Below are 71,928 nucleotides of genomic sequence, written 5' to 3'. Positions count from 1 at the left end.
TCTTGTTGAACATATAATCAACACATCATCGGCTAAAGCCCAATACATACTCGGCATTCTCAACTCTTTTCCAACAGCCCTGTCCAGATTTGGTGTTTCATGAGCACTAAATGCATTCTTCATTTAATGGCTCAACGAGAAGATGCTCTCGTTAAAATTGAAGAGAAAATTGTTAACAGAGAGCGAATTGATAAACCCTTTTTTGGGTGGGTGTAGATGTGTGCATGTTACTAAAATGCATTGTCTTTCTTGATTTCCATCATACTTTATTGTGTTATTTTCTTCGAAGCTTGCCATTACACAATGCGGGACTAGATTACTAGTGAGTTATCTTTCCTCATCACAAAAGTTTGCAACTAACTTCCTTCCACAGATTAACAAGATCACCCTTTTTTTTTCTCCTTTCTTTTTGTTTTCTTGAATCATGGCTGGCATTTAGGCCTCCTCCAATTCAAACAACTATAAAGAATATAGCACTATATCAAAAGCAAAGATGTTGGCACTACACCATTTCAAACCTTCTCCTCGCAACAAACCCATATATATATATATATAGAGAGAGAGAGAGAGAGAGAGAGAGAGAGATAGATTGTTAATTGAAAATCACTGACTACTACTTTTGATCCAGATGAATGGCGAAATATGTGGAAGGGAAAGATAAATAATTTGATGACAAAGATAAGTTATTGATGAATTCTTCATGAACGGAAAGGGAATGGCAATGCGCCAAATAGAAAACATCATATTACTAAACTGGAGATAGCATCACTTAAAAAAACCATTTGCATATGATCCATTTGTTCTGTTTCTTACTATAACTTACAAAAAAACTTTCAGATTAGTAACCATTCAAACATCATAAACAGTTAGCTTGCCTTTACATATCAAAACTCTTAAAACTGATTGCCATCTTCACAGCATCAAGTTGTCAATCAACTATGCTACCACAAATCTCTCTAAGGTCTTCTCGATATGATTTGCATACATAATCCTCTTTCCCTCTCTTGGTCACAGACTGCAATTTTGATCACAAGCACGCAAGGTTTGTGTACATGGAGAAAACACTATGGCATCTGTTCAACCCTAGATACAACTAGAGCAACAAACCATAAATAAATGCAGAACAAATATCATTTACTACAAAAACTATGCCTACCAATGTCAACTCATGTAAAGAGTACTGATATGAGAGCAAGAGAGAGAGAGAGAGAGAGAGAGAGAAAGAGAGAGAGGAGAAAAGACTGCACAGCCTTTAAAAATCTATTTTAGCTAACCTTTAGCCTTTACCACACAAAGTCATAAAATAATTACCATAGTCTACTGACTCACCACTGTTCTTAAACATGCAACCGCAAGTGGAAATTATCTGCTTCCTCTTCATGAGATTAACCAAGGCCTTCTTGAACCTATTAGCTAGTACCTTAGCTTAAATAGTTTTATACATTTGTAAATGTTAACAACTAACCAAGGCCTAAAATCCTTGATATTCTAAACACCATCATTTTAGGTCTAAAATCATTTTAAAAAAGAGAATAACTTAACACAAATGAATTCATGCCATCGATCTAGGATTTCTTTCTCTTCTTTTGTTCTTGTTCTTCTTCTTCTTCCTTGGGAAAACATTCCTTCCCTTTCCATTTTGTTAGTAAAATTTAAAGGAAGTAATACTTTTCACTCAGTTTAAGAAACAGAATTAAACAAATAAGTTAATAAAACAGATACATATTTATAAGACATGCAAAATTTCATGAAGAATATTCATATATATGGAACCTTCTGCACATAAAAAATTTATAAATATAAAATTGATCATAACTATTAGATTTTTAACCCTGCCTATTCTTCATACCACTCACATTTACCCCTTCGATCAACCTTTCTGCCAAACATGAAATTCGCCTTCAAATCAATGAATTAAACTGGGTTTTTCAGTTTTCCTAAATTCTCTGCTATACCAACTATAATTGAACATATTTAGTTGAATTGACTGAGAAAAACTTACCACTTTAAACATGAATAACCATGCATCACAGAAATGTCCCTTCAACTCAGTTGACCACCAATCACTCCAATAAGACTTATACTCAACTGTCAAAGAAAATGCACAAAAAAACAGTAAGACTAAGTTACAAGTATGACTAATGCAACTGTAGCAACACAACAACAAAGAAAAAAAAATACTTGCCCTTTCATCGCCAACAAAATATTTATTCACTTTATTGCATTGATCATTTATAACTAAAAGTGAACATGTAAAATGGAGGATATTTCCCAAACCAAACAGGCCCTTACAATTCTATTTCTGAACATATTGCTTCTTCTTCTTCTTCTTTTCCTATTTCAGCTCCTTTTTTTTTTCTTTTATAATTGGGGGAAGGGGGATTTGAACCCTACTCTTTAAGGAGGGGGTTCATGCACCAACCAATCGGCCAAATGCTCGGGTGCTATTTCAGCTTCTTCTTCTTCTTCTTCTTCTTTTGAATCAAGCATTAATAGAGGGCCATAGAATGATAGCAGTTTAAAGATTCTAGATATAATTAACAATAACAATTCCATTTCTAAACATACTTGATACTGAACATTAACAACAGCATGATTTCCCACCCACGCCCTCCACCAAAATACCTTGTCTGAATTCATAAAATGTCTATTGACTATCTTTGTTACAGTTCCAAGAAAGAGAAGAGAAAAACCTCAGAGGTTTCCCTTTGTGAGAAAAAAATACCATATATTACAAGGAATCGATTCTCTGCTGGAAGGACAAGGACAAGCTGAAGTAGAAGATGTGTGAATCCCTCTTGCATAATTATGCTAAGCATTGTTACAATTTTGGTGAAAGAAAGACACAGAAAATTGAATTGAAAGTACTTGCTCGACAAAAGGGCAGGCTGTATTGCTTAAAGCTACATAAGCTTTACTCTTCATATGGCAACAAAGAAAAGTCTTATAACCTAAACCGTTAGAAGAATATGACTAAAGACATATATATCATACGCACTACTCATCCATAAAAATTGAAGACAGCATTTACTTAAGAAAACTAAATAAATCATATACATTTTTCACATGCGACACACGCTTAACTTCGCTCGCATTCATAATTTATATTAGTAAACATAAAGCAATTCCCTGTGACCTTAATTATCATATGCATGTTAAACCAAATAAAACTACGAAACAGCAAAAACACCCATTATCAATCAAATGCCATACCACAAAACTTTTCAAGCTCTCTCTGATAAGTCTGCTATATGCTAATTACAACTTAGTTCTCCTTACTTTCTACGGAAAAAAGAAAATCTAACAGGAACAGGAGGCTAATAAATACTAGCATTTTATTCATACAAGAGAAATAGAAGAACCCAAAAATTCTAAACATATTAGAGAAGATGAAAATTCTGGCATATCATTTGAGCAAAACATCATCATAGACTCTGTTAGGTTTCCACTATTTATAGTTCCAACAACAGCAAGAAATAAAGTGACAAGGTCCTTTGCGATAGTTTCCCCACTTCTTCTCAGTTCCCATCCTCCTTCACAAATTTTTTTCTCATCATTTTACATCTTCCTATGATAGTAGTATAATGAAAAAGCAAAAATTGCAGAAAAGCTGTGTCTGTGAGTGAGAATAGCATAATTCACAAGGATTTCACTTACGCCTTGAATCAGAAGAACCAGACCCTCCTGCATAGTAAACACCATCAAAAAAGAAAAAAGAGAAAGGAGGCTGAATAATATAAAATCAATATGACTCCATTACATATTATATCCGATACACCAGATAAATCTTAAACTATGTAAATGGGCTCCAGAACAAAAAAAGAAGGCTGCCCAAATAAAAAAGCTTCTTTTTTCCTTCCATTGTGAGGAGGGGGCAGAACGAAGAGGAAGCCATACCAAAGGCTGCTTCTTTTTTATGTTTTCAGGGTACGGGAGGATCAAAGAGCCAGGAGAAAAAGCCTTTAACCTGATTTTGAAGATGGTTTTCAATGGAAAATCCTCCTTTTTCATGAATTGGATGGTGAGAATCTTCCAATATCGGGATTCTTTTTTAGTCTCTCGCCTACGAACAGAAACGTCGATAGCCTTCTTCCAGAACTCAATTGACTGTCCAATTGTTTCAATTGAAAACCCAAAACGTAGAATTAAATTATTAGAATTGGATACTCTGTGAATGTTAAGTCGCCAAACGAACAATTGGGAAAGTAGATGCATGAAAACAAAGGATAAAAAAAGGGCTTCCTAACCTCTGCCTCTGAGACCCATGCTTTTCCTAAATGCAGAATCTCGGACACAGATGCTTTGCTAAACAAACTAAAAGGAGGGAAATTTTTTATTTGATTTTTATTAAATTAAAAATGAAAATTTCACATCTCACAACAGTCTTTTGTTTTTCAATGCGGGAGATTGGTGATTAGATAGCTCGTTTGAAGGAAAGCTGCTAATTGAGTAGGCCCAAAGACTGTGCTAATCCATTTATCGCAGTTATTCTTATCATCCAGCCCGATCCCAGGCTTGGGTTTAGATTAAACAGAATTTTATATATGTTTTGGTACGAAATGAAGAAACTTCAATGAAGAATTGTGTGTGAAAAGGGAGGAAGGGGCACATTTTGCACCCTGCTACATTAGAAGTAGAAAGGTTACCATGCCAGCTAGTGGGTGCAACATGGATAGAGAACATTGCCATTTGTTGCTATTAAAGGGAACCATGTCTCTTTTCATCTATTGCACAGCATTGTAAACATGTACATCATGATACATTTATACCATTTCTATATGACCAAAATTAAACATGGTTATCCCATTTAAAACAAAACAAAACAAAAAATTAAAAAGGTTTATACATGGTATATCATCCCCACCTCCAAAGTAGATACATGAGGAACGCTTAGTGCATAGGTGGGCGGACGGCTGTTTCTTCTCAAAAATTCATACCCCAAGTTAATTACAAGTTTCTTTATTAGGCTAGATCCTTGCTTCGCTCTAACGTACGAGTGCCCTAGTATGTAAGCTATCCCCGCTTCCCTAGCTTCCATAAGTTCCTGCAGCTCTTCCCTTGCACCAGAGTCTATCTGTGGGCTCTCCGGTACAATAAATCTTACTCTTTTTCTAGCTTTAATCGCAGGTGGTGACCGTATCTCCTTCAACTCTGATGGTCCAGCAGCCTCTATGTTGTCTGCATCATCCTCACTCATTTGAATCCCTTCTGTATGGCTAGAACATGTTCCAACCACCGTCATTTTATCATCATCCTTCACCACATCTTCATTATCACTGGCAGGTGCAACACTTCCTGAGCGTATAAACTCTGCTATGCTGCAAACAAGATCTTTCTCAAACTCCATGTCATCTTTGTGAACATCACGATACCCATATCGTACAATGCACCTATAGAGCCTGAACTCCCTAGGGCCAATATGACCCACCAGAAACCGCTCTTCAGGTCTAACATGAGGAACTGGGACAGATTTGATGCAAAGAAAGACTAGGACCTGGTGGAAGGCTGGAAGATTAGTGACAAAGTGGGAGAAGATTGCAGGGATTCCAGATACAAGCTCTGTGTGTACAAGTCCAATCCCACGAACCCGTACTATGCCTAGACTAGGACCCAAGCTAAGTAACCAGTTGATGGAGACCTTGTTTTGAACATCAAACTCGTACTTTTTCAGTGTGCCATAGTGCCAAACACACATGATTATCAGGAAGATGAATGCAAGAGCAATTGGAACCCAGGCCCCTTCAAGGAACTTGATGAGGGAAGCAGTAAAGTAGAGTGCTTCAATTGTACCAAAAAAGAAAACAAAGCCTATTGCGAAGAACACACTCTTTTGCCAGCATAACACAATTACCAATGACATTAGGCAAGTTGTAACCAGCATAACAGTTATAACAGCCAAACCTGTTCCACAAGAAAAAAGAAAAGAGTCAAAACAACTAGTAGAAACTCAGACAAAAAGAGGATCCAAGTTCTGTTTCATATTGAGATTCAGAATATCTTTTCAAGGAAAGACGGATATTAGTTATGAACCAAGGTTTCTTGAAGTAAAATAATAAGTGCTGAAACAAGCGACTGACTCTGTACTCTTATATGCCTCAAACACCAATTATTTTGAGCCAAACTTTCAGGCAAATTTCAATTATCTCTATTAGGTAGAAGTGAATCAGTTTTCTTTTTCTCTTTCAGTTTCTTATCTAGACAATGCCATGATGCCAAATCCAAAGATATAGCCGCACATAGAGAAAATCCTGTCTACATAACACAAGTATATATGCACGCAACTATTATAATTTCTTAGCACTTTTGGGGTTAGTGGAGTTTGGATAGTGATTAGGCTTTTAACCCTGGCAGTCTGAAATAATAGATAACTACTTATCTGAGAACCATATACGCCTCCAGCATATGTTTCATAGATAAATAAAAAGGAATAGTAGTGGCAAGCAAAAAACAGGTGTGAGAAGTTTCCTGAACAGGATCATTCACAAGCCAAAACACAATTATGCATACAGAAGGAAATAATTAATCTATTCCTTTTTAATGTAAAATGTAAAATGAAGTAATATATCCGAACCCTTGATCCCTCATAGTGATCAAATCTCTCTTTCATCTGAACCAAAATCAATACTTAGAAGTAACAAGCTCCTACAAAATGCAGTCTACAACTTGATAGTCATAATATAACAATACCATATGTTTATCAGTTTACATGTATAAAAGCTCGGTTCAGGCTAGAGTATGAAACTAAAATGCAAGATGCTCCCAAGACCCAAATTATACAACCAATTGAACACATTTCTGCTAAGAGTTGTAAGAACAATACAAGTTAATATGGGAGCATTATCATACCTGATGCATTGCCCATGCGCTTTGTGTCTCTAAAGCCAACAGTAACTGCCAAGCATAATATCATGAGGAGCCAGTTAATCTCTGGAATGTAGATCTGACCATGGATTTTGGATGATGTGTGGACTATTTTGACTCTTGGGAAGCAGCCAAGAGCAGAGCACTGCTTGATGATTGAGAACGTTCCAGTTATGATAGCTTGGCTTCCCACTACTGCAGCAAGTATGGCTATAACCAGAACTGGCCATCTTAACTTCTCTGAAGAATAACATTTGGATACTTCCAGTTAGCTGAAAACTCACCTATTATCCAAATCTTAGAGTCTTCAAGGAGTACAACTCAAGGTACCTACCTGGTACAGATACATAAAATCCAATTCGGTAATCACTTTCGATAATATGATGCCGAGACAGATAGGCAGCTTGCCCCATGTATGCAAGAACCAAGGATGGATAAACCAAAGAGGTAAAAGCAATCTGCAGAAATGGGAATTCCCATCAGATAAAAGCTGTTATTCACAGCAAAATTCAATGCTGAAAACGAGAGGGCATGCATGCAACTGTCAAAAGAAGTTCTCTTGTGTGACAGTAAATGTTTCCCAAGCCCAAAATTTTACCAAAAAGCACTCAATTACTAAGAATATAGTAATTTACACTAAAGAATGGTCAGTTGCAAGCTAACAAATGCATGCATGTGTTTCCTAGAAGATATATGGTTTTCTCTTGAATGGTCAAAACCACATCACAAAGTAAAAGGAATTAAGATGGCTTTGTCAACTGAAATCATAATTCAGCAGTTCAAACAACTTGTAACTACAAATTTGTTCAAAATTTCATCAGACATAATTGTCAGCTCTTCTCACCAACACAACTCTAACCATACCAACTTAGTTTAAAAAAGATATTCTCAACTGTGAATTAAGCTTTCAAAAATATATACCTTTATTGACAATTGTGAAAAATGTCCAAGATCAGCAAACATAGCTTCTGAGCCTGAAAATTGAAAATGTAAACCAATTTAACAATCAACTTCTTTATTTTAAATGGCAGAAGAAAGACAATTATATCATCTGATACACTCGCAGTCAAACACGCTTACCTGTTATACACAATAAAATACCGCCCAGGGACATCCAACCTCCTCTCTGTGTTTTCCTCAAAAATTTGTACATGTAATACGGAGAGAGTGCTTGATACACATGAGGATTCCAGTGAATGATATTATATAACCCAATGGCACTGATGCAAAGAAGCCATATTAGAACCACAGGTGCAAACAAAAACCCAACCCTGTGTGTGCCATAATGTTGAAGGGCGAACAAGCCTATCAGTATGATGCATGCGACTGGAACCTCTACATCTGCAAAAATTGTTGAACCTTTTATAAGAGGCAGTATAGTGCTAGATGAATAACATATCAAAAGAAGAAGATGGTATAACGACTCATGGCATCAAATAAAGAATGACTCAAATGGAAGTCAAGCATATAAGAGTAAAATTAAGTTAGTAATCATAGTCAAAACTTCTCCTAAGACCAACTTCCCAAAACATTTCAATGTGGCCCTAAGTTTTTATGCTAAGTTTGAAAAGAGTGATGGTCACCCTTTTACCAATAAAAGCATCAACACTGACAACTTCAAAGATAACATAATTTAGTTTGAAATTATAACTTTATCTCACTTAACACATGAGACCAAAGCTGCAGCAGCATTATGAGTCATGCTAATGGTCATAGGAGTATAGTAATAGCTTATCTGAACTGCAATTAATATACTATGGCCAAGAAAAGTCTACAATTAATATACATTAGTTGCAGCAACTAAAACCACACTGCAAATAGCATGAGTTCATGTTTTAGTATCAACCTGAAACCAGGGTCCCAGCATCAAATGAGTTCAAATTGTACAAGCTTCATACAAGTTGGCTTATTTGAAAACTTGAATCATTAAGTAGGTCATTTCTTTATGGAACTGTAACTTATAAAGTAACAACAGTTTAAGGAACTGGAAACCTAAGTTTGCACTCCAAACAACTGAATATTGACAGGTAAAACATGCATAGACATCCGATATCCCAAGGAGGGCCAGTAGTTTGACCTAAACTGAAAGTTTCAACTGAAAGCAGTGTAGGCAAGTGGAAATATCTCTAAAGAAATTCAATCTACTAGTTTGAGCAGACTATGCAACTGTACGTGCCCCAGTTTAGCATGTTGATTGATTAGTCCAACCAACTTGAGGTGACAAGTAAAACCATGGGTTCCACAACACAGTACTTAGTTTTGGGGTATGGCTAATGATGGACCAAGATTGGGAACTAAAGATAATTGAGTTTGTCGAAATAATGTGCCATATCATAAGGTTGTTGAAGAATCCAAGGCCAGCAGAGAAATAATGGAAACTTGGAAAAGCCTAGACAACCATCCTAAAATTTGAGAAATATTGAAGCAATCAAAAGGAACTATAATTTCACTTTATGCTGAAATCCAGCAACTCAATTAACAGGGATTTGCATCATAGACTATTTATCTAAAAAAAGTACTGGAAAACTTTGCCTATAAGCTAAGATACCGGAGCAAGGGTTTTACAATTTAACCATGATTTGTCTTTTCAGGTTGTCATCGAGAAGATATTTAGGAGCTGAAGTTAAGTGCAGCCAAACTAAGAGTGTAAGGGGGAAGGATCTTACATTTGTGATGCTCTTTTGACATCGAAAGCTCAAGCCCTGACACCGCAGAGAAAACTGCACGCACAACCTAAACAATCAATCAATCCAGTTCATGACACAATTACCAGGAAAAATCAGGGGGAAAAGGCCCAAACTTACCTGAAATAGCTGGTGTGAGGATACCGTCACCAATCACCATACAGGTCCCAATCAGGGCAAGAACAAGCAAGAACCTTTGCAACACCCTATGCTTCTCCAAAGTGGATTTCAAACTAGAACCAAATGTTGATTTTGGTGCCACACCAATACTATCCTTCTTGTACTCAATTAATTCTTCATCTGCCAATTGGCAATTGGGCAGGAAGTTGACTCGGGCGTGTCGACAGAGCAATGAATACAAGGCAAAAGTCCCTCCTTCACCATTATCATCAGCTCTAAGCACTATAAACACATATTTGAGCAAAGGCACCAAAGTGAGAGTCCAGAAAACAAAAGATAAAACACCATAGATTTCTTCATTTGTCTCAGAGTGTTGAATATCTTCTTCAAATGTGCTTTTGTAAACATATAAAGGAGAAGTGCTTAAATCCCCATAGACAACTCCAAGGCTTTGGTATGCCAAAGTCAATACTGTTCTCCATGATTCCTTCTAAAACAACATAACAAGAAAAAAAACCAACAACCCAATTAGAATCCTGAAATCAATGTCACTCTTTTAAATAAAAAGGCAAGGTTTTTTTTGATCATTCAACATTTGCTTTCAAAACTTAATACTTTATCATTAAAAACTGAGATGGGTTGCTGCAAAAAATGGGTAACGAATACAAATTTTCCAAACGAAGCCATCTTACCTTAGCGTAGTTTCGGTAAACGCCAGTCTCCTGATCCATGACTGAAGATATTCAATTCAAGGAATGCCCATTAATTTCCTAAAGAAGCCTCCCCGAGTATATACACACAGGGATACAGACAGACAAAGTAAAAAATTGTATTAAAATAATAATAGTAGTATGGTGATAACAAGACTAGAGCTTTCTTCTTTTCAAGTGACAGAATCGTATGTATGTAGACAGCAGCTGAACAACCATCAATGGAGACACCAGCAAGAACAAACACCAATATTCAAAAGGCAGAAGTAAATAATAACGCTTAATAAAACTTGTAGTAATCACACACCATCAAAAACAAGGCGAATTGGTTTGGATTCTTTTGCGTGTGAGGAAGTTTTTGGAGAGAGAAAAGAAAGTTTGGTTTTTTTGGAGAGAGAGAGATTGTTGTTTGTTTTGTAGTTAGTGGGGGAGTTTTTGGATTTTGTTTTATTAAAAGTACCTACTAATTAAACAGTTTCGAGAGAGAGAGAGAGTTATATATGTTGGAGTAGGCAACGTGCTCTGCAAATTAGCTGGCAGTATCAGGGGTGGCGTCTAATGCTTCGTTTATGGGTTTTTTCACACTGACTCTGGTGAAAATGAGCCGTCTAGCGTTAGAAACTCGGCAGAACTGAAAACTACTTCAACACTAGTTTTCACAAGTTTCACAAATCACAATCGGTCCCTTCATTCTTTAAGAACAAATACCAGCAAAATTCATACTACTAACAATTTTTGTGTCTTCACCATGAAAAACACTACTCCCAAAGTAATTAATAGTAAAGAGCAACCCTTCAAATTTTTAAACTCCCAAATGAACTTTTATGAATCTAATCTACTAATCATATGCTAATTTGTTGACTTATATGGCTTGTTTAAGAATTTCTTTTAATTAGGCACTACATATTATATTTGGATTATTGAGAATAATTCATACATGTTTAAGAGTTAATTCATCATAATTGTCGCATCCACTTATACCTAACATCATACGTTTTTTGGAACAAAAATCAGATTTTCCTTAAAGTTGGGTATCTGAAGGCATCATGATCACCTAATCTCTATTCATTAAAGAATAATAACTTGCCGTGAAGGTTGTTATAATGAGATGGTAAAAGGTTCAAAGCATGCATGGAAAGACTTTAAAAGCTTATACTATTTCTTTTTTTTTTTTTTAATGTATATACAAAAAGGAAGAATTGGAGGGCTTAACAAAGAATTTTAAAGTAATGAAGAATTGTGGCTGTCATAATAAGAGAAAAAGAGGAAAGCAAAAGGAAAGGAGGAGGATACCAACCCCTTTGATAAGAGGGTTGTCGGCTCATATAATTCAAGCTTTATATAAAGTGAAAATAATAGGGAGAGAATAGCCGTTATCAGCTGGGGCTGGTTATTAGTCAAACCTATGCTTTGATTTTCCATCTCGTTGACTCCCCTACCTTTTATTGGCTAATACGGCTGTTGCCATGAAAAATTACATAGTTAATTAAGAATTTAAACAACATTTGAAATATATATATACATATGTATCTTGAAGCTTGACAAAAAGCAGGCTGCCCATGTTTCCCTCGTTTCTTTTGTCTCTTTACTGTAATGGAATCTTGAAGGGGAATAGTAGAATCCTTCCAGGTCTGGACTTGGTAAAGTTTTAATTATTTTTAAAGAGAGAAAAAAAAAAGAAGAAGAAATAGCAAAAGTGTCTTTCATTTGATTATTATTTCATGGATCTTTGATTTGCAGCTGATATCTTTTCCATCATTGACACGATGCACCAAATCAATTGCGTGCTTTGCTTATCAATTGATTTATTCATATGTGCCCAAAGATAACAAGAGGGGAATGGAAATGATTGTTTAATAAACTAATAAAATCTTTCTTTTTTTTTTTTGAAAAAAAATTCATATCCAATTTTAAAAAATACATATACTTGTTATTAATTTAAAAGTCCGATATATTTTTTATGATACACATTTTTTATTATAATAACAACTTAGAATTTGATTAGTTGCTTGCATAAACAACATTGAATCCTGATAAAAGTTGAATTCTACCAGAAATCTGAAGAAATATTTCTCAACCTTAGGGGAACCTAAATGCCAATAACATGCCGAAGAAGATTCTAATTCATGTCTATCTAGTCAACATAACCCTTTCCCCAAGATTCCAATTATTTTATATTTCATTCTCTTCAAGTTAAGCTTCTTTATAACTATTTAATTTGCTAGATAAACTTGTTAAAACTCTATTTAAGCACCATTTTCGCCATTTCTTTTTTTTTTTATAGATTTTGTCCTATAATATAAGGAAATAAAAAAACTGTATTATATAAAATTATTAAATGGCCAAATATGTATAATCTATTCTTATATATATATATATATATATCGAGTAATGTCCTATTGAATCGATGTACTTTAAGAAAATATCTAAAGTGGTACATGCACTAAACAAAATTCAATATTGTACTTGTTATAATAAATATTTAATATATGGTGCTTGTATTAATTTTAATTTTGTACATCAATCTACCTATTTTATAAAATTATTAACGAAATCTACTAACATAATATAGGGTAAATTAAAATGTGACATGTAAAATTAAAATTACGATGTCACCTGTTGGTATTATTTCAAGTTGGATGCGTAAGTGTCACGTTGCTGTCAAGTGTTATAAAATTATTGATAAACTTATGAGTGAGCATTTTGGTGGGTTTGATAGGTTCGGTTTTATAATTTTGAAAACACCGAATTTTCATAAAAAATAATCGAAATTGATCAAATTATAGCAAAATTAAAAATAACTGAAATCGACTTATCTGATCTATTATTTCGATTTGAATGTGAGGTATTTTTAATATATTTTAAAACTATTTTTATATATAAAATATATTTTTGAGGTATTTTCGAAGTATATTTAAAAATATTAATAATATAATATATAAAAATATATTTAAAATCTATATCATATATTGGTTGGTTTAATTATAAATTTTAAACATTGAAAACTATCGAAATAATTAATTTTGTTAGATATCCTGCAATGAAATTATACAGTAATGATATATACATAAAATTTACTTTTTTCAAAAAAAAAATCAATTCAATTATCCTTTTAATCGATTAATACCAAAAAAGATCAAATCGTTACGAATTGATCAAATTTAGTAGGTTTCAATCGATTATTTTGATTTGAATCGATTAATGCTCACTCATGTATACATCTATTGCAAAAACTTTATCAGTGTAAGGTAAAAAAAAAATTAGAAGACCTTAATAAACTTAACTCGAGAACCCGAAACTTAATCCAAACTTGTTTCCCTTTGTCCTTAGAAACTAACAAAACTAAAGAAGGTGAGGGATTTGGTTTGAGATTAGGAAAAAAGAATTGAGATATGGGATGTAAGAAATTAAGTGAAGGAAAAGACTTGAAAGCCAAAAAAGAGTAGAGATTATGGAATTTGAGTGGGTTTTGGGATTTCTATCAAAAGACTTGAAAGTTTTCGTAATTGTTACTGTGTTTTTCACATGCATGTGGCAACAACGTGGCATCCACATGTCCAACTTAAAATAATTTCAAATATGGACATGACATTTTATGTAGTGTGTTACATTCTAATGAATCATCTATTATATCTGTAGAATTAATATGTATAAAGTTGGGATTACCAATTTGTGTGGATATACACCATTAAAATATATAGAAGAACGAAATTGGTAACTATGAGGTCAATTATTGGGGCCCATGAAAAAGCAAATGCAATTTGGATAAGCAGGCACCGGATACAATTTTACCTTATGCTTGACTGAATATTGAGGATGATGAGTGAACTAGACAGTAGACGCTGACCCACTTGAAAATTGCTCCTTGGCTCCCCAAGCTCATGACAATATCTATGCCAAGAGATTCATATATCTCTCTTTCTGACCAGCCCTTAACACATATTTAAAGTCTTTCTCTTTAATTTTATTTCTCCAATATCTCTAACTTTAACAAATTGATTAAAGATCAAATGTTTCTTGCCCACCCTTAAACAAGATGACAAGCGAAGTCACTTTCTATTCTCCGATGCCAAAGTCTTTATTTAATTAACTTTATCAAAACCCCAACCCATGCGGTGCACAAAGGAAAGGAAAAGAAGCCTCTGGAAAAATAAAAAACAGCAAAAAACCATCGCTTTCTTTTGGTACAAGACAACAACTCTGAGAGAGAAAAAGACTGTGTATCTCTCCCTTTGCTAAATGCCAATACACATATATACACTCGAGAGACTTCCCATTCATGATTCCTATATATGTTCCAGCGTTTCTTCTCCACCACACTGCTGCTCCACGCGGCACACGCATATATCCACGTCACTATATATAGCCTCAACTACTTTAAATTTTTTTCTTTTCTTTTGGTAGAACCCTAGCCTCAACTACTTCAAATAAAACAAATTTCGAACCATATCATAGTTAGGCTTTTCACGTTTAACGCAAGTGTATTACTTGCATATGAAGTATGCAAAAGTAACTTTATAATCCAAAAGTAATGTCATCAAGGCAAAACTCGGGAAAGCAAAAGAAATAATAGTAATTCTCTTTCCCCTTATTCAAAAAGAAAAGGGATTAAAAGGTGCATCGGGATTTCTACCTTTCATTTTATTCCCACGACTTATGCTCCTGCTTTGAATTCTAGGTTGGTTTGATATTTTATGTTGGGAAAAAGGTGTGTATATATCCAATTTTTCTTTTCAAAAAGGTGGTAGATATAATTCAAATATATATGGGGTATATGGCCAATAAAGATGCATGCGTGCATTCATTTCTTTAAGGTGAAAAATGGCAATGTGAGGATTCCATCGTCCACATCCAATTGCTTATAAAAATGTAAGGACAAGAGACAAAAAAGGAGTAGGATCTTATATATAATCTGACTTCCAAGAGTGTGAAATTCAGTAATAATCCTTTCCTTGCAAATAAAGTAGCTCTTTTGGGTGGATATACATGGAGATTCTATATTATTTGCCCCCAGTAGCGAGAGGGGGATCCCCTAGTTACATTAATAGTTTCTTGGGTCTATGATATGTGTTTAAATTTTGTTGCTTAAATATTTCAAAATTACTAGTACTACTATAATTTATATTTATAAAAAATTGTAGCACTCATGAGAGTAGTGATCTCAAAAAGGGTTTTATTTGTGTTGATACTGTTGCACATGATTGTACGAGGGGTTCCTAAGTTTACACGTGAATTTTCACCTTCTTGATCAAAGCTGAGAAGAATCCATCTAACTTCGTACTTGGTATAAAATTTCCTTAGGGGCATCAGTTTGCCGAAATATGTTCTAGCTGGTTTCCGTGTTCCATGCGTCTTCGTGCATGAACCTCAAGCTGTCTCCTTTTCTTTTTCCTGTTTATTTTCTTGCAGCCATGATTGACTATATATACTTTACAATTGTAGAGTTTTTTTGATAGGAAGAAGGGACTTATTGCAATGAGTGAATTAGAATGTGTTAGAAGCGATAGGGAGAAAGACTGGAGCAGTTTTTGAAGTGTAAGTGCTTTGGGTAGGTGGTGAGGAATAAGAAAAAGTGAAGGAAACGACGGATTATGGTGAATGGGAAGGGTTGAATAGAAAGAATGTTTGGAAGAGTCTTGAGAGAGCTTTTAAGATAATCTCTGTTAGATTTCTAATGATTTCTAATGATTCTTCTTGTTTCCCAATCTTCAAGGCTCTCATATTTATACTAATTAGGAACATCTTCTTAGAAGTAGCTGGGAGAGCATGTTCAATTATGAGAGAACATGCTTGTCATAGAAGAGCAGTTAAAAAATGGTTTATGGGATATTAAAAAAATGGCAATATAGTTGAGTAGTGGATATAAGTTTTGGATAATAGAATAGTGAAACTTGATAGTCCGCCACGTGTATTTTTAAGGAAAAAAAGAAAGAAAAAGGGGTAAAGCATATGTATTTAAGAAGAAGTCCTCTTAACTATTTCTATATCTGAGCCCCCAAATCAAACTCTTTAAAATATCTAAAATGTGAAGGTAACTCATAAACCCTATCACTCATTCTGAGTTACTTTCACTTCCTCGAATAAATAGCTGTTTAATGCTTGTTCTTGGGTGCTTCTGCGCTTGGAACGCCCCTGGGTGCTTTTGCACTTGAAACACTCTTGGGCACTTCCGCGTCTAAAATCACAGTGAGTGTTTTCACATTTGGAACACTCTTGGGCGCACTTGAAATATCCCTGGGTGTTTCCACGCTTGGAACGCTTCTGGGCGCTTATGCACTTAGAATACTCTTGGGCGCTTCTGCACTTGAAACACTTTTGGACACTTTCGGGCTTGGAATACCCACGGATCCAAGCGCTCCTGGACGTTTCTACACTTAGAACATCCCTAGGTGTTTCTGAGCTTGTAACACCCTTAGGTGCTTCCGCACTTAGAACACCTTTAGACGCTCCCGTGCTTGGAACACCTTTGGGAGTTTCTGAGCTTGAAACGCTCTTGATGTAACTTGTTTTATAACATAGTATTTCAAAAATAATAGTTAATCAAAATTAAGCATCTACAATAATTATGAAATATATTAATTTACTAAAATGAGCTATAGGCTTATGCAGTGTTGACACATGACAAGGACCCGAGTGAAATTTGTTGAGTTTTTGGGGTTTTTTTTTGTTTGAATTGGTTAAAGGATGTCGTTGAGAAAAGAAGAATTCAGGGAGAGACCCAAGTGAATGGATCAGCAAAGAAAGAACGGTAGCAAAAACGAAAGAAGCAGGGAGATGAAGGAGCAAAATTAGGCAAGAATCACCAAACCCAATTTCAAACAAAATTGGATAAGCATTAAAGTAAGCATAATACTGTCAATAATGATGACTTTGATGTTCTTATTTGATGAAAACCCTCTAGTCATAGATATTATTATGATGAATTGGTGGTTCCTTCATCTATAATTATTTCTGAATTCACTTTTAATATTGATGGATTTACGTTTGATGCGTATATCAGAGTTTTTGAACTCTTAAATTTATATAAATTTTTATTTATACTCAAGATTGATTATATGAATTTTCACATTTCAATCTGAATGACATTAATAATGATTTAACGGATATACATTGAGAAAGTTAATGTAGATAATCATTTTATTTTATTATTATTATTTGTTTTTTTTTTTATGACATGCATAGTTGGGAGAATTACAATTCTATTATCCTCTATTCCTTAAAACCCTCTTTCGCTTTGTTTGTTTGGTTTCTGAAATGGCCATTTCAAGATACATAGAAATACTTATTACATATATCTATTTTAAAAATCAGGTTCTAATATTTTTTTCTTCAAAAATAAAATAAAGACTAATTACATACAGAGTATTTTCATAATATAATGAGGATATTTATTAATTTAATGAAGAAAAAATTTTACACCCGCAACAACGCACAGGAACAGTTACTAGTTGTATGTTAAAACATATAGAGACCATAGTAATAACAATTGTATATTTTCTAATATGTATGACGTAATTTCCTACACATAATGGAAAGAAATCAATGAACAAATCTACAAATGGATATTTAGATGAAGAAAATTAAAGAGATGGAAAAACAAAACCTGACAAACACTGAAAGTAGATAGATGGAGTCATTGTGTTATTCATGGTAAGAGAGAGCATGCACACTGATATCATTGCGTACAATATGTATAAACATACAGCAGTTTGAAATAGCCAAGTGTGTGAACAAATTAAAGTCGGTTCCAACTTAATCCGAATGGTTTAATTCTCTTTGTCCCAAAAGAAATTAAATATGGCAATGAGAACTTTCAAATTAAATGGAAGTCCAGATGACGTCAGGAATTAGGTTAAGCGTGATGGAAACCGCAATAAACAATTTGGGAAATCAAAATTGTTGTGGTTATTAGGTCAGGGAGCATTAGTCAGTCTCTCTTTGCAAGTTATTTAACAGAATACCTAATCTGGGAGGATAATTAATTATGGTCATTGGACAGCCATGGATGATGGTCCCTTTCTTCTTTCTTTCGTGGCCTAAACTTTGGTTCCCTACGGAACCATTCAAAGCTAATGCTTTTCCATCTAACTAATGTCCAAGCCACTCTAAACTTATACTATATATATTATATAATCCAAATTGCCAAATCAATCTTCCCAACTCCATTCTTTGTTTATAATGTTTCTTTGTATGTAGTTGAAGGCGTGATTAAGTAGGCAAGAAAAATGTGGTTACAGCCATATGCACCAAGGAGGCTAAGTGTTTGTTTGGTCCAGATTTTTTTCAGTTTATTTATCTCTTAAAAGTAAAACTCGGGTCAAACAGGATTTTGAGAAACTTTTAAGAAAAGCTCCAAAGAGAAGATTTCTCTTTTTTTTTTCTTTTAAAAACACGTCAATTTTTTAGAAAAAAAATATTTCTTTTTGTTTTAAAAATGTCTTAATTTATTAAAAATAATCTCAACATTACATTATCAAAAAATACTCTCTCTCTCAATTAGAATTTGTATAAATTGTTTTGCCTAACAACTTATTTATAAAAAATACTTATAAAAATAAATTTATTAAATAAATTTAATTTAATTTTAAAAATTATTATTTTTAATAAAAATTTCGTAATAGTTTTTAAATTAAAAACAAATTAAACCAAATAGGCTCTGCATGTTTAAACGTCGTCTTGTTAGGAGGAGGGTCACACATGTATTTTCAAAATTAAAAATGAAAAGACAGGATTGAAATTTTTTTCTTGTTTTATTCCCTAAATCTTTTGCCCGCACGAGGATTGAATTGAATCAATCAACTGATGTAGGACCTTAATTAATATACCAAGCCAATTTGGGTCAATTATTTGGTTGTGATGTACTATTCCTTATCTGCTATTTAATTCTTGGCCAATATAACTCATGATTTGTTCTATTAATGCACGAAATTTGCTGTTATGGGTATACTTTAAGTCATCAGGCAGGTTTCTATACTAGATTTCGCTAGAAAATTATAGCAAACTTTTTGTAATATTAATTGTTGGGTATAAAGTAATTGTTAAAAGAGTTTATTAATAACGGGAGAATCATTTTGTGTTATATAGTAAAAAATAGATATAGTGTTTACAAAAGTTTTTGAATTATTTATGAAAATTTAAATAAATCTTCATTCTTATATTATGATCAATTAAATTTTTATATTTTTATTTTAAATCTAATAAATTTTTAAAACTAATAATTGATTAATTGTCATTATTTAAAATGACACTTGTTATTTTATGCTCATTTTACATTGATGTGAATGGTAAAAATACACACCATCCACCATAATATATTAGCATATTACGTCAATATCACATTACATAAAATGACAATTGACATCTCGATTAAGAACAATTAATTAAAAAATTTATTAATTTAAAATAAAGATATAAAATTATAAAAAAATAAAAATTTATTTAAAATGTTCTTAATAATTAAAAAGCTTTTTAGATATTATACCTAAAAGATATTATGATCCAAATCTCATGGACCCTTACATCTATACCATTTTAACTGTATACATATGAGTGACACATTGGTGTTATATATATATATATATATATATATATATATATATATATATATATATATAAAACTTAATAATTGAATAATATTTTTCAAATAATTATTTAAATTTCTTTTAAAGGTTCTGAATTATATAGTGCTTTCCAATTAGTAAGCAAGTCCATGGTCCTTGGATTGGACAACCTAACCATTTGAATGAGTCATGAGTCTGAGTGGCCGTCTAGCCCACCAATATCGTGAAAGTCAACCAAATGCCTTGATCCTTCAGCCTGTGTATTGCATGCAACATTTCATTATTATTTATTAATGCCCAAAATTTGAAGTAGACTTAAAGTTATTGTACTTGAGTTGGATCACCTAAAAGCTTCTCCATCCATATATATGTCTACCTAATTGTCCCACTTACAAACACAAATTAACAAGATTACAACTAATAATAAAATCCATCAATTTTTAATCATATTTTTGTGGTTATTATCACTCATTTTAGTGAAGCAATATTTTAAGTTGGGCATGCCTTACCCCCCTACTCCATGGTAAAAGGTGAAAACGAATCCTCCACGAAACTTCATTTAAGATTTATACAAAGCGTTATCATTAGCGAAGTTAATTATGATTAGTATGTAATTAAATAACTTGAAAGCAAAATTTGACGAGTCTCTGAGGTCCCTTTCCCCGTCTCAACAACTGTTTCAACACCATGGCGTGCATGCAGACAACTTTTCTGGAGGCATGCAAGGCACTGTCATACCGACACGGGTTGACTTCAAGTGGGATGGACCCACTTTTATATTGGTCCCAATTTTCTTTTCTTTTTATGATGATGCAAACCATTCATCTTTTTGCTTCTCTTCCTCTGCTTGGAGGGCCACCTACCACTTTGAGATAGAGATTAACCTTTTGCTTTAAATGTTATCTTTTATTGCTTTTCTCGGAGTTTCATACCCTTGGGATTGTCCTCTCAATTTAAGGTATCTACGTCTTTTCTATACCAAATTTATTTCTCTATATATAATTTTAAATTAGATTATGAAATTTAAATCTTTGAAATTATTTTAAAAACTTTTTAAGTTTTTTTATTATATTTAATTAAAATTTTATATTTTTATTTTAAATTATATAAATTTATGATTAATGATTATTAATTAAAATATCATTTGTTATTTTATTTTATATGTATGTAATGTTGATGTAAAAAGTGAAAAATATCAAACAATTATATTTTCATGTCATAATATATTATGACATGTCAGTATATCACGTCAATATTATATGACATGTCATAAGTTTAAAAACTTTTTAAAGACAATGACATAAGAATAAAACTTCTATTTGATTTTATAAATTTCATTTATTTTATTCCAATATTGAAATCTAAAATTTCTAAATTAAGATTTTAAATTATAACAATGATAGTATGTTGATAAGATATTGCAAAAGCGAATTGCTGATTGCAGATGCAATAATTATGATAAATTGGCGTTTGTGTGTAGGTGTAATCAGCAGGAGTTTTTCAATATTTTGCACGAGAGACGACATATGAGCCATGTTTTTGGCGTTTTTAGATTATTAAATAATAATTGCAATGGATGAATTATTGGTGCTTTGCTTTGGCCATTCCGGGGAACCTGTCATTAACCTCGATGGTGTGGCCGACATCCTCTACTCAACAAAGCAAAGTGAGACCAGGAAACGTTTTATTTTTGGCCGACATCCTCTACTCAACAAAGCAAAGTGAGACCAGGAAACGTTTTATTTTTATTCATATATATATATATATATATATGTATGTATGTATGTATTTTATTTATGAGTGGCAGGAGGATGTGAGCTACCACCTCAAACATGACATAAACAAGCAACATCCCATGGAAAATCCTAAATCCAGATTCGCCCATGATATGAAAAGAAGCAAAAAAATCGTCCTAGCTAGTTGCAGTTGTAGATATCTGCAGCGTTTTGGGTTTCGACGTTGATATTTTTAAAGAAAAGGAAAGGAAAGGAAAGGTGAAAGCCCCTTTAATGGAAGCTGCCTTTTTGCCCTTTGCTTTATGAAGCCAGACAGCACAAGTTGACCCCAAAGTGCCGATTTAGGATATGCCACACCATCGAGTTTCCAGCTGGAGTAGTTGAGGAAGAGAGGCTAAAAAAACCAATTCTAGTTTGAAGCAAGTTTTGAGGAATTTGTTTGTGCCAGAGCCCACATCCATTGAATTAAGTTGGGGGGATAGATAATTGGCCTTCTTACGTTCTTGCACAGCTTGTAGACGCCACACCATGTCAATGATTAACATCGATAAGGAATGACTTAATTAAGCTGACGGTGAAATGACTCCAGGGGCCAAGTAAAACTGGAAAACCACACACGCCGACAGGTTCAATATAAATTTTCCATTGGCAGCCAATCCTGATGTACAAATATTTATCATTCTTGGCTCTAATTGAGGTGATAAATAAACAATATTTGAACTGGCAATGGGGGGCAGGATCGATGAAATGGCAGCTTTTCATGTGGCAAGCAAATCAGACCATGTATGTCATGCCCACTTGCAAGATATTCATGTGAGGTACACTCATATTTGCAGCCCCAGCTCGACAGTTCCTCCTTAGGAATGCATAGAAGTAGTTTATGACGAGTTTCTTAAGAAAAACGGAGTTCTTTTTGGCCCTCACATCACCATGTGCTAGAAAATATGTAAATCCTGAATCTATAGCTTCTCGCAGAGCTGAAAGCTCATATTCCAAACTCGGGTCTTCATCCGATGACATGACACTAGAAGGCAATGCTGCTGAAGCTTCTTCTGAGGTAGAAGTTCCTGCTTCTTCCAATCTTCTATCATGCATCAATGGGATTTTAAGCTCCTCATTACCATAAGTACCCTGGGTTCCATAATCCCTTGAGCTCACTGAAACACTATCAATGTCCATCTCAGTCAAAGTGCTCTCCAAGGCAAGATCTTGAGCCTCTTTTCTCAAGAAATTCTCAAGGCTTTGAACCAAAAGTTGCTCAAATGCATGGTGATCCTCCTTTCGAATATCTTTGTAACCATATCGAGCAATACATCGAAACATATGATAGTCTTTTGGGCAAACTCTTCGAAAAAGAAATCTCTCCTCCTGAGGGACCACAGGAACAGGGACATATTTGATGCAAACAAACACGATAGTAGAATGAATGGCGGGTAGGCTAAGTAGAAACTGCCCGAAAATTGAGGGAATGCCATGGACAAGCTCATTGTATAACAAACCAATCCCTGGAACCCTCACTGTCCCAAGTGTGGAGCCAAGTTCATGCATGAAGTCCATGGATATTTTCTCCCTGACCTCACTCTGGTACTTCAGCACACTTCCATAGTTCCAAATGTACATCACAGTCAGAAAGAAAGCAGCAAAAACAAGCGGAAGCCAACCTCCTTCTAAGACTTTTGATAGAACAGCAGAAAAGTAAATAAGCTCTATCGATCCAAATACAAGTGGGAAACACAAAGCCATAAACAAATTGGTCTGCCATATTAGAAGCATTACCAGTGTCACCAGAGAGGTTGTGACCATCATAACACCAACTTCAGCTATGCCTGCACAAACATTTTAGACAGGCATTAGAGAAGTTACCATCATAAAATTAGTAATAGAAGCTACAAGCTTAATCAGCTCTTTCCTTGCCCATAAGTCATTCTGATTATGGTGGAAATTCAGGCATCAGTTCTACTCAATAGCATAGAATAATACACCAATTTACAATCAATTAGGAACCACAATCAACAAATAAGACAAAAGACAAAGACAACAAGAAAGGTCAGGACAGACACTGACTAAATAAATAAAATCAAATACGAGTTCAAAACAAAGTGGGAGGCGTTGCTACCATGACATGGGGAAGTATCAAGAGACGGAAGGCCATTATAAATGTGTAAGTTCAAAATTATAGAAACTGTTGCGAATATTTACACTAACAAAATAGTAAATGCAAATCTTTGTGAAGTACAAACAGTCCATATTTATCGAGTAAAAATTCTGAATGCTGCATAACCAAAAGAAGACACTCAAGTGGAGTAGGAAAAGCACCCAAAAAGAGCACGTAAAAGCATGGGTTTATTTTTTTTTTCATTGTAAAAAGATAAGGCACTACAACATTTTGAATAAATAAAAAAGACACCTTTCAGGAATGAGAGGAGCAAAAGAGCAAAAGAGGAGTTGGTATAATTAAAATTACTAACCATATGCATTGGCGATATCTGTAGTGCTGCGAAAGATGGAAACAACAACTACACACATGATCATTAAAAACCAATTGATCACAGGGATGTAAATTTGACCCATCAGTCTCCTTGAGGTGTGAATTATCTTCAGTCTCGGGAAGCATCCAAGTGCCATAGACTGCTTGACACATGAAAATGTAGCAGATATCATTGCTTGGCTGGCAATCATGGCAGCAATGGTGGCTACTACAAAAACTGGCCAGAAAAGGCTATCTGTTTATTCATGAGAAGCAGAAAGTGAAGCGTCAAATGAGCACTTAATAAAAACTAACTTTTCTTGATTATAATTTTGAATATATTAAGTGAAACTAGATGAAGAAAAGCAGCCTGTTGGCAACTGTAACCTGGCACAGAATCATAGAATATTCTTCCTGAAGAATCAGGGTATCTCATTAGATACGCAGCCTGGCCCATATATGCCAAGAGAAGGCAGGGAAACACTACAAAGGTGAAAGCAATCTGTACAGGTAATAGAAATTAATCATAAGAAGCATCTAGTAAATGAAAATCCATGGTCATTCTTCAAGGAAGTAGTGAAGATGTATTCATGAAAGAGCAACCTGTATGGCTCGTACGGAGAAATGCCCTAGATCCGCAAACATTGCTTCAGCTCCTGTAGTGACAAATAGAAACATGTTACACCACTAATATATGTATTTGTTTCTACAACTTCATATGAAGAAGCCACTCATCTCAACATTAAATAAAAGTATTAAAAGCTATATTACACAGGTTCAAAAAATGAATTTAAATAAATCAACTAGTTTAAATGACTTCAACCAAAAACAGTTCCCTGCAATGTGATACTCTCTAGCATGTCCAGCTTCTGTGTTCCTCTATTATCCTAGTACATCATGAAAGATATAGATGTTTGATAAGCATTGCCCATATACTCTCAGGGTCCTCTACGTAAAAGCATAATGTACCTGTAATGCACAGCACGCAACCTCCAAGAGCAGACCAGGCATCTCTGCTGTTCTTCTTGAAGAAAAAATAGATATAAGCCGGATTGAATGCCTTGATGACTGTAATATCATGCTTCACTAGATTGTAAATCCCTATTGAACCCAGAGAGAAGAACCACAAAGCAAGTGCTGGAGCAAACATGACACCAACTTTACTGGTACCAAACCGCTGTATGCTGAACAATGCTACCAAGATTACAATTGAAACAACAACCACCGCAGCTGTGAACAAAATAGATAGATGAAAAAAAATGATGACAGTTCATTGCTCTAAAACCTAATAAATTAACAGGTCAAAGCCATGATGATGGTGCGTATTTATAAACATCAATATAAAGTGATTAACATGATATTCAGCCAGCCTGGTAGAACCTTGATTTAGGAATCAAACTCAAGGCTACTCCAGTTCCCCAACCCACCCATTAAGAGTTTTTTTTATTTATTTATTCTTAGATGCTTCTAGAAATTAATATGAGAATAGACATCAGGTTCATTCTAAATAATCAGGAATCAACCAGAAGAAAAGAAACAATGGAATTATATGATGGCTGCCTTATGCCCCTATTGTCCATCTACTATCAATACTTGAACTCTTCAGTTCTTTCATAGAAGGACCCTCTACAATATATATTTTATGAATCAAAGAGAATGAAAATACCCACTTGTATTAAATCCTTTTATTTCACCCTGAAGACCACTTACAGCAGACATAACTGCAACAGAAAATCATAACAATCTTACATCAGTATTAACCCATGTATATAACATTGAAGTCATTCAATAAGTAAAAAAGATAGTGCATATTTGTTGTAATTCCAGCAGGTGAAAATAGGAGCACTCCAGTTTTAAGAAATTGAAAAACACATACAAAGCAATGGAAATCAATTCAATCCAGCAGAGAGAGTTTTTACTATTTACTGCATGCTCATCGATTAAACCTACCACAAGAACAACGAAAACAGAAAATTTGGGTTTCACATGTGAACTCAAACATGCAGCTTGAAGACGTGAAGTTCCTTACCACACTTTTCACTATTAAAAAATTAATTAGATCAAGCAGTAGCTGCATGACTTTGACTTTGAACTTTTTACAGCGTGCAAATTGTATGGTGCAGACAGTCAACAAGGTCTGGGGTACCATGTGCTATCAAAGTAATGTCCTAGGGACCTTTACAGTTTGTTTTGACACAGATGCGTAAGCAAAATTGTAGAAGTCAAATATATGTAAACCTGGGACATTGAACCTTGCTTGATGAAATGAATGGCATATTTATAAGTATTCATGGCATATATTTATAAGTATTCGACACAAATGAATGGCATATATGTAAATCTTAAAATCACATTCAAGTTTCAGCATATTTCAAGGTTTGAGTACCCTCCAATAAAAATTATAAGCATTCATCTGCCTATTCAACTGCAAAGATCTGCAAATTGGTTGTCTATATGGAATCCTTAATGCTCCCTTACTCATGTTACATGGATGAAGCTCCGAATTAGGTCTATCAAATATAACCAGATGCAGAAGCTTGCTCTCCTAGTAGCAAGTGGCAACTTAAATTTTTTGAGGTCTTCACCAAAAACTGTTACATGGAACTAAGGGACTGTATTAAATCCTTTTCTTTTTCTAAAGTAGAATTTATCATATCATTCAACCATAAGTTGCCAAGAATTTTCCTGAACCATAAATCAGAAAAGGCCTCACTTAAGACATCTTGAGTTCTAAAATTACGGTGAGACAAATTTTTCTGAACCTAAACAATTGCAACATCCAGGTTCAATGCATCCAATATACCATTCAGCTATTCACTGAAATGGCAAAAAACAGAACAATAAAAATAGCCCTGGTTTTGTCAACTTCAAGGCAAGATATCTACCTGATATTGCTGGGGTTAGAATACCATCCCCTATGACCATGGAAGTTCCCATCAAAACCAACAGCAACAAGAGGGTCTTCAAGGATGATCTTCTTTCCAAAGTCTCTTTTATGTTTAAAGCCCTTTCTAACTCTGGAGTGGGCAGTTTAAGCTTAAAACTTGATATCTGTTCATCAGCTGGCTGACGATTTGGCAGCATGTTGACCTTAGCATACCTGCAAATCAGCGAGTATAGTGCAAATGTTCCCCCTACAATTACATTAATTTATTTGTTAATATGTAAATGATCTCCGACATAGCCAGTTAAAAGTAAGGAGACTAAGAATCCTAATACAGCAGCCCTTACCTTCCCCATTATCATTGGCTTGAAGAACAACAAATACGTATTTTGCCAAGGGGACTAGAGCAATTGTGTACATCACCAGTGATAAGGCCCCCAAGATATCCACATCTGATTCAATGTTTACCTTGCTGAAGACATCACTGAAAACATATAAAGGGCTTGTTCCCATGTCACCATAAACGACCCCAAGTGTTTGAAATGCCAATGCAAGAGTTCGCCAAGTTGAAAGGTCCTGATATTAAAGTCATATATTTTAGTAAGAGAATATGGTGGAGCTTATTGACATGTAAATTCCTTCAAAAAAGGATCAAACAGTTCTTTATTGACAGTGCCCTATCCTTATAGTTGATTTCTTGGAAACAAGATAGGGAATTCACTTCAATGGATAAATATTCATGCATTTTTAATATAAAATGCTAATCAACATGGAAAGAATAGCAACTTGTATAATTTCCTAGCTATCATATGTAAAACCCTAATCACTTTCTTCTTGATTTGTTACAGGTTTGAGTACTATTTACTAATCATTCTTAATTGAAGACACTATTTGCTCTATACACCAGTTATTTACATATTATTTCTTAACTTAAAAACAAAAAAAAGTTGCTCAAATTTGTAGCACTTGATACGTAAGTTATAAATGAGTCAAGCTGTGCCAATTGAAGATATGAGAAACTTGAGGACATCTAAATCACAGCACTTCCTTTCTAGTATGCTAAGAGTATATGCTAAACTTCTTTATTGGCTAAACTTAAAAAGGTCAATATAAGAAATTGGGAAAATATAGTTGTTCCAAGCATCGAATTTTTATATCAATTTTTCAATACATTAAGCAGTTGGTTAGTGATAATAATGTAATATTGATACACCAAAACCCCAAAAGCAAAGACTTTAAAGGGGAAAAGAATAACATTATATACAAATATATTCAAAGTGTATAATTTTCAAGGAAATGGAGATAATCTAGTTACTTACCTTAGAGCGGTGACCATGAGCACCTGCAATTTCCATGGCTTCAACATCAAATGAATCAACTCTCTTGGGCTTCTTGACCAGTCTCCTCCTCAAAGATCCATACCCTTCTTTACCCTCATTTTCATCAAGCAATGACCAAGGAGGTGACTCTGAGTCCACTTCACTACCATCCACCCACCTTGACTCACCGACCCCACCACCACTGTAAGTTCTACCAGTCAGTCTCACACTGCTACTCTCTTCAATCCGATCTCCTTCTTCCATATTTTCAAAAACCCTGCAATACCCACTTCCAGAAGACCTTAGTCTTTGTAAAAAAAAAAAAAAGAGTATCCCTTTTCCTTAGATAAGAACAGCCTCAGTCCTCGGTCTTAGTACAAAAAAAGAATACCCTCTCTGTGTCTAGTGCTTCTTCTTCTTCTTCAGAGACAGCATTTGGTCTCCTGTTTTCTTCTAGGGTTGAGCTGGGTGATGCTCCATCTCTTCCTAGCGTTTTCAGTGGTCTCTTTAGAGCATTGATTGATTAGGATAGGACAGAGAGTAAGAAAAAATATTTAAAAGAATAAAAGAAGAGAGAAAACTATTTACTAGTATTATTATATTTAATGAAAAACGTTGTATTTTCATTGGCTTTTGGTAACGATGAACGGGCTTGTTGGGTCAATGAAGGAACTTTTCCTTAATGTTAATGTTTTTTTTATTAATTTTTAGAAGTTATTATGTAGAACTTAGAAGACTCAGAAGATGATAGTCTCTTGGTGGATAATTGCAGAGAGATATTAGGAGAAAGACAAAACATTGTGTTTCTTGCGCGGAATGGGAGTTGTCATACCAATGTCCGATGGTCCACGCTCCACGACACGTGAGATGCTAACCAAACTCTACAGTTACTGCCAAAACAAAAGGTCTAGAGTTCAGGTTTTGGAATATTTGAGGGGATTTTAACCATATACTGTCCTTTATATATATATATGCAAGATTTTATTTTAAATTAAAAAAGGAATTATGTTTGGCAAGTAATTTAAAAGGAAAAAAAAAACATTTTCCACTTGGATCGTAGAAAATTGTGTGGTTTGTTAGTACTAACTAGTTAGTTTTATTTTGATTAAATTTCCTTACATACGATGCAGGAAAACGTTACATCAATGAAATGGATAATGTTTTAAAGAAACCATTTACTAATCTTTATCATCTGTCAATGTCTTATTTAGGCTTATTAGAGCTACATTATTTGAGACTATTTATTATAATTGGAGAATGTTTGTGCGATGCATTCGTGTAATATAAGTAAAACCATATTTGTTAAAATATATTTACATTTTAGTAATCACATGATGCTCACTTTACATAAACATTCATAAAGCTATTTATTAACTATAATGTGTATAGACAAAGTCAAAAGTTACATAATTGTTGTCAACTGCAATGTGTAAAAAAAAAATAAAAAATTACATAATTGTTTAAGTGGTAATCGTTGTAAATGTAGACTGCAGTATACAGCTTAGGAACATATAAAATATATGATAAGTGAATTTACTCAATAATTTCAAGGACTGTAATATTTGGCTTCTGTGAAACTTCTTTCCTAATAGTGACAATAAGCATTCCATCCTCCATAAAACCCTAAATTTGATAAGTGTTTACATTATCAGGTAACTTGGACCTACTTATGAAATAGTAAATGATTATTAATGTGGAAATAAAGTAAAAATTAAAAATTATAATTAATTGTAAACTGATGGAGTATTAAATAAAGGCTTAATTAGCCTAAGATATTTTATAATTCTTATTGGATATAAAGTAGGTCAATTCACTCTATAAAAGAATCCCTTAGCCACCTCTTGTATATAGAAGAGTTCTATTTTATTTTCTCATGTGTTGAGATAGGATCACAACCAAAAAGAGAGAAACATAAGGGAGCTCAAAGTTGAGAGTTTGCTAGTACAAAAACTTCGACTTAGGGATTCACACACTTTTACTGAAGAGATTTCGACAAATCACTGTGTGGATCACCATTAGAGGCAGGACAATTGTGCTGCTATAATTTGATAAGTCCTAATTGGTGTACAAAAGTAAAAAAAAAAAAAAAAAACCAAGGAGGACTCCATCAAAGAAAGTAGAATTTCAGGTATGTTAAAATTTCTCTTGTGATTTTTCTAGATTAGTTTTAATTAAAGTGATCCATGGTTTAGGGATTAAAACGTTAATAATATTCTGCTGCGTTTGAGTCATCTTAGCATGATTTAAATCCTCAACAGTGGAATCAGAGCCTCCTTTAATTGATTTAATCTAGTTTTATGTTTAATGGTTGAAGATTACAAAAATTGTTTTGTTTATATGTCGATTTGATGCAAAGTTTGAAAAATTATTTAGAATAATTTTGAATGGATTTTTTCAAAACTAATTTATGTTTCAGAAGGCCTTTAAAGTCTTGATTTATGAATTTAAAATCTAGATTTAATAAGTCCTTAAAGATTTTATAGATTTGTTTTAAGAGAATCTAAATCTGAAAAATCTGGCAGCATAACATGATCTACTTTTGAAAATTTTTTTTAGGGACTTAGAGATGGAGTTTGTACGTGATTTTTGGAGGGTAGAAGGTTAAGAGGATGATCTATACTTCTGAAAATTTACAGCATTTAATTACCTCGTTTGGTTGGTAATCTGATGATGTTTCTGCACAAATAGTTTGCTGAAATTGTATTCTTGTGTGATAAGAACTTGCAAAATCATGGCTATTTGTATTTTGAATTTGCTGAGGTTTTGAGAGCATTTGGCATGATGTTTGAGGCATGGGATGTCTCTAAATTGGTGCCAAAATCTCAACAAACAATGAAGGATGGTGCTTCAAAGAATTTGGGACAGCATAGGTGATGCAGACCTAATAAAATTACACTAGCTTGTGCTATTTCTTCTCTTTGTAATTAAGAGTTGTACTAATTTGGTTATGACCTGAATTTAGACACCTAATTGTAATGGAATTTATCCTAAAGAATTTGGGATTGCCCCAAATAAGATTCTTAAATCAAATTGGCAAAGAAATATGACTCTTAGCCATAAAGATCTAATTCTAGTTGGACTAGAATTGTAAAAATTGAGGACAACAAGGATTAAATTTTCTAATAAGATTAGAAAGCCTAATTGGATAAGGATTCCTATGAATATAAAATTTCTTATATAATTAGAACTCTTATTGAGAATAAGGGTCAAATTTAAATTCATAGTCCTAAAAGGTTTAGGATTACAAAGTCTTTACTTAATTTAATTCCTAGTAGGCCTAGGACTTTTAAATTGGCACAAGACATTTAATGGCACTAGGACATCATAGTATTTGGATTAAAATCTTTAAAGGTTGAGTAATATTATTGCCAAATGACAAATGAGATCTTCGATTTGAATTAAACATAAGTTTTATATGTTCATTATATGATTATGAATGTATGAGGATGATTATAGACTTAAACCACTAGAATGTGTTATGGATGGTTATGGTTGAATGTATTTGGTATTTATTTTATAAATAGGGAGTGTGTGCTCTGGCTTTCCTCTATTTTATTCAAGAGTAGTAAAATTCTCTTCTTATCTTACTCCCCTCAAATGTAACTTGAGGTTTCTTTACATATATGTAATTAGAATTCATAGGATTAGATTAAGAAAAAAATTTTGTAATTCCAAGAATGAAGGACGAATGCACCAAGGAGACATGAAGATCACAAGACTACAAGATATGGTGATATTTGTATGTAATCTCTTAGGATTTGACCAACTAATTTCCTCCGATGGCTTAAGGAAATTAAATTAGATAAAAATCCATAATCATCCTAGTAGTATGCATGTGATAGATTTATTTTATGCAATATTATAAATGCTATGCATGCCAAATTCGATGAGACCTAAATAACAAGATAAAAGCAACAACAAAATCCCTCATTAAAATATTGAGTCACATGTTTCACATGATTAAGTTGCCTTCCACCATATAAGAAGATAACTAGGCTACCCTTTTAATTGGAGACTTGTTGAGTCACTTAAGGTTAAACTTTTACACGGGCATGTTTAAGCTATTGGTGGGTCTTACTCAACTAAAACTGTGTGGTTCGGACGTGTCACACTTGACCACATGGTCTTAGAGGCAGGGTTAGGCAAAATGCATATGATGCATTTAGACAATGAGTTGTCACCTAATTGATATGGGAGTTGCATGTAGATGCAATTGATAAGCTATGTTATCTACCTAATTAGACTTATTGTGATTTGTTGAGTCATTTAAGGTTGCAATAATTCGAAAGGGGTTTCAACCCAATAGAAATACCTAGTAGAGATTTTCGTATAATAGTGAGGGCTATTATTATGAAAAATTAGTGGGAGAATCAATGTAAGATTTAATACCTCGTCTTAAATTGATTTATAACATGAAAGGCTAATAAAAATTATTTTTCTATATTTATAGGTTGTTAGAATGGGTATAATAACAATTGCTGCTTTGCTTGGCATACTTGATGCCATTAGCCTAAAATGTTTGGATTGGTATATTACTTTGAGAAAGGTTCTCAATAAATGGAAGGATGCAATCTTGCAAGTAAAGAGATAACTTTAAATATGATTGAGCTTAATCTTTCTACTGCCAATCCAAAATCTTGGATAATAGATTTAGGATGTGGATCGCATTTATGTATTGACATAAAAGCTTTAAGGGATAATAAAAGGCTTGGTCGAAATAAGGTAATCTTAAGAGTGGGCAATGGTGCAAAAATTGTAGCAGTTGTCGTTGGACTTGTGATCTTATTTTACCATCGGGCTTAGTGTTGGAGCTAAAAGAGTGCTATTGTGTACCAACATTAACTAGAAACATCATTTCAATTTCATACCTAGCTAAGAATGATGATTTTGAATTTAGTATGAAGGGCAATCATTGCATTATCATTCTAAATGATATATTTTATGGACTCGCAACATGTCATGGAGGACTTTATGTTATGGATCATGACAGCCTAATGCTTACTATAGATGTCATGAAAGCTAGAAAAGATAATCCAAATCAAACCTATATCTGGCATTGTAGACTTGGTCATATCAATGAGACAAGGGTAGCTAAGTTATATAAACAAGGTTATCTAGATCCATGTGATTGTGAATCATATGGAACTTGTGAATGTTGTCTCCCTGGTAAGATGACTAAGACTCCTTTTACTGGAAAGGTTGAAAAAGCGGGTGTGCTCCTATAGCTAATACATTCGGATGTATGTGGACCCTTAAACACACCAGCTAGAATAGGTTATTCGTATTTCATTACGTTTATAGATGACCATTCTAGATTTGGTTATGTGTACTTAATGAAGTACAAGTCTGAAGCTTTTGAAAAGTTCAAAGAGTTTAGGGCTGAAGTTGAGAAACAAACTGGGAAAAGTATTCTCACTCTTAGATCGGATTGAGAAGGAGAATATCTTAGCTAGGAGTTTCTAGATTATCTAATAGAACATGGGATTATATCACAATGGACTCCACTTGGAACTCCATAACATAATGGAGTGTCTAAAAGGAGAAATCGAACCCTGTTAGACATGGTTCGTTCCATGATGAGTAGGGTAGACTTTTCGATATCTTTTTGGCGATATGCCTTAGATACTACTGCTTACCTACTTAATAAGGTTCCGACCAAATCGATTGATAAAACACCATATGAAATGTGGTATGGCAAAAGGCCAAACTTGTCTTATACAGGGATTTGGGGATATACGGCTTATGTGAAGCGTGCATCGTTTGATAAGATTGGAGCTAGATCAAACAAATGCAAGTTTGTAGAGTATCCTAAACAAATTATAGGATACTATTTACTACTTATGAGGAAGCAATATCTGATATTGATTCTGATAAGTGGTTAGAGGCCATGAAATCTGAGATGGATGCCATGCATGTCAACCAAGTATGGACTTTGGTTGATGCACCTGAAAGGGTAAAACCCATAGGATGCAAATGGGTCTTTAAGAGAAAGACTAACATGGATGGTAATGTACAAATGTACAAGGCTAGGTTGGTTGCTAAAGGTTACAACTAAGTTGAAAGAATTGATTATGACGAAACCTTCTCATCTGTAGCCATGATTAAATCCATTAAGATATTACTTGTTATTGCTGCATATTATGATTATTAGATATGGCAAATGGATGTAAAGACAGCTTTCCTTAACGAGAATTTGCAAAGGAAGTGTATATGACACAACCTAAAGGTTTTACATCCATGGAGAATTAGCATAAAGTATGCTCACTTTAAAAGTCCATTTATGGGCTGAAGCAAGCATCTAGGAGCTGGAACATCAAATTTGATAAAACTATTAAAGAATATGATTTCGTCAAGAATCCTGATGATCCATGTGTTTACAAGTAGGTAAATAGACAAGCAGTTGTATTTTTAGTACTTTATGTTGATGACATACTATTAATAGGAAATGATATACCGATGCTATAGACTGTTAAAACTTAGCTATCCAAACAATTTTCCATGAAGGATTTGGGAGAAGCGGCTTATATTCTGGAAATAAAGATCTATAGAGATAAATCAAAGAAGCTACTAAAATTGTCCTAATCCACTTATATAGACAAGGTGCTAAAGAGGTTTAGCATGATTGAGTCCAAAAAGGGACACTTTCCTATGTCACATGGCATTTATTTCTCAAAGGATATGTATCCAAAGACACAAGATGTAAGGATGAGGATGGATATAATACCATATGCATCGAGCATGTCACAACTCAAATTTTCAGGCCATGACAGGCGGAAGAGCTCAATAGACGTAGTCCATTCAGCCTAAGCAAGCCTATTTATTTATCCTACTCATCATTCCATCAAATATTACTAAGTCATATTTCATACTTTTGAATCAAAATAGTAATATACATTGCCAACTCGTACTGGCATTACTCTTTAAAAATTTACATACAATGTCTACAACATGTATTCTAATAATTTACATTAAGTTTGTCTATACAAAACAAAATAACACTCGACTTCCAGCAGAGGGACTCGGATGAATGTATAGCTACTGAATGCCGAGACACCTACCAAAAGATGGACACAGGTCTACAAGGACACCTCGTCCTAGCTACCAGCTGCCTCGTGATCTGAAAACATGAATTTGAAAATGGTGAGTATAAACCCAGTGAGTGAATAAGGAAGGGAACAAGCAACAACAAAGAAAAATTTAAAATCATGATGCACTTGTTTCAAAACAATGCAATTTGGATCATTCATAATAAAACCCCTTATCGAGCCCTTAAGTGATTAATCGTTTGAAAATCATGAACCCATACATAGCGAATCATTTGAAGAATGAAAGCTTCAATATTGCACAAGCAAGTCAAATACAACAACGAATCTTCGTTGCAGCGGAAAGGCATTCTCGCTGTAGCGAGAATGAATTTTCGTTGCAACGACGTTAGAATTTAGTTAGTAACCGAACGAGGGTTTCTCAACTGATCGAGGGTTTCTCACTAAACCTCCTCATTTTAAACTTAACTCTTTTAATCCTTAATCTCGCTGCAGCGAAATTGCAACCCAGAAAATAGAAAGTTTCTCACTGCAGCGAGAAGCTACAGTGTCATTCTCGTTGCAGCGAAAATGCATCCTTGTTGTAGCGAGTTTTCGACCAGTGTACCCCTCCAAACCCGAGAGTTTCTCGCTGCAGCTAAATACAGGGCATCAATGCAAAATTTACCTTTCTCCCAAAGGAAAAACCACCCTGCCAAAAGGTCCAAATCAATATGAAAACACATAACAATTTCTCAAGGTTTAACATGTCAAGTTTCACATGCATTACAACCATAACCCATTATCCATCAATTTCCTATAACACACATATTTACATATATATATACATATATACTCATCATCATCATCACACCATCCCATCATCATCATCACCAGCTCATGCGCACTCCCTATTCGCACATGGCTGGGTCATCACCGGGTTATGCACACTCCTTATTCGCACATAATCGGGTCATCCTCGGCTTATGCGCTCTCCTTACTCGCACATAGCCGAGTCAATATAATTACACAACATTATGCTCAAGCATATATGTATATCAACATAATGCAGCCACATAGAAATCCATAATAATCACATTTTATAATATAAACCTTTTCTCAAAAGCTTGTTCCCAAGGCATTCATTTTCATGAAAAATTGTATAAAATCATTCAAACACTTTGTCAAATCCATCATATTCCTAAAATCAGTTTTGAAGGTAGTCCACTCACCAATTGATTGTAGAACCTTTAGTTGACTCAAATTCCCCTAATGATCCAATTGGAATGATGGTGCTTCCTTAAAAACCTAGGATCACATTAACATAAACAATAGATCAATTTACACACTATGAACTCTAAAAGCTATCTCTTAGCTAGTTTTCAATTTTCACTTTAAATGGATATCAATGTTCACTATCTTAATCACTAAAAAGTAATGAACATACTAAACAATAAAACAGCTCATAAATCACAATTACTAGCCATTTTCTGCAGCTAAAAATCAAACTTGGTGCATCACTCACCCTAGGGTTCTTTTGTAGTTGGATTCTCTTCCAATAGCTTCCAAATCAATGGAGTGATTCTCTCTTTCTCTCTCTAGAATGCCCAACTAGTGAGAGAAAGTATGAAAACAAGATATTTCAAGGTTTTTAAAGTGAGAAGATGAAATAGCACAAGGGTTTATGGAAGGGTGCACCGAAAGTATGAAAATTGGAGCTAGAGAGAGAAAGTTGTGGAAGTTTGAAAATCAAGCTTCCATGGAGTTTGAAGAAATGTGAGAGAGGAGAAGGGAAGAAGAAGACCAGCTGCTGAAAAATTTAAGAAGCTGCTGGAAATTCAAGGTATTTATAGGCAATCTTATCTTTTCCTTTAAAATTACGAAAATGCCCCTTCACCAATTAACTTACTCTCCTCCAATCTTTTATGCAATCTTTTTGCTCTTTTAACACTGGGACAATATCCATAATGGTCTAAACATGCTCGGGTTCATAGAAACTTAAAATTTTAACCCGAGGTGAAAAATGACCATTTTACCCATGTTATGAAAATTGTTAAAACTTCTAGTTTTCTTTGTGTTTTCATCAGCACACATCATTTATACTGTCTTATGCCTATTTAGGCCTTAAAATATCATAAAACTTTTTTCTGGAAGCTTATTAAAGAAAATGACGAAATCACCTCTAGCTTATATTATGACATCTATATTTAGTTACAAGCCTATAGAAGTTGGGGTATCACAGGGTAAATGATCCATCATGTATACCATGTTATGTACTAGAGCGATGTGATGTATGCTCTGAGTTTCATGAGCAAATACTAATCAAATCCAAGTGATAATCACTAGATTGTAGTGAAAAATATCCTTAAGTACTTACGAAGAACTAAGGGTGTTTTCTTAGTCTATGAAGGGGCTGAACTCCAAGTTTAAGGATATGGAGATGCTGCATTCCAATTTGATAAGGATGACAGCATATCGCAAAGTGGGTTTATATTTGCCTTAAATAACAGTGCTATCAACTGGAAAAGTTTCACGCAAACAACAACTGCAGATTCTACAACCAAAGCTAAATACATCTTCGTGTTTAAGGCAGCAAATGAGGGAGTTTGGATCAAAAAGTTCATAACTGAACTTGGTGTGGTTCTTAACATTGTTGATCCTGTAACTTTGTACTGTGACAATAATAGAGCTATTGTGCAAGCAAAGGAACCAACGTCTCATCAACAATCCAACATGTATTGTGGCATTGTCACCTGATTAGAGAGATCATTGGAAGAGGTGATATTAATATAGAGAAAGTACCCACGGAAGACAACTTAGTTGACCTTCTCACTAAAGTTCTATCCCAGCAGAAACATGATCACCACTTGGAGGGCTTTGGTATTAGATACATGGGCTATTGGTTTAGTGCTAAGGGAGATTGTTAGTGTAAGCCCTGCAAGCCAATCAATTTTGTGCTTGTAAAACACTACATTAATTAGTCATAGTTCATGTTAAATACATTATGGATATTTTATATAATGTATAAGGTATTTCTTTATCCATGAGTTCATTTATAAAGAGTTATGAAAGACTTATATAGATAAAGTCCTTGGAACATAATGGCCTTGCAAAGAAATTATAAAGGTTATAATTATGAGATTTTTATGCATCAAAACCTTATTCCTAAATATGTTCCTAGTCATTGTATTGTCAAGAATAAGGGCATTGACAATGCTCAAAGGCTAGTACATGCTAAGCCTCCTTACTTTAGAAGTAAGCAATTGATCTCATAATTTGAAGTATATGAGATATTTGGGGATAGTATGTGGGTGCTTGTTAAGGAACAAGTTCACTGAACATGACCCGCTATGAGAGTTTCATTTGGTATTTCACTCAAGTGTCTATGGAAATATTCTCATGTGTTAGTAGTGTAAGTAATCCTTAGACTTGTGATACAAGGTCATCTTGTATATGAATTGTTATACTTTGATTTCATTTATACTGGTCTGGAGGTGACCAGATGCTTAAACAGGGTGTTTTTGGGTATGACATGAAGCATGCGAAGATGAATGAGTAGTCCAGAGAGGATTTATCACCCTAAGTGATTTGAAGGGGACATATCTCATTTGCTCATAGCTTATATTGATTAAAAGTCCTTGGCCAAGGCAATCTTGATAGGTCAATATTGAAGTTGTAAGACTAATATGGATAAGTTAGAAAGTAGATACCGTGCCAGGCTTTCTATCTACCTGGGATATATGATGAAACGATCGAATTATAGTAAGATATTGTACATTAAAAGGTTAGTCAAATCATATTGACTGTCTTGATATTTGGGTGGTTATATTGTATTGCTAGATGCCGTTCATGATCTATAAATATAAATATAAATATAAATTCTTAATTAAATTAATTTATATTTATTGTAAAGCCCGACCTTATAAAATACTATTCATGACATACATGTGATGATAGCATGATTGCATGCTAGGAGAGTCCCGAAAAATTTACAAAAGTCGGTATTGTACCTAGAGGTACAATAAAGTTTATTTAATCCTCGAACTAGATCAAATAGGAATTTTAAGGTGAGATTAAGAGTTTCACAGTTCATGGATGACTTAAAATGGTAATTTGGAGTTTGAGGATCAATTTGGAGTCAAATCGGAATTTTCACTAACTAGGGGCAAAATGGTCATTTGCCACCTGGGGACAAAATAGGAATTTTAGAAAAGATTTTTTTTGACCCCATTTGACTTATTAGAGTATAATTTGACTTATTGAAGTATGATTTGAGGTTTAGAAGTGAAAAATTTTAATTTCGGTATAATTTGGAGTATAGGGGTAAAATGGTAATTTTGCCACCTCAGGGGCAAAATTGTAATTTTCCACCACCAGGATATTTTTTCCAGCACATGGTCTTCCTTGTCTTCATCTTTGACTCTTGACTAAACATGTGGTGGAGATAAAATGTTTAAATTTTTAAAATTTTAAAAACGGGCCAATGACATGATGCCATGTGTCATGCCTTTATTAATTTATTATTTTCCTTTTTAAAAGGCACAAAATCAGCCCATCTTCCACCCCATGGCCGGCCAAACCAGCAAGAAGAGAGAGAAAACAAAAACAAAACCCTAGAGAGAGAAAATCAAAGAAAAAGTGTGAATTTTCAAGGAAATTAAGTGAAAAAGGTGAGTTTTTTTCTATTAAGCTTGAGTTTTCTTATTCCCAAGCATTTCTCTTTATTTTCCATGATTAAATTACATGTTTTCATGATGAATTAAATTCTGGAAAAATGGGTTAGGAGAGAGAAAGTTGTTGGATTTATTTGATTTTAATTTATGTTAGTGTTTTTAGTTAGTTTAGCATATTTAGAAACAAAACAACAAGAAAAGAATTTATTTTCTCCCCCAACCATTAATGGCTGAATTTACCATGTAGTGAGTGAGGATGAGTTTGATTTTATTCTAGGAGAATTGGTTAAGGAATGATGAATTATGAGCCTAGAAAAATAATGGGAATTTTCGGAGCAAAAATACGAATTTTTACCCACTAGGGGTATTTTCGTAATTTACTGTTGGGACTGATAATTTGCACCACACTGAGGGACATTAAGTTAATTTGGGTGCAATTGAGGTATAGAAACTGAAAAGAATTAAATTGGAGTTTAAACGGACCCGTTAGGAATTTAATCGGGTGATAAGACGAATTAGGCCAATACCAGATTTAGATAGTTACCAGTGCATTTTTGCATTCCATATCATGCATTGGTAGTCTAAATTAGTTTAATTTTGATTTAGTACCAACTTGGTGAAACTCTCGATTTTGTATTGTGTCAAGGTGGTGAGTCCTCCGATAAAGGCAAGGAAATTGCATCCGAGGACCAGTAGACAGAGTGCTTCGAAAGTCTGCATTCTAGACATTGTGAGTAAACTTACTGTCATTTTAATTATCTAGGGTGGTTTTTAGATGCTTTCATGAATTCTATGGAAAAAGGAATTTAAAAAGATAAATTTTCATGTTTTATGAATAAATGAGTTTCAATGAAATTAAATTATAAATTGTTTTGAAATTAATAGTGATTTTGAAAAGTAGAGTACACGGAGACTGTTAATTGTGGCAATTTAATTGTTTAAATTAACTGGCTTATGATAAATCGAGCATGATTTGCTAGTTGGCAATTGTATTGAAATGCGAATTGTTTGGTTACCTTGAAAAACTACGAATTACAAAATTGCCATATCATGTTATTGAGTTTTATTATATGGTGGATTATATGTTAATTAATCACTGCAGTAGGGGGTTTATGTGGACCAACCTTTTAGAGGGGCACGGTAAACCCCATTATATTCTTACCTCGAACGGAGAGGCGCGTAGGGTATCTCCTGGGGTAAAGTTTAGGGTTCACTTCACGTTAAACCACCACGTGAGGGGGAACTCAGCCAACGCCAAGGAACGGCTATGTTTTCAAAACAAAAACATGATTTATGTGAAATGTGAATTTTAATAGCCTTGGCGGTCTCGGTAGGATGCCTCGGCCAAGGTGTCCCCGATAATGGATTTATGGCACAAGCCTAGATTTTTATGAGATTCATAAGCCTCTTTACGTGTTTCGAACAAAATGTGTTCTAATGCTATAACCCAGTTTATGATGATTTACTTTATTGTCTCCATGTACTCAACTCTAGATGTTTAGGATGATGTTTGTTTACTCATTGAGATTTTATAATCTCACCACCCTCCTTTCCACCCATTTCAGGTTCAGTATAGACTGTAGATAGCTGATCTCATCGAGGACTACAGTGGGATCTGCATTTTCCAAACCGTAGGTTCACAGTCCTCTTTACTTTTGTTTATTCGGGGGCACTCTTATTATTGTAAATTAAATTAAATATTTTGGCTTACTGTATTTAAGTATAATTTATTTAGCTTTTACGTTATAAAAATTATTCACGTATAACTCTATAAATATTGTTTTATAAGAAAATAGAATATTTTACTTAATATTTCTTTTATTTTCTTATTATATTCAAATAACCATAATTTCGTTTTAAATGAAGATTTTAGACTTTTAAACTCATTTTGAATATGAATTGTGTGTTTTGTACTTGTATATTACGTTTTAGCCAGTTTTAAAATTTTTGAAAAAAATGACCAAAATACCCTTGTGAGACGAAAAATTAATATTTTATTTGTTTAAAGTTGGAAACAGCTTAAAATATTTTAGAACACGATATTTGACAATGGTTGCTCACAAGGGAACAGAGAAACTGATAGTAAAGCCTTGCGGGGTTTCGGGTTGACATTCCGGGCAATAAGTGTCTACCGGGACACCGCGGCGGTTGTCACGGGCTCAAGGGGAGTACCGGGTCGTGACAATTCGATTGGTATCAGAGCTTTTGGTTTTCAAGATCAAAGTTTTTAGTTTTAAAGTTGTTTTGGAAAATTTACAATATCAGTGTGGCCCCGGATTAAGTTAAGTTAGGTTAGGTTGAATAGAATACATGCATTTGCATATAGAGCCTAAGGTTACCTAAACTTGCTCGTATTTTTTTTTATAGATTATAATGCCTCCTCGACGCGGACGCCCACCTCTCACTAGATCGGTTGGGAGGGGAAGAGGTCGTTCCCAACGTCATCAGCCAGATACAGTAGACGAGGAATCAGCTGCATCTACCATTCGGGCAGCACCTGCTGCTGAACAGGCCGATAGTCCTCCACATCCTCCACCTCCTCAGCCACCTACTGGTATTCCCGCCATGCCTACTGAGGCAGCACAAGCATTGGCAGCTTTCTTTGCAGCAATGGCTGGTCAAGCTCAGACTGGTCAAGTTCCACCTGTAGTGCCTCCAGTTACTCATTTAGTTCCACCACCAATACAGGATGTATCCATTTCCAAGAAGCTGAAGGAGGCTAGGCAATTGGGTTGTGTATCTTTCACTGGTGAGTTGGATGCCACTGTGGCAAAGGATTGGATTAATCAGGTGTCCGAGACTCTTTCTGATATGGGATTAGATGATGACATGAAGCTGATGGTGGCTACGAGATTATTAGAGAAGAGGGCTCGTACTTGGTGGAATTCGGTGAAGTCCCGTTCCGCTACTCCTCAGACATGGTCCGATTTTCTCAGGGAATTCGATGGTCAGTATTTCACTTATTTCCATCAAAAAGAAAAGAAGAGAGAATTTTTGAGTTTGAAACAGGGAAATCTAACTGTAGAGGAGTACGAGACTCGTTTTAACGAGTTGATGTTATATGTGCCGGATCTGGTGAAATCTGAGCAGGATCAAGCCAGCTATTTCGAGGAAGGGCTCCGTAATGAGATCAGAGAGCGAATGACAGTGATTGGTAGGGAGCCACATAAGGAGGTGGTACAGATGGCTTTACGGGCTGAGAAGCTCGCGACTGAGAATAGAAAGATTCGGACTGAGTTTGCAAAAAAGAGGAATCCTGGTATGTCTTCTAGTCAGCCAGTAAAAAGAGGCAAGGACTCAGCGACTTCAAGGAGCACTACTTCTGTTTCCGTGACATCTCCTCGACCTCCATTTCCACCATCACAGCAGAGACCTTCGAGGTTTAGCAGATCTGCTATGACTGGTTCTGGGAAGAGTCTCGGAGGTTTTGACAGATGCAGAAATTGTGGGAATTATCATAGTGGGCTATGTAGAGGGCCAACAAGATGTTTCCAATGTGGACAGACGGGTCACATTAGGAGTAATTGCCCACAGTTAGGACGAGCCACTGTAGCTGCATCATCTCCACTAGCTCGCACAGATATACAGAGGAGAGATTCTTCTGGGTTACCACAGAGACAGGGAGTAGCCATACGGTCTGGTGTGGAGAGTAATACCCCGTCACATCCACCTTCGAGACCACAGACTCGTACCGCGACAAGAGTTTTTGCTGTGACAGAAGATGAGGCACGAGTCCGACCTGGAGCAGTGACAGGTACTATGTCTTTATTTGATAAAGATGCTTATGTTTTGATAGATTCTGGCTCAGATAGATCTTATGTGAGTACGACATTTGCATCAATTACTGATAGAAACCTGTCACCATTAGAGGAAGAAATTGTAGTGCATACCCCTCTAGGAGAACAGTTGATTAGAAATACTTGTTATAGAGACTGTGGGGTAAGGGTAGGTGAGGAAGAATTTAGGGGTGACTTAATTCCTCTAGAGATCTTGGATTTTGATTTAATATTAGGTATGGACTGGTTAACTGCACATTGGGCAAACGTGGATTGTTTCCGAAAAGAAGTTGTTCTTCGGAATTCGAAGGGAGCAGAGATTGTGTTTGTAGGGGAACGTCGAGTATTACCATCTTGTGTAATCTCGGCCATCAAAGCTTCAAAATTAGTGCAAAAAGGGTATCCGACTTATTTGGCATACGTGATCGATACTTCAAAGGGGGAACCTAAGTTAGAGGATGTCCCAATAGTAAGTGAGTTTCTTGATGTATTTCCTGATGATTTACCGGGAATACCTCCTAATCGAGAGCTTGAGTTCCCTATTGATTTACTTCCGGGTACCGCACCTATTTCTATTCCTCCATATAGAATGGCTCTAGCAGAGTTGAAGGAACTGAAAGCCCAGTTGCAAGATTTGGTGGATAAAGGTTTCATTCGCCCTAGCATTTCTCCTTGGGGAGCACCAGTCCTATTTGTAAAGAAGAAAGATGGCACTCTTCGATTGTGTATTGATTACCGTCAGTTGAACCGAGTGACCATCAAGAATAAATACCCTTTACCCCGGATAGACGATCTTTTTGATCAATTACGAGGTGCTATGGTATTCTCTAAGATTGATTTGAAATCTGGGTACTATCAGTTGAGGATTAAGGAGCAGGATGTACCTAAGACTGCCTTCAGGACGCGTTATGGGCATTATGAGTTTCTGGTGATGCCGTTTGGTTTGACTAATGCCCCGGCAGTTTTTATGGATCTTATGAACAGGGTGTTCCATCCATACTTGGATAAGTTTGTGATAGTATTCATCGATGACATCCTGGTTTATTCGAAGAATGATGATGAACATGCTGCCCATTTGCGCATTGTGTTGCAAACTTTACGCGAGAGACAACTCTATGCCAAGTTCTCTAAATGTGAATTCTGGTTGAAGGAAGTGGTTTTCTTGGGACATGTGGTGTCCGGAGCTGGAATTTATGTCGATCCCAAGAAGATTGAGGCAATCTTGCAATGGGAGCAACCGAGAACGGTAACTGAGATTCGTAGTTTCCTTGGCTTAGCCGGTTATTACCGGAGATTTGTTCAGGGATTTTCTTTGATAGCAGCTCCTCTGACTCGTTTAACTCGTAAAGGAGTTAAGTATGAGTGGGATGATGTTTGTGAGAATCGATTACAGGAGCTAAAGAACCGGTTAACCTCCGCTCCCGTTTTAACATTTCCTGTTAGTGGAAAAGAATTTGTGGTATATAGCGATGCATCTAAGTTGGGATTAGGGTGTGTGTTGATGCAGGACGAGAAAGTAATAGCTTATGCTTCCCGACAGTTGAAGAAGCACGAGACGAATTACCCTACTCATGACTTGGAGTTAGCAGCAGTAGTATTCGCATTGAAGATTTGGAGACATTATTTATATGGTGAGCGTTGTCGGATTTTTTCTGATCATAAAAGTTTGAAGTATTTGCTCACCCAGAAAGAGCTTAACTTGAGACAGAGACGATGGTTGGAGTTGATTAAGGATTATGACTTAGTGATTGATTATCATCCGGGAAAAGCAAATGTTGTAGCGGATGCCTTAAGTCGTAAATCCTCATCGTCGTTAGCAACACTTCAAAGTTCTTATTTTCCGATGTTACTTGAGATGAAATCTCTAGGGATCCAGTTGAATAATGGTGAGGATGGAACCCTACTTGCTAGTTTCGTCGTGAGACCTTCATTGTTGAATCAGATAAGAGAATTGCAGAAATCTGATGATTGGTTGAAACAGGAAGTTCAAAAGCTGCAAGATGGAGAAGCTAGTGAGTTTAGACTCAGCGATGATGGTACTTTCATGCTTAGAGACCGAATTTGTGTTCCTAAGGATGATCAATTGAGACGAGCTATTTTGGAGGAAGCTCATTCTTCCGCCTACGCTTTACATCCCGGAAGCACCAAGATGTATCGGACTATTAAAGAAAGTTATTGGTGGCCGGGTATGAAACGAGACATAGCAGAGTTTGTAGCGAAATGTCTCACATGCCAACAGATCAAGGCGGAGCATCAAAAACCGTCAGGTACTCTTCAACCTTTACCGATTCCTGAATAGAAGTGGGAACATGTGACTATGGACTTTGTATTGGGTTTGCCGCGGACACAAAGTGGGAAGGATGCTATTTGGGTGATTGTGGATAGATTGACTAAGTCCGCCCATTTCTTGGCTATCCATAGCACGTATTCTATTGAGAGGCTGGCAAGACTTTATATAGATGAGATTGTGAGATTACACGGAGTCCCAGTTTCTATTGTGTCAGATCGAGACCCTCGATTTACTTCTCGATTTTGGCCGAAATTTCAGGAAGCTCTTGGAACTAAATTGAGATTTAGTACTGCCTTTCATCCACAGACAGATGGTCAATCTGAGAGAACTATTCAGACCTTGGAGGATATGTTACGGGCTTGTGTCATTGACTTTATCGGGAGTTGGGACAAACACTTGCCATTGGTGGAGTTTGCTTATAATAACAGTTTTCAGTCTAGTATTGGGATGGCACCATACGAGGCTTTGTATGGAAGGAAATGCCGAACTCCGCTCTGTTGGGATGAAGTAGGTGAGAGGAAATTGGTGAATGTGGAATTGATTGATTTGACAAACGATAAGGTCAAAGTTATCCGAGAGCGATTAAAGACAGCTCAAGATAGGCAGAAGAATTATTCGGATAAACGAAGGAAAGATTTGGAGTTTGAAGTCGACGATAAAGTTTTTCTTAAGGTTTCTCCTTGGAAAGGTAATAATTTGAAATTTCCAAGAATTAAATCTTATTTGATTATACTATTGTGATAATTTGTGGTATTTATTGGATGATGAAAGGTGTGATTCGATTCGCGAAGAGGGGAAAGCTCAATCCAAGATACATTGGACCTTTTCGTATCATTGAAAGGATTGGGCCAGTGGCTTACAGACTTGAATTACCCCCAGAGTTAGATCGAATTCATAATGTCTTCCATGTCTCGATGTTGAAAAAGTATGTTCCCGATCCCTCTCACATTTTAGAGACACCTCCCATTGAGTTGCATGAGGATTTGAAGTTCGAGGTGCAGCCTGTACGTATTCTAGATCGAAAGGATCGAGTGCTAAGGAACAAGAGCATTCCAATGGTGAAAGTATTGTGGAAGAATGCTCGAATGGAGGAGATGACGTGGGAAGTCGAGAGCCAGATGAGAAACCAATATCCACATCTTTTATTGGAATTAGGTAAGTGAAATTTTGAGGTCAAAATTTTATTTTAAGGGGGGTAGTGCTGTAAAGCCCGACCTTATAAAATACTATTCATGACATACATGTGATGATAGCATGATTGCATGCTAGGAGAGTCCCGAAAAATTTACAAAAGTCGGTATTGTACCTAGAGGTACAATAAAGTTGATTTAATCCTCGAACTAGATCAAATAGGAATTTTAAGGTGAGATTAAGAGTTTCACAGTTCATGGATGACTTAAAATGGTAATTTGGAGTTTGAGGATCAATTTGGAGTCAAATCGGAATTTTCACTAACTAGGGGCAAAATGGTCATTTGCCACCTGGGGACAAAATAGGAATTTTAGAAAAGATTTTTTTTGACCCCATTTGACTTATTAGAGTATAATTTGACTTATTGAAGTATGATTTGAGGTTTAGAAGTGAAAAATTTTAATTTCGGTATAATTTGGAGTATAGGGGTAAAATGGTAATTTTGCCACTTCAGGGGCAAAATTGTAATTTTCCACCACCAGGATATTTTTTCCAGCACATGGTCTTCCTTGTCTTCATCTTTGACTCTTGACTAAACATGTGGTGGAGATAAAATGTTTAAATTTTTAAAATTTTAAAAACGGGCCAATGACATGATGCCATGTGTCATGCCTTTATTAATTTATTATTTTCCTTTTTAAAAGGCACAAAATCAGCCCATCTTCCACCCCATGGCCGGCCAAACCAGCAAGAAGAGAGAGAAAATAAAAACAAAACCCTAGAGAGAGAAAATCAAAGAAAAAGTGTGAATTTTCAAGGAAATTAAGTGAAAAAGGTGAGTTTTTTTCTATTAAGCTTGAGTTTTCTTATTCCCAAGCATTTCTCTTTATTTTCCATGATTAAATTACATGTTTTCATGATGAATTAAATTCTGGAAAAATGGGTTAGGAGAGAGAAAGTTGTTGGATTTATTTGATTTTAATTTATGTTAGTGTTTTTAGTTAGTTTAGCATATTTAGAAACAAAACAACAAGAAAAGAATTTATTTTCTCCCCCAACCATTAATGGCTGAATTTACCATGTAGTGAGTGAGGATGAGTTTGATTTTATTCTAGGAGAATTGGTTAAGGAATGATGAATTATGAGCCTAGAAAAATAATGGGAATTTTCGGAGCAAAAATACGAATTTTTACCCACTAGGGGTATTTTCGTAATTTACTGTTGGGACTGATAATTTGCACCACACTGAGGGACATTAAGTTAATTTGGGTGCAATTGAGGTATAGAAACTGAAAAGAATTAAATTGGAGTTTAAACGGACCCGTTAGGAATTTAATCGGGTGATAAGACGAATTAGGCCAATACCAGATTTAGATAGTTACCAGTGCATTTTTGCATTCCATATCATGCATTGGTAGTCTAAATTAGTTTAATTTTGATTTAGTACCAACTTGGTGAAACTCTCGATTTTGTATTGTGTCAAGGTGGTGAGTCCTCCGATAAAGGCAAGGAAATTGCATCCGAGGACCAGTAGACAGAGTGCTTCGAAAGTCTGCATTCTAGACATTGTGAGTAAACTTACTGTCATTTTAATTATCTAGGGTGGTTTTTAGATGCTTTCATGAATTCTATGGAAAAAGGAATTTAAAAAGATAAATTTTCATGTTTTATGAATAAATGAGTTTCAATGAAATTAAATTATAAATTGTTTTGAAATTAATAGTGATTTTGAAAAATAGAGTACACGGAGACTGTTAATTGTGGCAATTTAATTGTTTAAATTAACTGGCTTATGATAAATCGAGCATGATTTGCTAGTTGGCAATTGTATTGAAATGCGAATTGTTTGGTTACCTTGAAAAACTACGAATTACAAAATTGCCATATCATGTTATTGAGTTTTATTATATGGTGGATTATATATTAATTAATCACTGCAGTAGGGGGTTTATGTGGACCAGCCTTTTAGAGGGGCACGGTAAACCCCATTATATTCTTACCTCAAACGGAGAGGCGCGTAGGGTATCTCCTGGGGTAAAGTTTAGGGTTCACTTCACGTTAAACCACCACGTGAGGGGGAACTCAGCCAACGCCAAGGAACGGCTATGTTTTCAAAACAAAAACATGATTTATGTGAAATGTGAATTTTAATAGCCTTGGCGGTCTCGGTAGGATGCCTCGGCCAAGGTGTCCCCGATAATGGATTTATGGCACAAGCCTAGATTTTTATGAGATTCATAAGCCTCTTTACGTGTTTCGAACAAAATGTGTTCTAATGCTATAACCCAGTTTATGATGATTTACTTTATTGTCTCCATGTACTCAACTCTAGATGTTTAGGATGATGTTTGTTTACTCATTGAGATTTTATAATCTCACCACCCTCCTTTCCACCCATTTCAGGTTCAGTATAGACTGTAGATAGCTGATCTCATCGAGGACTACAGTGGGATCTGCATTTTCCAAACCGTAGGTTCACAGTCCTCTTTACTTTTGTTTATTCGGGGGCACTCTTATTATTGTAAATTAAATTAAATATTTTGGCTTACTGTATTTAAGTATAATTTATTTAGCTTTTACGTTATAAAAATTATTCACGTATAACTCTATAAATATTGTTTTATAAGAAAATAGAATATTTTACTTAATATTTCTTTTATTTTCTTATTATATTCAAATAACCATAATTTCGTTTTAAATGAAGATTTTAGACTTTTAAACTCATTTTGAATATGAATTGTGTGTTTTGTACTTGTATATTACGTTTTAGCCAGTTTTAAAATTTTTGAAAAAAATGACCAAAATACCCTTGTGAGACGAAAAATTAATATTTTATTTGTTTAAAGTTGGAAACAGCTTAAAATATTTTAGAACACGATATTTGACAATGGTTGCTCACAAGGGAACAGAGAAACTGATAGTAAAGCCTTGCGGGGTTTCGGGTTGACATTCCGGGCAATAAGTGTCTACCGGGACACCGCGGCGGTTGTCACGGGCTCAAGGGGAGTACCGGGTCGTGACAATTCGATTGGTATCAGAGCTTTTGGTTTTCAAGATCAAAGTTTTTAGTTTTAAAGTTGTTTTGGAAAATTTACAATATCAGTGTGGCCCCGGATTAAGTTAAGTTAGGTTAGGTTGAATAGAATACATGCATTTGCATATAGAGCCTAAGGTTACCTAAACTTGCTCGTATTTTTTTTTATAGATTATAATGCCTCCTCGACGCGGACGCCCACCTCTCACTAGATCGGTTGGGAGGGGAAGAGGTCGTTCCCAACGTCATCAGCCAGATACAGTAGACGAGGAATCAGCTGCATCTACCATTCGGGCAGCACCTGCTGCTGAACAGGCCGATAGTCCTCCACATCCTCCACCTCCTCAGCCACCTACTGGTATTCCCGCCATGCCTACTGAGGCAGCACAAGCATTGGCAGCTTTCTTTGCAGCAATGGCTGGTCAAGCTCAGACTGGTCAAGTTCCACCTGTAGTGCCTCCAGTTACTCATTTAGTTCCACCACCAATACAGGATGTATCCATTTCCAAGAAGCTGAAGGAGGCTAGGCAATTGGGTTGTGTATCTTTCACTGGTGAGTTGGATGCCACTGTGGCAAAGGATTGGATTAATCAGGTGTCCGAGACTCTTTCTGATATGGGATTAGATGATGACATGAAGCTGATGGTGGCTACGAGATTATTAGAGAAGAGGGCTCGTACTTGGTGGAATTCGGTGAAGTCCCGTTCCGCTACTCCTCAGACATGGTCCGATTTTCTCAGGGAATTCGATGGTCAGTATTTCACTTATTTCCATCAAAAAGAAAAGAAGAGAGAATTTTTGAGTTTGAAACAGGGAAATCTAACTGTAGAGGAGTACGAGACTCGTTTTAACGAGTTGATGTTATATGTGCCGGATCTGGTGAAATCTGAGCAGGATCAAGCCAGCTATTTCGAGGAAGGGCTCCGTAATGAGATCAGAGAGCGAATGACAGTGATTGGTAGGGAGCCACATAAGGAGGTGGTACAGATGGCTTTACGGGCTGAGAAGCTCGCGACTGAGAATAGAAAGATTCGGACTGAGTTTGCAAAAAAGAGGAATCCTGGTATGTCTTCTAGTCAGCCAGTAAAAAGAGGCAAGGACTCAGCGACTTCAAGGAGCACTACTTCTGTTTCCGTGACATCTCCTCGACCTCCATTTCCACCATCACAGCAGAGACCTTCGAGGTTTAGCAGATCTGCTATGACTGGTTCTGGGAAGAGTCTCGGAGGTTTTGACAGATGCAGAAATTGTGGGAATTATCATAGTGGGCTATGTAGAGGGCCAACAAGATGTTTCCAATGTGGACAGACGGGTCACATTAGGAGTAATTGCCCACAGTTAGGACGAGCCACTGTAGCTGCATCATCTCCACTAGCTCGCACAGATATACAGAGGAGAGATTCTTCTGGGTTACCACAGAGACAGGGAGTAGCCATACGGTCTGGTGTGGAGAGTAATACCCCGTCACATCCACCTTCGAGACCACAGACTCGTACCGCGACAAGAGTTTTTGCTGTGACAGAAGATGAGGCACGAGTCCGACCTGGAGCAGTGACAGGTACTATGTCTTTATTTGATAAAGATGCTTATGTTTTGATAGATTCTGGCTCAGATAGATCTTATGTGAGTACGACATTTGCATCAATTACTGATAGAAACCTGTCACCATTAGAGGAAGAAATTGTAGTGCATACCCCTCTAGGAGAACAGTTGATTAGAAATACTTGTTATAGAGACTGTGGGGTAAGGGTAGGTGAGGAAGAATTTAGGGGTGACTTAATTCCTCTAGAGATCTTGGATTTTGATTTAATATTAGGTATGGACTGGTTAACTGCACATTGGGCAAACGTGGATTGTTTCCGAAAAGAAGTTGTTCTTCGGAATTCGAAGGGAGCAGAGATTGTGTTTGTAGGGGAACGTCGAGTATTACCATCTTGTGTAATCTCGGCCATCAAAGCTTCAAAATTAGTGCAAAAAGGGTATCCGACTTATTTGGCATACGTGATCGATACTTCAAAGGGGGAACCTAAGTTAGAGGATGTCCCAATAGTAAGTGAGTTTCTTGATGTATTTCCTGATGATTTACCGGGAATACCTCCTAATCGAGAGCTTGAGTTCCCTATTGATTTACTTCCGGGTACCGCACCTATTTCTATTCCTCCATATAGAATGGCTCTAGCAGAGTTGAAGGAACTGAAAGCCCAGTTGCAAGATTTGGTGGATAAAGGTTTCATTCGCCCTAGCATTTCTCCTTGGGGAGCACCAGTCCTATTTGTAAAGAAGAAAGATGGCACTCTTCGATTGTGTATTGATTACCGTCAGTTGAACCGAGTGACCATCAAGAATAAATACCCTTTACCCCGGATAGACGATCTTTTTGATCAATTACGAGGTGCTATGGTATTCTCTAAGATTGATTTGAAATCTGGGTACTATCAGTTGAGGATTAAGGAGCAGGATGTACCTAAGACTGCCTTCAGGACGCGTTATGGGCATTATGAGTTTCTGGTGATGCCGTTTGGTTTGACTAATGCCCCGGCAGTTTTTATGGATCTTATGAACAGGGTGTTCCATCCATACTTGGATAAGTTTGTGATAGTATTCATCGATGACATCCTGGTTTATTCGAAGAATGATGATGAACATGCTGCCCATTTGCGCATTGTGTTGCAAACTTTACGCGAGAGACAACTCTATGCCAAGTTCTCTAAATGTGAATTCTGGTTGAAGGAAGTGGTTTTCTTGGGACATGTGGTGTCCGGAGCTGGAATTTATGTCGATCCCAAGAAGATTGAGGCAATCTTGCAATGGGAGCAACCGAGAACGGTAACTGAGATTCGTAGTTTCCTTGGCTTAGCCGGTTATTACCGGAGATTTGTTCAGGGATTTTCTTTGATAGCAGCTCCTCTGACTCGTTTAACTCGTAAAGGAGTTAAGTATGAGTGGGATGATGTTTGTGAGAATCGATTACAGGAGCTAAAGAACCGGTTAACCTCCGCTCCCGTTTTAACATTTCCTGTTAGTGGAAAAGAATTTGTGGTATATAGCGATGCATCTAAGTTGGGATTAGGGTGTGTGTTGATGCAGGACGAGAAAGTAATAGCTTATGCTTCCCGACAGTTGAAGAAGCACGAGACGAATTACCCTACTCATGACTTGGAGTTAGCAGCAGTAGTATTCGCATTGAAGATTTGGAGACATTATTTATATGGTGAGCGTTGTCGGATTTTTTCTGATCATAAAAGTTTGAAGTATTTGCTCACCCAGAAAGAGCTTAACTTGAGACAGAGACGATGGTTGGAGTTGATTAAGGATTATGACTTAGTGATTGATTATCATCCGGGAAAAGCAAATGTTGTAGCGGATGCCTTAAGTCGTAAATCCTCATCGTCGTTAGCAACACTTCAAAGTTCTTATTTTCCGATGTTACTTGAGATGAAATCTCTAGGGATCCAGTTGAATAATGGTGAGGATGGAACCCTACTTGCTAGTTTCGTCGTGAGACCTTCATTGTTGAATCAGATAAGAGAATTGCAGAAATCTGATGATTGGTTGAAACAGGAAGTTCAAAAGCTGCAAGATGGAGAAGCTAGTGAGTTTAGACTCAGCGATGATGGTACTTTCATGCTTAGAGACCGAATTTGTGTTCCTAAGGATGATCAATTGAGACGAGCTATTTTGGAGGAAGCTCATTCTTCCGCCTACGCTTTACATCCCGGAAGCACCAAGATGTATCGGACTATTAAAGAAAGTTATTGGTGGCCGGGTATGAAACGAGACATAGCAGAGTTTGTAGCGAAATGTCTCACATGCCAACAGATCAAGGCGGAGCATCAAAAACCGTCAGGTACTCTTCAACCTTTACCGATTCCTGAATAGAAGTGGGAACATGTGACTATGGACTTTGTATTGGGTTTGCCGCGGACACAAAGTGGGAAGGATGCTATTTGGGTGATTGTGGATAGATTGACTAAGTCCGCCCATTTCTTGGCTATCCATAGCACGTATTCTATTGAGAGGCTGGCAAGACTTTATATAGATGAGATTGTGAGATTACACGGAGTCCCAGTTTCTATTGTGTCAGATCGAGACCCTCGATTTACTTCTCGATTTTGGCCGAAATTTCAGGAAGCTCTTGGAACTAAATTGAGATTTAGTACTGCCTTTCATCCACAGACAGATGGTCAATCTGAGAGAACTATTCAGACCTTGGAGGATATGTTACGGGCTTGTGTCATTGACTTTATCGGGAGTTGGGACAAACACTTGCCATTGGTGGAGTTTGCTTATAATAACAGTTTTCAGTCTAGTATTGGGATGGCACCATACGAGGCTTTGTATGGAAGGAAATGCCGAACTCCGCTCTGTTGGGATGAAGTAGGTGAGAGGAAATTGGTGAATGTGGAATTGATTGATTTGACAAACGATAAGGTCAAAGTTATCCGAGAGCGATTAAAGACAGCTCAAGATAGGCAGAAGAATTATTCGGATAAACGAAGGAAAGATTTGGAGTTTGAAGTCGACGATAAAGTTTTTCTTAAGGTTTCTCCTTGGAAAGGTAATAATTTGAAATTTCCAAGAATTAAATCTTATTTGATTATACTATTGTGATAATTTGTGGTATTTATTGGATGATGAAAGGTGTGATTCGATTCGCGAAGAGGGGAAAGCTCAATCCAAGATACATTGGACCTTTTCGTATCATTGAAAGGATTGGGCCAGTGGCTTACAGACTTGAATTACCCCCAGAGTTAGATCGAATTCATAATGTCTTCCATGTCTCGATGTTGAAAAAGTATGTTCCCGATCCCTCTCACATTTTAGAGACACCTCCCATTGAGTTGCATGAGGATTTGAAGTTCGAGGTGCAGCCTGTACGTATTCTAGATCGAAAGGATCGAGTGCTAAGGAACAAGAGCATTCCAATGGTGAAAGTATTGTGGAAGAATGCTCGAATGGAGGAGATGACGTGGGAAGTCGAGAGCCAGATGAGAAACCAATATCCACATCTTTTATTGGAATTAGGTAAGTGAAATTTTGAGGTCAAAATTTTATTTTAAGGGGGGTAGTGCTGTAAAGCCCGACCTTATAAAATACTATTCATGACATACATGTGATGATAGCATGATTGCATGCTAGGAGAGTCCCGAAAAATTTACAAAAGTCGGTATTGTACCTAGAGGTACAATAAAGTTGATTTAATCCTCGAACTAGATCAAATAGGAATTTTAAGGTGAGATTAAGAGTTTCACAGTTCATGGATGACTTAAAATGGTAATTTGGAGTTTGAGGATCAATTTGGAGTCAAATCGGAATTTTCACTAACTAGGGGCAAAATGGTCATTTGCCACCTGGGGACAAAATAGGAATTTTAGAAAAGATTTTTTTTGACCCCATTTGACTTATTAGAGTATAATTTGACTTATTGAAGTATGATTTGAGGTTTAGAAGTGAAAAATTTTAATTTCGGTATAATTTGGAGTATAGGGGTAAAATGGTAATTTTGCCACTTCAGGGGCAAAATTGTAATTTTCCACCACCAGGATATTTTTTCCAGCACATGGTCTTCCTTGTCTTCATCTTTGACTCTTGACTAAACATGTGGTGGAGATAAAATGTTTAAATTTTTAAAATTTTAAAAACGGGCCAATGACATGATGCCATGTGTCATGCCTTTATTAATTTATTATTTTCCTTTTTAAAAGGCACAAAATCAGCCCATCTTCCACCCCATGGCCGGCCAAACCAGCAAGAAGAGAGAGAAAATAAAAACAAAACCCTAGAGAGAGAAAATCAAAGAAAAAGTGTGAATTTTCAAGGAAATTAAGTGAAAAAGGTGAGTTTTTTTCTATTAAGCTTGAGTTTTCTTATTCCCAAGCATTTCTCTTTATTTTCCATGATTAAATTACATGTTTTCATGATGAATTAAATTCTGGAAAAATGGGTTAGGAGAGAGAAAGTTGTTGGATTTATTTGATTTTAATTTATGTTAGTGTTTTTAGTTAGTTTAGCATATTTAGAAACAAAACAACAAGAAAAGAATTTATTTTCTCCCCCAACCATTAATGGCTGAATTTACCATGTAGTGAGTGAGGATGAGTTTGATTTTATTCTAGGAGAATTGGTTAAGGAATGATGAATTATGAGCCTAGAAAAATAATGGGAATTTTCGGAGCAAAAATACGAATTTTTACCCACTAGGGGTATTTTCGTAATTTACTGTTGGGACTGATAATTTGCACCACACTGAGGGACATTAAGTTAATTTGGGTGCAATTGAGGTATAGAAACTGAAAAGAATTAAATTGGAGTTTAAACGGACCCGTTAGGAATTTAATCGGGTGATAAGACGAATTAGGCCAATACCAGATTTAGATAGTTACCAGTGCATTTTTGCATTCCATATCATGCATTGGTAGTCTAAATTAGTTTAATTTTGATTTAGTACCAACTTGGTGAAACTCTCGATTTTGTATTGTGTCAAGGTGGTGAGTCCTCCGATAAAGGCAAGGAAATTGCATCCGAGGACCAGTAGACAGAGTGCTTCGAAAGTCTGCATTCTAGACATTGTGAGTAAACTTACTGTCATTTTAATTATCTAGGGTGGTTTTTAGATGCTTTCATGAATTCTATGGAAAAAGGAATTTAAAAAGATAAATTTTCATGTTTTATGAATAAATGAGTTTCAATGAAATTAAATTATAAATTGTTTTGAAATTAATAGTGATTTTGAAAAATAGAGTACACGGAGACTGTTAATTGTGGCAATTTAATTGTTTAAATTAACTGGCTTATGATAAATCGAGCATGATTTGCTAGTTGGCAATTGTATTGAAATGCGAATTGTTTGGTTACCTTGAAAAACTACGAATTACAAAATTGCCATATCATGTTATTGAGTTTTATTATATGGTGGATTATATATTAATTAATCACTGCAGTAGGGGGTTTATGTGGACCAGCCTTTTAGAGGGGCACGGTAAACCCCATTATATTCTTACCTCAAACGGAGAGGCGCGTAGGGTATCTCCTGGGGTAAAGTTTAGGGTTCACTTCACGTTAAACCACCACGTGAGGGGGAACTCAGCCAACGCCAAGGAACGGCTATGTTTTCAAAACAAAAACATGATTTATGTGAAATGTGAATTTTAATAGCCTTGGCGGTCTCGGTAGGATGCCTCGGCCAAGGTGTCCCCGATAATGGATTTATGGCACAAGCCTAGATTTTTATGAGATTCATAAGCCTCTTTACGTGTTTCGAACAAAATGTGTTCTAATGCTATAACCCAGTTTATGATGATTTACTTTATTGTCTCCATGTACTCAACTCTAGATGTTTAGGATGATGTTTGTTTACTCATTGAGATTTTATAATCTCACCACCCTCCTTTCCACCCATTTCAGGTTCAGTATAGACTGTAGATAGCTGATCTCATCGAGGACTACAGTGGGATCTGCATTTTCCAAACCGTAGGTTCACAGTCCTCTTTACTTTTGTTTATTCGGGGGCACTCTTATTATTGTAAATTAAATTAAATATTTTGGCTTACTGTATTTAAGTATAATTTATTTAGCTTTTACGTTATAAAAATTATTCACGTATAACTCTATAAATATTGTTTTATAAGAAAATAGAATATTTTACTTAATATTTCTTTTATTTTCTTATTATATTCAAATAACCATAATTTCGTTTTAAATGAAGATTTTAGACTTTTAAACTCATTTTGAATATGAATTGTGTGTTTTGTACTTGTATATTACGTTTTAGCCAGTTTTAAAATTTTTGAAAAAAATGACCAAAATACCCTTGTGAGACGAAAAATTAATATTTTATTTGTTTAAAGTTGGAAACAGCTTAAAATATTTTAGAACACGATATTTGACAATGGTTGCTCACAAGGGAACAGAGAAACTGATAGTAAAGCCTTGCGGGGTTTCGGGTTGACATTCCGGGCAATAAGTGTCTACCGGGACACCGCGGCGGTTGTCACGGGCTCAAGGGGAGTACCGGGTCGTGACAATTCGATTGGTATCAGAGCTTTTGGTTTTCAAGATCAAAGTTTTTAGTTTTAAAGTTGTTTTGGAAAATTTACAATATCAGTGTGGCCCCGGATTAAGTTAAGTTAGGTTAGGTTGAATAGAATACATGCATTTGCATATAGAGCCTAAGGTTACCTAAACTTGCTCGTATTTTTTTTTATAGATTATAATGCCTCCTCGACGCGGACGCCCACCTCTCACTAGATCGGTTGGGAGGGGAAGAGGTCGTTCCCAACGTCATCAGCCAGATACAGTAGACGAGGAATCAGCTGCATCTACCATTCGGGTAGCACCTGCTGCTGAACAGGCCGATAGTCCTCCACATCCTCCACCTCCTCAGCCACCTACTGGTATTCCCGCCATGCCTACTGAGGCAGCACAAGCATTGGCAGCTTTCTTTGCAGCAATGGCTGGTCAAGCTCAGACTGGTCAAGTTCCACCTGTAGTGCCTCCAGTTACTCATTTAGTTCCACCACCAATACAGGATGTATCCATTTCCAAGAAGCTGAAGGAGGCTAGGCAATTGGGTTGTGTATCTTTCACTGGTGAGTTGGATGCCACTGTGGCAAAGGATTGGATTAATCAGGTGTCCGAGACTCTTTCTGATATGGGATTAGATGATGACATGAAGCTGATGGTGGCTACGAGATTATTAGAGAAGAGGGCTCGTACTTGGTGGAATTCGGTGAAGTCCCGTTCCGCTACTCCTCAGACATGGTCCGATTTTCTCAGGGAATTCGATGGTCAGTATTTCACTTATTTCCATCAAAAAGAAAAGAAGAGAGAATTTTTGAGTTTGAAACAGGGAAATCTAACTGTAGAGGAGTACGAGACTCGTTTTAACGAGTTGATGTTATATGTGCCGGATCTGGTGAAATCTGAGCAGGATCAAGCCAGCTATTTCGAGGAAGGGCTCCGTAATGAGATCAGAGAGCGAATGACAGTGATTGGTAGGGAGCCACATAAGGAGGTGGTACAGATGGCTTTACGGGCTGAGAAGCTCGCGACTGAGAATAGAAAGATTCGGACTGAGTTTGCAAAAAAGAGGAATCCTGGTATGTCTTCTAGTCAGCCAGTAAAAAGAGGCAAGGACTCAGCGACTTCAAGGAGCACTACTTCTGTTTCCGTGACATCTCCTCGACCTCCATTTCCACCATCACAGCAGAGACCTTCGAGGTTTAGCAGATCTGCTATGACTGGTTCTGGGAAGAGTCTCGGAGGTTTTGACAGATGCAGAAATTGTGGGAATTATCATAGTGGGCTATGTAGAGGGCCAACAAGATGTTTCCAATGTGGACAGACGGGTCACATTAGGAGTAATTGCCCACAGTTAGGACGAGCCACTGTAGCTGCATCATCTCCACCAGCTCGCACAGATATACAGAGGAGAGATTCTTCTGGGTTACCACAGAGACAGGGAGTAGCCATACGGTCTGGTGTGGAGAGTAATACCCCGTCACATCCACCTTCGAGACCACAGACTCGTACCGCGACAAGAGTTTTTGCTGTGACAGAAGATGAGGCACGAGTCCGACCTGGAGCAGTGACAGGTACTATGTCTTTATTTGATAAAGATGCTTATGTTTTGATAGATTCTGGCTCAGATAGATCTTATGTGAGTACGACATTTGCATCAATTACTGATAGAAACCTGTCACCATTAGAGGAAGAAATTGTAGTGCATACCCCTCTAGGAGAACAGTTGATTAGAAATACTTGTTATAGAGACTGTGGGGTAAGGGTAGGTGAGGAAGAATTTAGGGGTGACTTAATTCCTCTAGAGATCTTGGATTTTGATTTAATATTAGGTATGGACTGGTTAACTGCACATTGGGCAAACGTGGATTGTTTCCGAAAAGAAGTTGTTCTTCGGAATTCGAAGGGAGCAGAGATTGTGTTTGTAGGGGAACGTCGAGTATTACCATCTTGTGTAATCTCGGCCATCAAAGCTTCAAAATTAGTGCAAAAAGGGTATCCGACTTATTTGGCATACGTGATCGATACTTCAAAGGGGGAACCTAAGTTAGAGGATGTCCCAATAGTAAGTGAGTTTCTTGATGTATTTCCTGATGATTTACCGGGAATACCTCCTAATCGAGAGCTTGAGTTCCCTATTGATTTACTTCCGGGTACCGCACCTATTTCTATTCCTCCATATAGAATGGCTCTAGCAGAGTTGAAGGAACTGAAAGCCCAGTTGCAAGATTTGGTGGATAAAGGTTTCATTCGCCCTAGCATTTCTCCTTGGGGAGCACCAGTCCTATTTGTAAAGAAGAAAGATGGCACTCTTCGATTGTGTATTGATTACCGTCAGTTGAACCGAGTGACCATCAAGAATAAATACCCTTTACCCCGGATAGACGATCTTTTTGATCAATTACGAGGTGCTATGGTATTCTCTAAGATTGATTTGAAATCTGGGTACTATCAGTTGAGGATTAAGGAGCAGGATGTACCTAAGACTGCCTTCAGGACGCGTTATGGGCATTATGAGTTTCTGGTGATGCCGTTTGGTTTGACTAATGCCCCGGCAGTTTTTATGGATCTTATGAACAGGGTGTTCCATCCATACTTGGATAAGTTTGTGATAGTATTCATCGATGACATCCTGGTTTATTCGAAGAATGATGATGAACATGCTGCCCATTTGCGCATTGTGTTGCAAACTTTACGCGAGAGACAACTCTATGCCAAGTTCTCTAAATGTGAATTCTGGTTGAAGGAAGTGGTTTTCTTGGGACATGTGGTGTCCGGAGCTGGAATTTATGTCGATCCCAAGAAGATTGAGGCAATCTTGCAATGGGAGCAACCGAGAACGGTAACTGAGATTCGTAGTTTCCTTGGCTTAGCCGGTTATTACCGGAGATTTGTTCAGGGATTTTCTTTGATAGCAGCTCCTCTGACTCGTTTAACTCGTAAAGGAGTTAAGTATGAGTGGGATGATGTTTGTGAGAATCGATTACAGGAGCTAAAGAACCGGTTAACCTCCGCTCCCGTTTTAACATTTCCTGTTAGTGGAAAAGAATTTGTGGTATATAGCGATGCATCTAAGTTGGGATTAGGGTGTGTGTTGATGCAGGACGAGAAAGTAATAGCTTATGCTTCCCGACAGTTGAAGAAGCACGAGACGAATTACCCTACTCATGACTTGGAGTTAGCAGCAGTAGTATTCGCATTGAAGATTTGGAGACATTATTTATATGGTGAGCGTTGTCGGATTTTTTCTGATCATAAAAGTTTGAAGTATTTGCTCACCCAGAAAGAGCTTAACTTGAGACAGAGACGATGGTTGGAGTTGATTAAGGATTATGACTTAGTGATTGATTATCATCCGGGAAAAGCAAATGTTGTAGCGGATGCCTTAAGTCGTAAATCCTCATCGTCGTTAGCAACACTTCAAAGTTCTTATTTTCCGATGTTACTTGAGATGAAATCTCTAGGGATCCAGTTGAATAATGGTGAGGATGGAACCCTACTTGCTAGTTTCGTCGTGAGACCTTCATTGTTGAATCAGATAAGAGAATTGCAGAAATCTGATGATTGGTTGAAACAGGAAGTTCAAAAGCTGCAAGATGGAGAAGCTAGTGAGTTTAGACTCAGCGATGATGGTACTTTCATGCTTAGAGACCGAATTTGTGTTCCTAAGGATGATCAATTGAGACGAGCTATTTTGGAGGAAGCTCATTCTTCCGCCTACGCTTTACATCCCGGAAGCACCAAGATGTATCGGACTATTAAAGAAAGTTATTGGTGGCCGGGTATGAAACGAGACATAGCAGAGTTTGTAGCGAAATGTCTCACATGCCAACAGATCAAGGCGGAGCATCAAAAACCGTCAGGTACTCTTCAACCTTTACCGATTCCTGAATAGAAGTGGGAACATGTGACTATGGACTTTGTATTGGGTTTGCCGCGGACACAAAGTGGGAAGGATGCTATTTGGGTGATTGTGGATAGATTGACTAAGTCCGCCCATTTCTTGGCTATCCATAGCACGTATTCTATTGAGAGGCTGGCAAGACTTTATATAGATGAGATTGTGAGATTACACGGAGTCCCAGTTTCTATTGTGTCAGATCGAGACCCTCGATTTACTTCTCGATTTTGGCCGAAATTTCAGGAAGCTCTTGGAACTAAATTGAGATTTAGTACTGCCTTTCATCCACAGACAGATGGTCAATCTGAGAGAACTATTCAGACCTTGGAGGATATGTTACGGGCTTGTGTCATTGACTTTATCGGGAGTTGGGACAAACACTTGCCATTGGTGGAGTTTGCTTATAATAACAGTTTTCAGTCTAGTATTGGGATGGCACCATACGAGGCTTTGTATGGAAGGAAATGCCGAACTCCGCTCTGTTGGGATGAAGTAGGTGAGAGGAAATTGGTGAATGTGGAATTGATTGATTTGACAAACGATAAGGTCAAAGTTATCCGAGAGCGATTAAAGACAGCTCAAGATAGGCAGAAGAATTATTCGGATAAACGAAGGAAAGATTTGGAGTTTGAAGTCGACGATAAAGTTTTTCTTAAGGTTTCTCCTTGGAAAGGTAATAATTTGAAATTTCCAAGAATTAAATCTTATTTGATTATACTATTGTGATAATTTGTGGTATTTATTGGATGATGAAAGGTGTGATTCGATTCGCGAAGAGGGGAAAGCTCAATCCAAGATACATTGGACCTTTTCGTATCATTGAAAGGATTGGGCCAGTGGCTTACAGACTTGAATTACCCCCAGAGTTAGATCGAATTCATAATGTCTTCCATGTCTCGATGTTGAAAAAGTATGTTCCCGATCCCTCTCACATTTTAGAGACTCCTCCCATTGAGTTGCATGAGGATTTGAAGTTCGAGGTGCAGCCTGTACGTATTCTAGATCGAAAGGATCGAGTGCTAAGGAACAAGAGCATTCCAATGGTGAAAGTATTGTGGAAGAATGCTCGAATGGAGGAGATGACGTGGGAAGTCGAGAGCCAGATGAGAAACCAATATCCACATCTTTTATTGGAATTAGGTAAGTGAAATTTTGAGGTCAAAATTTTATTTTAAGGGGGGTAGTGCTGTAAAGCCCGACCTTATAAAATACTATTCATGACATACATGTGATGATAGCATGATTGCATGCTAGGAGAGTCCCGAAAAATTTACAAAAGTCGGTATTGTACCTAGAGGTACAATAAAGTTGATTTAATCCTCGAACTAGATCAAATAGGAATTTTAAGGTGAGATTAAGAGTTTCACAGTTCATGGATGACTTAAAATGGTAATTTGGAGTTTGAGGATCAATTTGGAGTCAAATCGGAATTTTCACTAACTAGGGGCAAAATGGTCATTTGCCACCTGGGGACAAAATAGGAATTTTAGAAAAGATTTTTTTTGACCCCATTTGACTTATTAGAGTATAATTTGACTTATTGAAGTATGATTTGAGGTTTAGAAGTGAAAAATTTTAATTTCGGTATAATTTGGAGTATAGGGGTAAAATGGTAATTTTGCCACTTCAGGGGCAAAATTGTAATTTTCCACCACCAGGATATTTTTTCCAGCACATGGTCTTCCTTGTCTTCATCTTTGACTCTTGACTAAACATGTGGTGGAGATAAAATGTTTAAATTTTTAAAATTTTAAAAACGGGCCAATGACATGATACCATGTGTCATGCCTTTATTAATTTATTATTTTCCTTTTTAAAAGGCACAAAATCAGCCCATCTTCCACTCCATGGCCGGCCAAACCAGCAAGAAGAGAGAGAAAATAAAAACAAAACCCTAGAGAGAGAAAATCAAAGAAAAAGTGTGAATTTTCAAGGAAATTAAGTGAAAAAGGTGAGTTTTTTTCTATTAAGCTTGAGTTTTCTTATTCCCAAGCATTTCTCTTTATTTTCCATGATTAAATTACATGTTTTCATGATGAATTAAATTCTGGAAAAATGGGTTAGGAGAGAGAAAGTTGTTGGATTTATTTGATTTTAATTTATGTTAGTGTTTTTAGTTAGTTTAGCATATTTAGAAACAAAACAACAAGAAAAGAATTTATTTTCTCCCCCAACCATTAATGGCTGAATTTACCATGTAGTGAGTGAGGATGAGTTTGATTTTATTCTAGGAGAATTGGTTAAGGAATGATGAATTATGAGCCTAGAAAAATAATGGGAATTTTCGGAGCAAAAATACGAATTTTTACCCACTAGGGGTATTTTCGTAATTTACTGTTGGGACTGATAATTTGCACCACACTGAGGGACATTAAGTTAATTTGGGTGCAATTGAGGTATAGAAACTGAAAAGAATTAAATTGGAGTTTAAACGGACCCGTTAGGAATTTAATCGGGTGATAAGACGAATTAGGCCAATACCAGATTTAGATAGTTACCAGTGCATTTTTGCATTCCATATCATGCATTGGTAGTCTAAATTAGTTTAATTTTGATTTAGTACCAACTTGGTGAAACTCTCGATTTTGTATTGTGTCAAGGTGGTGAGTCCTCCGATAAAGGCAAGGAAATTGCATCCGAGGACCAGTAGACAGAGTGCTTCGAAAGTCTGCATTCTAGACATTGTGAGTAAACTTACTGTCATTTTAATTATCTAGGGTGGTTTTTAGATGCTTTCATGAATTCTATGGAAAAAGGAATTTAAAAAGATAAATTTTCATGTTTTATGAATAAATGAGTTTCAATGAAATTAAATTATAAATTGTTTTGAAATTAATAGTGATTTTGAAAAATAGAGTACACGGAGACTGTTAATTGTGGCAATTTAATTGTTTAAATTAACTGGCTTATGATAAATCGAGCATGATTTGCTAGTTGGCAATTGTATTGAAATGCGAATTGTTTGGTTACCTTGAAAAACTACGAATTACAAAATTGCCATATCATGTTATTGAGTTTTATTATATGGTGGATTATATATTAATTAATCACTGCAGTAGGGGGTTTATGTGGACCAGCCTTTTAGAGGGGCACGGTAAACCCCATTATATTCTTACCTCGAACGGAGAGGCGCGTAGGGTATCTCCTGGGGTAAAGTTTAGGGTTCACTTCACGTTAAACCACCACGTGAGGGGGAACTCAGCCAACGCCAAGGAACGGCTATGTTTTCAAAACAAAAACATGATTTATGTGAAATGTGAATTTTAATAGCCTTGGCGGTCTCGGTAGGATGCCTCGGCCAAGGTGTCCCCGATAATGGATTTATGGCACAAGCCTAGATTTTTATGAGATTCATAAGCCTCTTTACGTGTTTCGAACAAAATGTGTTCTAATGCTATAACCCAGTTTATGATGATTTACTTTATTGTCTCCATGTACTCAACTCTAGATGTTTAGGATGATGTTTGTTTACTCATTGAGATTTTATAATCTCACCACCCTCCTTTCCACCCATTTCAGGTTCAGTATAGACTGTAGATAGCTGATCTCATCGAGGACTACAGTGGGATCTGCATTTTCCAAACCGTAGGTTCACAGTCCTCTTTACTTTTGTTTATTCGGGGGCACTCTTGTTATTGTAAATTAAATTAAATATTTTGGCTTACTGTATTTAAGTATAATTTATTTAGCTTTTACGTTATAAAAATTATTCACGTATAACTCTATAAATATTGTTTTATAAGAAAATAGAATATTTTACTTAATATTTCTTTTATTTTCTTATTATATTCAAATAACCATAATTTCGTTTTAAATGAAGATTTTAGACTTTTAAACTCATTTTGAATATGAATTGTGTGTTTTGTACTTGTATATTACGTTTTAGCCAATTTTAAAATTTTTGAGAAAAATGACCAAAATACCCTTGTGAGACGAAAAATTAATATTTTATTTGTTTAAAGTTGGAAACAGCTTAAAATATTTTAGAACACGATATTTGACAATGGTTGCTCACAAGGGAACAGAGAAACTGATAGTAAAGCCTTGCGGGGTTTCGGGTTGACATTCCGGGCAATAAGTGTCTACCGGGACACCGCGGCGGTTGTCACGGGCTCAAGGGGAGTACCGGGTCGTGACATTTATTGTCAACATGTTGAGAACCTAATGAGTCATACACATAAGGTGAATTGTCGAAAATAAGTTGAGTTCAATTGGATGTGATCTAATTGATTTTATAGAGGCTTAATCCAATTAAGTTTTGGGCTAAATCAAATATGATTTGATGGAGTATTAAATAAAAGCCTAATTAGCCCAAGATATTTTATAATCCTTATTAGATATAAAGTAAGTCAATTCACTATAAAAAAGAATCCCTTAGCTGTATCTTGTTTATAGAAGAGTTCTATTTTATTTTCTCATATGTTGAGATATGATCATAGCCAAAAAAGAGAAACATAAGGGAGTTCAAAGTTTAGAGTTTGGTATCACAAAAACTTCGGTTTAAGGATTTACACACTCTTACTGAAGGGATTTCGACAAATCATTGTGTGGATCACCATTAGAGGCAGGACAATTGTACTGCTATGATTTGATAAATCCTAATTGGTGTACAAAAGTTAAAAAAAAAACCCAAGAAGGACTCCACCAAAGAAAGTAGACTTTCAAGTATGTCAAAATTTCTTTTGTGGTTTTTCTAGATTAGTTTCAATTAAAGTGATCCATGGCTTAGAAGATTAAAATTTTAATAATATTTCACTACATATGAGTCGTTTTAGCATGATTTAAATCCCCAACAAATAGATGCATCTGGTTAATATTTACCCTGTAGTAGTTGATTCGTCAACTGGCCTTCCTAGCAATGAATACATTCAAACACTAAAATTCTGAAGACTAATTCATTCCTTTTGTTTTCCAAAAGATAATATAGAGAAGAGAAATTTCATGTATCTGCGGGAAGAAATAAAAGTAAGTTGAGAAACAGAGTTAAGAAATCAAAATTCTAAAAGTAAAAAACCATAGTCCATTTCCTAAAAACCATCGATGAACAATCTTAAAATTAGATAAATCAATCTAAAACTAAGACCAATCAAATCAACATTAAACTATATTATTGAGAATTTCTCTCAACAAAGCTTGAAAACCAAGCCAAGATAGAAAATTGATCAAATATCTAGATGGACAATGACTTGAAAAAGAAAACCTAGAAATTATACCTGGAAAGCGAAGGTCAGAGATTAAAACTTGCGAAATGAAAAAATTGACCATGAAAGAATAAAGAAGTTTTGCTCACCTGCACAATTGACATAAAAGGGCATGAGAAGTAGGATGAAATGACTCGACCACCAATCTTATTTAATCTAAAGATGACTTAAACACAAAGAAAAAAAATATATAGTACGATATCTATGTGTTTGTTTAGATTATTAAACCTAATAACTAGTGGGGGTCATTTTCAAGGAAAAAAAACTTGTGTTTGTTGGTATATGCCCTTGAGCCAATTGGATTGGTCAAGGAATATATATTGTCAGTTAATGCATATTTAATCGAATACCCATATGTGATAGGGGTTTTTCTTCATGTTAATGCAGCAATAAGGAGTTATTAAGTACTAATTGGATGTAACCCTTGGAATATAATGGCCTTGCAAGAGAATTGTAAAGTTGTTACAATTATGAGATCATTATGCATCAAAGCCATGTTCCTAAATTGTTCTTGGTCATTGCATTGTCAAGACAAGGCATTGACAATGCTCAAAGACTAGTACATGTTAAGCCTCTTTACTTGGGAAGTAAGTAATCGATCTTAAAGATTGAAGTAGATGGGATACTTGAGGATAGCATGTGGGTGCTTGTTAAAAAACAAGTTCACTAAACATAACCCACCATGAGAACTCCATTTGGTATTTCAGTCAAATGTCTATGGAATATGTTCTCATGTGATAGTCGAGCAATTAATCCTCAGACTTAAAACACTAGGTCATCTTGTATGGGGAATGACATACTTTGATTTCATCTCTACAGGTATGCAGGAAACCAGATGCCTAAATAAGGTGTTTTTGGGTATGCCATGAAGCATGCGAAGGTGAATGAGTGGTCAAGAAAGGATTTATCATCCCAAGTGATATGAAGGGATGTATCTCATTGGTTCTTAATTCTTGATTAACTTTTATAAAGTTTTTGGCCAAGGCATAATGAATTTGAGGAAAGTTAGTTTCCTAAATTCATAAGATTAGTCATGAATTATGAGAACTAATATGTAATGTTATAAGTAAACACTAAGCCACGTTTTATGACATATCCAAGATATTTGATGAAAAGACCGTATTGCATTGAGAAGCTTATCACTGAAAGGCTTTGTCAAATTCTTTAATTGACTATCTAACATTTGGATGATCATGATGTATTGCTAGATACCGCTCAAGATCTATAAATATAAATCAATTATCAAATTGATACTTGATTAGGATTTATATTTATTGCCAACATGTTAGAAGCCTAATGGGTCGCACACATTAAGTGACATGTTTGGGATTAAATAAGGATAATTAATTAAGTTGGGCTTAATTAGAATAGACCAAAATAAAGTGAAAAATTAATTAAGTTCACAAAGACTTAATTAAATTAAAATACAATTGTTGTATTTAGGTTTACAACTTAGTTTGGTTATATAAATATATTATATTAGCAAACTAAAACTTTAAACTTTCAGCCACTTCTCAACCGTTTGATAAAATAAGAAAATAAATATAGTTTTCTTTGTATGACAAAAAATAAGATTCGGTAAGAACTTTTGGTCTTTTGATTTTAGAAACAAAACTTGCTAGCACGAGCAAAAATCCTACCTTTGAGAAGGTCTTATTCAGTCACTATGTGGAGTACTATTAGAGGAGAAACAATTAGGTGGCTGAAGATTTGACAAATCCTAAAGGTGAAGAAGCAAATATTTTGGATTTAATTGGCTTTAGATTACGATATCTAGAGCAAGGTATATAACTATTAAACTTATGAGTGTTCATAATTAATTTGAAAGTTACATGAAAAACACAAACATTGATCTTATAGGATCCGACTGTTTCTCTGATTAAATACTAGTTTTTTTTTGCTACGTTATATTTTTAATTTCTTGATTATTTTCTTATTTGAGTATGAGGTCGAATCTTGGCAGTATCTACATTTTTAACTGAAATAAAAGAAACTATATCTATATTAGTACATTGTAAGTAATCTAGGTGATGAAGTTTTAATTTCATAGTTTACCATTTCGTTTTTTAAGCAACGATTTTTCCTCTTTCAAAGTTTGAGCAAGCTTAAACAGTTTAACTTAAACCCCCATAAAAAAATAAAAAAAAATCAAGCATAAATTCTTCAAAATCATATGCCTCATTAATTAAGAAAGAAACGAAAAAAACCCATTAACTTAAACAATAAAGATCAGGCATTTAAATAAATACCCACATTAAAATATTACATAATAACAAAAACCTAAATATCAAAATGTGTTTTGGGCTTTGATTTATTCAAGTAAAGGGAGCTAAGTAATCAAATAATTTGAAAAAAAGGAAATCACTTACCAAACAAATCTCTAAATGAACAAATACATATGCCAAAAAAGACAAACAATCTTCAAGATCAGTTGTTAAAACAAAAATTGATTCAGAGGAAAGAGAAAAAGAAAAATTTCACAACCTTCAGAAATAAAACTATTTATGCTATGAGAGAAATTTAATCCCTAAAAGGTTCATGTTTCTGTTGAAAAGGCCTTTTTGACATCACATCGCTAACAAAAGAAACAAAGAACAATAGGTACAATCGATCAAAAGGGAAGAAAATGATGATACAAGAGGAAAAGAAAGGGGAAGAGAAGGAAGTTTTGAATAGGGATGGTGGGTCAGCAAAGGGAGTGAGTAGATTGAGCTAGTTATGCTGTGAGATAATGACTACTGAAGGAAAAGAGGGTGTCGCTGGTTTGGAGACCTATTAGTTTATGGTTGGAAAGAGCAAGAAAAAAGAACAAAAAAAGAATAAAAACTTGAAAATAACAGAGGCAGAGAAAATAAAGAAAGAGTAAAGGAAGAAGCAAAATCTATCTAAGGAAAAAACAAAAAATACTAAGAAGAGATAAAATAAAAAATAGAACCTTGACTTTTTAAAAAATGATAAGCGTGTCCAAGGATTTAATTGACCATGCCATGTGGTCAGCAATTAGCCCATCAATTGTCCTTTTTTTGAGGCAACTTGTAACATATGTAGATAAAGACTCAGACATAAGCATATATCAGAATAAAATTTACAAATTTTACTCTCATGTAAAGTCAAAATTTGACTCATTTTTCATTTCCAAGCCTGCATCATCTTGAATAATGCAATAATAGTCCATAATCCAAATACTTTCAGTTATTTATTCCAATTTTTGTCCATCTCTTGTTCCTAAATCCCAGTTTATTGGGTTGGTTAAACTCAATCGCATGTCATAGTTTATTTACATGTGAGGCATTCACATATCATCTGTAACACCTCGTGCCTTCGCATAAAAGCCAATATGACCTTATCGATGAGATGAAGAGTCCATTGATGTAAATTTAAGTGCTAAAGAGCGGTGACAAGTGAAAGGAGTATTTTGAAATAAAATATTCTGCATGCGATAAAATAGTAATTAAATAATAATATTTTATTATAGAGGATGAATTAGTGAGTTAAAAGGTGATTCGGAAGTAAATCGGGGCAAAGTAAGATGTTTTGGAGCCTTCGAAGGCTAGAGAAAAATTTTAGAATAAAATAATATTAAAATTTTAATATTTTATCTATTGTTGAAATTAGTCATGAAGGAGGATTATATGACTAATCTAAGTGGGGGAGAAGAAATAAGAAAGAATTTCGAAGAAAAATGACAATAGTGGGGCCTGCATGCCTTTACTAAATAGAATAAGAGTGGGTAAGTATATATTTGAATATTATGGTGTTACCTTGGTGAAGTGAAAATTTTATATTTTATTTGTACACATGTAAAGGAAGGAAAATAGAAGAAAATTGGAGGTAAGAAATGTTGGAAGGACCAAATTGTAGAGGATGAGAGTTTGGAGTGTCATACGGTAAATAAAGAAAAGTTTGAGGACTTATGTGTAAATTTTAATATTTAAAGTTAAATGGGGAATTACTAACCACGGAAGATTAGATTATGTGGAATATGAGATATACATGTGAAATTTATTATTACATGTAAACTATGGGACCCTCACCATGTGAAGTAAAAGAAAAAATGAGATCAAAATTTATTGGCATATAATGTGATTGATGCATTGGTGGTCAAATGAAGAAAGAAGAAAGTGCGTTGCATATGACTTGAATAGGTCAAAGAGAAGAATTAATTGGCATGACATGTAAAGAGAAAAGAAAAGAAAATAATGGAAAAAGAATGGTTAATGAAGGTGGTAGGTGGAAAGGTCCAAAAGCCTTTTTGACTTGTAATTTTAACCACATAAAAGAATGAGGAAAAAGACAAAATGACCAAGTTTTGGGCAATCTGCCCATGAGAGAAGAAAAGAAAGAAACTTTGAGTGGTGGGGAACTTGGGAGAATCCGCCCATACTAAGGACTAGCAAAATATCTTTGCTTTGAGAAAACCCGCACTTTTGGAAAGAAAAAGAGAGAATCGGCTTGGAAGCAAAGAGAGAAAGGAAAAAAGGAGAAAGGAAGAAAGGAAGAAAGAAAGAAAGAAAGGAGAAGGAAGAAAAAGACAAGGAAG

At 35.7% G+C, this 71,928-nt stretch overlaps 5 protein-coding genes across 6 annotated transcripts; 3 read left to right on the top strand and 2 right to left on the bottom strand.

Moving 5' to 3' along the window:
- Positions 1-4,698: 4,698 nt before the first annotated feature.
- On the bottom strand, positions 4,699-10,933 carry KUP6 (K+ uptake permease 6). Its single transcript, XM_088804025.1, has 9 exons — positions 10,683-10,933; positions 10,358-10,435; positions 9,666-10,155; positions 9,528-9,581; positions 7,942-8,202; positions 7,783-7,835; positions 7,196-7,319; positions 6,847-7,101; positions 4,699-5,901 (listed from the first exon to the last, which is right to left on the bottom strand). The coding sequence occupies exons 2-9, from the start codon at positions 10,394-10,396 to the stop codon at positions 4,841-4,843; spliced, it is 2,337 nt and encodes a 778-aa protein (XP_088660151.1). The 5' UTR covers positions 10,397-10,435; positions 10,683-10,933; the 3' UTR covers positions 4,699-4,840.
- Positions 10,934-22,202: 11,269 nt separating this feature from the next.
- Positions 22,203-28,998, bottom strand: LOC18609410 (Potassium transporter family protein). 2 transcript variants are annotated; one of them, XM_007044502.3, is made up of 10 exons: positions 28,733-28,998; positions 28,342-28,618; positions 27,370-27,598; positions 27,024-27,272; positions 25,809-25,859; positions 25,108-25,368; positions 24,742-24,794; positions 24,526-24,640; positions 24,140-24,394; positions 22,203-23,497 (listed from the first exon to the last, which is right to left on the bottom strand). In XM_007044502.3, the coding sequence occupies exons 2-10, from the start codon at positions 28,603-28,605 to the stop codon at positions 22,446-22,448; spliced, it is 2,529 nt and encodes an 842-aa protein (XP_007044564.2). In that variant the 5' UTR covers positions 28,606-28,618; positions 28,733-28,998; the 3' UTR covers positions 22,203-22,445. The 2 variants fall into 2 exon arrangements, with proteins under 2 accessions (XP_007044564.2, XP_088660150.1); XM_088804024.1 differs by having other exon boundaries at positions 28,342-28,998.
- Positions 28,999-41,601: 12,603 nt separating this feature from the next.
- Positions 41,602-48,789, top strand: LOC148764284 (uncharacterized). The gene is made up of 3 exons (XM_088803291.1): positions 41,602-41,667; positions 42,404-43,790; positions 48,718-48,789. The coding sequence occupies exons 2-3, from the start codon at positions 42,410-42,412 to the stop codon at positions 48,765-48,767; spliced, it is 1,431 nt and encodes a 476-aa protein (XP_088659417.1). The 5' UTR covers positions 41,602-41,667; positions 42,404-42,409; the 3' UTR covers positions 48,768-48,789.
- An 847-nt stretch (positions 48,790-49,636) lies between these two features.
- LOC148764283 (uncharacterized) lies at positions 49,637-56,824 on the top strand. The gene is made up of 3 exons (XM_088803288.1): positions 49,637-49,702; positions 50,439-51,825; positions 56,753-56,824. Exons 2-3 carry the CDS (start codon positions 50,445-50,447, stop codon positions 56,800-56,802), a joined length of 1,431 nt encoding a protein of 476 aa, XP_088659414.1. The 5' UTR covers positions 49,637-49,702; positions 50,439-50,444; the 3' UTR covers positions 56,803-56,824.
- Positions 56,825-57,671: 847 nt separating this feature from the next.
- On the top strand, positions 57,672-65,802 carry LOC148764282 (uncharacterized). Its single transcript, XM_088803284.1, has 4 exons — positions 57,672-57,737; positions 58,474-59,860; positions 64,788-64,871; positions 65,707-65,802. The coding sequence occupies exons 2-3, from the start codon at positions 58,480-58,482 to the stop codon at positions 64,835-64,837; spliced, it is 1,431 nt and encodes a 476-aa protein (XP_088659410.1). The 5' UTR covers positions 57,672-57,737; positions 58,474-58,479; the 3' UTR covers positions 64,838-64,871; positions 65,707-65,802.
- The last annotated feature ends 6,126 nt before the right edge of the window (positions 65,803-71,928 follow it).

The sequence above is a fragment of the Theobroma cacao genome, chromosome 2 (genome assembly GCF_053813885.1).
Source record: "Theobroma cacao isolate CCN51 chromosome 2, ASM5381388v1, whole genome shotgun sequence".
Classification (NCBI taxonomy): domain Eukaryota; kingdom Viridiplantae; phylum Streptophyta; class Magnoliopsida; order Malvales; family Malvaceae; genus Theobroma; species Theobroma cacao.
The sequence above is the reverse complement of the archived record's forward strand: the minus strand, read 5'-3'. Positions and strand labels throughout refer to the sequence as shown.

What these genes read in the sequence shown, in the direction of transcription:
- LOC18609410 (XM_088804024.1), bottom strand. Translation starts at nt 28,605, where the DNA reads ATGGAAGAAGGAGATCGGATTGAAGAGAGTAGCAGTGTGAGACTGACT. An exon ending in AATAAAAGGATTTAATACAA is followed by an intron (nt 25,369 to 25,808) that starts GTGGGTATTTTC and finishes TTTTGTTCACAG; the next exon opens with CTGCGGTGGTTGTTGTTTCA. An exon ending in ATTCTATGATTCTGTGCCAG is followed by an intron (nt 24,395 to 24,525) that starts GTTACAGTTGCC and finishes ATGAATAAACAG; the next exon opens with ATAGCCTTTTCTGGCCAGTT.
- LOC148764283 (XM_088803288.1), top strand. Translation starts at nt 50,445, where the DNA reads ATGCCTCCTCGACGCGGACGCCCACCTCTCACTAGATCGGTTGGGAGG. An exon ending in CCGACCTGGAGCAGTGACAG is followed by an intron (nt 51,826 to 56,752) that starts GTACTATGTCTT and finishes TATTGTGTCAAG; the next exon opens with GTGGTGAGTCCTCCGATAAA.
- LOC148764282 (XM_088803284.1), top strand. Translation starts at nt 58,480, where the DNA reads ATGCCTCCTCGACGCGGACGCCCACCTCTCACTAGATCGGTTGGGAGG. An exon ending in CCGACCTGGAGCAGTGACAG is followed by an intron (nt 59,861 to 64,787) that starts GTACTATGTCTT and finishes TATTGTGTCAAG; the next exon opens with GTGGTGAGTCCTCCGATAAA.
- LOC148764284 (XM_088803291.1), top strand. Translation starts at nt 42,410, where the DNA reads ATGCCTCCTCGACGCGGACGCCCACCTCTCACTAGATCGGTTGGGAGG. An exon ending in CCGACCTGGAGCAGTGACAG is followed by an intron (nt 43,791 to 48,717) that starts GTACTATGTCTT and finishes TATTGTGTCAAG; the next exon opens with GTGGTGAGTCCTCCGATAAA.
- KUP6 (XM_088804025.1), bottom strand. Translation starts at nt 10,396, where the DNA reads ATGGATCAGGAGACTGGCGTTTACCGAAACTACGCTAAG. An exon ending in CCTCACACCAGCTATTTCAG is followed by an intron (nt 9,582 to 9,665) that starts GTAAGTTTGGGC and finishes TTGTGCGTGCAG; the next exon opens with TTTTCTCTGCGGTGTCAGGG. An exon ending in TATTTTATTGTGTATAACAG is followed by an intron (nt 7,836 to 7,941) that starts GTAAGCGTGTTT and finishes TTCAATTTTCAG; the next exon opens with GCTCAGAAGCTATGTTTGCT.